The sequence below is a fragment of the Ceratotherium simum genome, chromosome 9, assembly GCF_057802395.1.
Source record: "Ceratotherium simum simum isolate JZ-2026a chromosome 9, ASM5780239v1, whole genome shotgun sequence".
NCBI lineage: Eukaryota > Metazoa > Chordata > Mammalia > Perissodactyla > Rhinocerotidae > Ceratotherium > Ceratotherium simum.
This window is the reverse complement of record NC_141908.1, coordinates 4157975-4229676: the sequence shown is the minus strand read 5'-3', so window position 1 is coordinate 4229676 and position 71702 is coordinate 4157975. Positions and strand designations below refer to the sequence as shown.

General features: G+C 49.2%; 1 protein-coding gene across 1 annotated transcript; it reads left to right on the top strand.

Annotated features, from left to right (window-relative positions):
* Window positions 1-19681: 19681 nt before the first annotated feature.
* GYPC (glycophorin C (Gerbich blood group)) lies at window positions 19682-66431 on the top strand. The gene is made up of 3 exons (XM_087435028.1): window positions 19682-19899; window positions 63952-64005; window positions 65718-66431. The coding sequence occupies exons 1-3, from the start codon at window positions 19863-19865 to the stop codon at window positions 65912-65914; spliced, it is 288 nt and encodes a 95-aa protein (XP_087291154.1). The 5' UTR covers window positions 19682-19862; the 3' UTR covers window positions 65915-66431.
* The last annotated feature ends 5271 nt before the right edge of the window (window positions 66432-71702 follow it).

The following is a 71702-nucleotide window of genomic DNA, read 5'->3' as shown; positions in this document are numbered from 1 at the left end:
AGAAAAAGAGTGGAAGACAAAAATAGAAACAAAGAACAAGGGCAACAAATAGAAAACAGTTACAAACATGATAGGTATTAATCCAACTATATCAATAAATATGAATGACATAAATACACAAATTAAAAGACACTTTCAGAGAGAATTTTTTAAAAAACTCAACTATATGTTGTCTACAAAAAAACACACTTTTAACATAAAGACATAGATTAAAAGTAAAGGGATGGAGACAGATATACTAAGCTAACACTGAACAAAGAATACTAGAGTAGCTATATTAATTTCAGACAAAGCAGACTTCAGGACAGGAAATTATCAGGGATAAAGAGAAGCATCACATAATGATAAAAAAATTAATTCACCAGAATACATAACAGTCCCTAACAAGTATACAACTGACAACAGAAAAACAAAATACATGAGGCAAAAACTGATAGAACTGCAAAGAGAAAAAGAAAAATCCAAAATCATAGTTCAAGACCTCAATATACCTCTGTCATTAACTTACAGATCCAGCAGGCAGAAAATTAGTAAGAACACAATTAACCTGAACAACACCATCCATCTACTGAATCTAATTGACATTTATACAATAATTTATCTGACAACAGCAGAATATACATTCTTCTAAAGCTCAAATAAAACATTCAGCAAGATAGATCACATTTTGGGCCATAAAACACACCTTAACAAATTTAAAAGACTAGAAATTATGCAATGTCTGCACTCAGACTATAATGGAATTCAACTAGAAATAAACAACAGAATAGGAGCTGGAAAATCTCAAAATATTTATAGATTAAACACACTTGTAAATAACACATGATTAAAGAAGAAGTCTCAAAAGAAATAAAAATATATTTTGAACTAAATGAAAATACAACTTAACATTTATGGAAAGCATTGTTTAGAGGGAAATTTATAGCATTGAGTTCATATATCAGAAAAGAAGAAATACCTAAAATCCATAATCTAATCTTCCACATTAGGAAACTAGAGAAAAAAGAACAATATAAACCTAAAGCAAGCAGAAGAAAATAAATAATAAAATTAGGGCAGAAGTCAATGAAATTGAAAACAAGAAATAATAGAGAAAACCAAAGAAGTGAAATATTTGGTTTTTCAATAAAATTGATAAACCTCTAACCAGGCTAAGAAAAAAAAGAGAAAACACACGAATTACTAACATCGGAAATGAAAGAGGGACTATCACTACTCATCCAGGGACATTAAAAGAATAATAAAGGAATATTATGAACAACTCTATCCCCACAAATTTGATAACTTGAATGAAATTCCTCAAAATATGCAACCTACCCATACTCAATTAAGAAACAATACATAATCTGAATAAGCCTATATCTATTATAGAAATTGAATCAATAATTAATAAACTTCCAAAACAGAAAGTACCAGGGCCAGGTGGCTTCACTGGTGAATTCTACCAAACATTTAAGGAAGAAATGATGCAATTTCTCTGCAATATCTTCCAGAAAATAGAAGCTATGAGGTCATCTTATCCTAATGCTGAAACCAGATAGAGAACTTATAAGAAAGGAAAACTACAGACCAATATCTTTCAAGAACATAGCTGCAAAAAAACAAACCAAAAAAAAATCCTCAACAAAATATTAATTAATCAAATTTAACAATGTATGAACAAAATCATACACCACAACCAAGTGGGATGTATTCTGTGCACAGAAGGATGCCTTTACATTCAAAAAAATCAAATAGTGTAATCCATCACATCAATAGGCTAAATAATATGATTACATCAAAAGAGACAGAAAAAGCATTTTAAAAAACCCAACACCCTCTCATGTTAAAAAAAAAATAAAAAACTCTCAGTGTACTATGAATAGAGGGAATTTCTTCAATCTGATAAAGAACATCTCCAAATAACCCACTCATAACATCATACTTAATGTTGAAAAACTAGATGCTTTCCCCCTAATACTGAGAACAAGACAAGGATATCTTCTATCACCACTCCTATTAAATATCATACTGGTAGCTAATGCGATAAGAGAAGAAAACAGAATAAAAGGTACACAGATTGAGAAGGAAGAAATAAAATTGTCTTTGTTTGCAGGTGACATGATAGTCTATGTAGAAATCAAGCCAAAACTCTTGAAACTAATAAGTGAATATAGGAAATTTGCAAGATCCATGTTTAATATACAAAAGTCAATTGGTTTCGTATATATCAGCATTGAACAATTGGAATTTGATATTAAAAACACAATACCACTTATATTAGCCCATAAAAATGAAATGTTTAGGTATAACCATAAAAAAATACAGAATTTATCTGTAAGAAAGCAAAGAAAATCTACATAAATGGAAAGATATTCCATGTTCACGGATAAGAAGATTTGATAATGTTAGGATGCTAGTTCCTCCCAACTTGATTCATAAATTCAATGCATACCTATCAAAAATCCAAGCAAGTCACTTGTAGATATCGACAAACTGATTCTAAAGTTTATACGGAGAGACAAACGACCCAAAGTAGCCAACAAAATACTGAAGAGAAGAACAAAGTTGGAGAACTGACACTACCTAACTCCAAGACTTACTATAAAGTAAGTATAGTGTATATTGGTATGTAGAGACAGTGTGTATTGGTGAAAAATTGACAAAAAGATCAATGGTACAGAATGGTGAGCCCAGAAATAGAGGTACACAAATATAGTCAACTTATCATTGACAAAGGAGCAAAGACAATTCAATGGAAAAAGAATAGTCCATTCAATAAATGGTGCTGGAAAAACTGGTCATCCATACGCAAAAAAAAAAAAAATAATCTAGATCCAGGCTTTATACCTTTCACAAAAATTAACTCAAAATGGATCATAAACCTAATTTCAAATGCAAAACCATAAAACTTCTAGAAGTTAATGTAGGAGAAATTCAAAGTTGCTTTGATGATGAGTTTTTAGATACCACACCAAATTCATGACTCATGAAAGAAAAAATTGCTAAGTTGGAGTCTATTAAAATTAAAAACTTCTGCTCTGTGAAAGATACTATTAAAAGAATGAAAAAATAAGCCACCGCCTGAGAGAAAGTCTTTGCAAAACATGTCTGATAAAAGACTTCTATGCAAAATACAAAGAACTCTTAAAACTTAAAAATAACAAACAACCCAATTAAAAACTGGGCAATCTGGAAAGACATCTCACCAAAGAAGGTATACAGATAGTAAATATGCATATGAAAAGATGCTCAACATCATATATCATTAGTAAATTGTAAGTTAAAATAACAAAGAAATACCACTATACATTTATCAGGATTGCTAAAGTCCAAAAAACTGACAGTACCAACTACTGGCAAAACTGTGGAGCACAGGAACTCTCATTCATTGCTGCTGGGAAGGCAAAATTGTACAGCCAGTTTGGAAGACAGTTTGACAGTTTGTTACAAAAATAAACATAGTCTTACCATATAATCCAGCTCTCCTAGGTATTTAGCATTTGAGTTGAAAAACTCATATCCACACACAATATGCACACGAATGTTTATAGCAGCTTTACTCATAATTGCCAAAAACTGGAAGTAACTAAGATATTCTTCCATAGGTGAATGGATAAACAAACTCTGGTACATCCATACAATGGAATATTATTCAAAAATAAAAATGAATGAGCTATCAAGCCACAAAAAAGCATTGGACACTTAAATGCATATTCCTAAGTGAAAGAAGCCAATCTGAAAGTGCTATGTACTGTATGATTCCAACTATATGTCATTCTGGAAAATGCAAAACAACAGAGACAAAAAGATCAGTGGTTCTTAGGAGGTTCAGAGATGATGAATAGGTGGACCTCAGGGGATTTTTAGAGCAGTGAACCTATTCTGTATGATAAAGTAACGGTGGATACACAACATTACTCATTTGTCAAAACCCTAGAACTGAGCGATACAAGGAGTGAACATTTATGTAAACCATGGACTTTAGTAAATAATAATCAATCATGGGCTGGCCCGTTGGCGTAGTGGTTAAGTTCACGCGCTCTGCTTTGGCAGCCTGGGGTTCACAGGTTCAGATCCGGGCAGGGACCTAAGCGCCACTCATCAAGCTGTGCTGTGGTGGCATCCCACATACAAAATAGAGGAAGATGGGCACAGATGGTAGCTCAGGGACAATCTTCCTCAGCAAAAAGAGGAAGATGGGCACAGATGGTAGCTCAGGGCCAGTATTCCTCACCAAAATAAATAAATAAATAAATAAATAAATAAATAAATAAATAAATAAATAAATAATCAATATTGGTTCATTGATTAGACAAATGTAACACACTAATGCAACATGTTAATATTAGGGGAAACTGCGTTTGTAGGGAGAGGTGTATATAGAACTCTGCACGATCTGCTCAATTTTTCTGTGCCTCTATAATTGCTCTAAAAAATAAAGTCTGTTAATTTTTTAAAACTCACTTTTCTCATCTCATACATTATAATATGTATGACCAAATAAATAATTTTTTCCTTCAAAATAGTTGCCTTTGAAGCTTGGCACTTATTCTAGTTGTGCTCGCATGAGCTGCTGTCGGACTAAAGGGTGTCCTTTAATGCCCCCCAGCTCTGGCATATCTCCTTCTGGGAGACTTTCACTCTAAAGAAGAGCCACCAGTTTTTCTGAACCAAAACTAAGAAATAGCGTGGCTGAGCAGAGAGATTTTATTTTTAGAAAGAAAAAGAGGCCTGAGTTTCTTATGTGGTATATAAATTAAATCTACAGATAATTTGCGAAGTTGAGATGAGGTGGAAAATCATTTCAAAGAAGGGCCACATCACTGGAATACGATTGTAGCCTCCACATCTGGATTTTCCCCTAAATAGAAAGAGATTTATATTATTTTCCTGCTTGTTGTTTAAAATGTATACAGACGAAAAGAAAACCAAGTTTAATCCCATTGCCAAAAGAAAACAAGTCAGTTTTCAGTCTAATCGTTGCTTCTTTGAAGGTAACGTCCTCTTGCTCTAGCTGCCTTCAGGATTCCCTGTCTTTGGTTCTTACCAGTTTTCCTGGCATGTGTTTAGACATAGGTTTATTTACAGCATTTATTTTGCTTAAGGTTTATAGCACTTTTTGAAACTGTGACTTGATGTCTTTTGTCATTTGGGGAAAATTATCCACCATGATTTTTTTCAAGTACATCTTCGACCCCATTTAATTCTCTTCTCCTTCTGGGCCTCCAGTTACAAGTCTTTGTTATATATTTTCACCATACCCCATACGTCTCACATTCTTTTTCTGTATTTTACATCTTTTTTTCTCTCATGCTTCAGTCTATTCATTTTCTTTCATTCTTTTTTTTTTTTTTGGTAATCTTTTGGGATTAGGGATTTGGGATTTTTTCACTCCACATAATTCTCTGGAGATTCATCCAGCCTGTTATGTGTATCAATAGGTCTTTTCTTGTTATTGCTGAGAATATTCCAGGCTGTGGTACCATAGATTGTTTAACCATTCACCCATTGAAGGACATCTGAGTTTGGTTTGGTTTGGTTTGGTTTTCAATTTTTGGCTCTAATGAATAAAACTATATCATGTATAGGTTTCTGTGTGAAAATAAATTTTCATTTCTCTGGAATAAAAGCCCCAAAAGTACAATTTTCTGTGAGTGTATGGTAGTGTATATTTTTTTAAGAAAATGCCAAATTATTTTCCAGAGTGGCCATTTTACATTCCCACCAGCAATGCGTTGAGTGATCCAGTTTCTCCTAATTCTCAGCAGCATTTGATGTTGTCATTATATTTTATTTTAGCTATTCTGATAGGTGTGTAATAAAATCTCATTTTCGGTTTAATTTGCATTTCTCTTATGACTAATGATGTTGAACATTTTTTTGACAATGCTTCCTATGCAACTCATCAATCAAATAAATCAATATTCAAATAATCAAATCAAATAAACTTAATTATTTTGAGCACCTGTATACAAGGTGAAAGAACAAATCCTTTGTGATTTTCTAGGAGCCCGTAGGAAGAAAATGGGCCCTTCAAGAGACAAAAGACATCAATTAGGATTCAATTTTGGGAAGCCAAAATATCAAAATTTGTACGGAGATTTGAACACTTGATTAAGATAGGATCATGGGTTACTAAGAAAAAATACTTGAATATCTATTTAAACCAAAGTGACAATAAAATGTTTTTAAAACTAAACATAGGGAGTAAAAACTTTAGCTCTTTCTTAAGTGAGAAACCTTTGTTTTCTTAAATAACCAAAGACTTAATAAAGCCAACACAAACCATAAAAGGTTATTCTGGACTCTGTACTTTTTCTTTATTTTTAATTTTTTTTATTTTTGCCTTTTGACCTCCTTCACTCACTTCTCCCACCCCGCACCGTCCTGCCTCTGACAACCACAAATCTGTCCTCTGTATCCATGAGCTTGTTTTTTGTTTGTTTTTTAGATTCCACATGTAAGTGAGATCACATGGTATTTGTCTTTCTCTGATTGACTTATTCCACTCAGCTTAATGCTCTTGAGGTTCATCCATGTTGTCACAAATGGCAAGATCTCATTCCTTTTTATGGTTTAATAATATTCCATTGTATATTTATATCACACCTTCTTTATCCATTCATCCATCGATGGACACTTAGGCTGTTTCCATATGTTGGCTATTGTAAATAATGCTGCAATGAACACGCAGGGGTATGTATTTTTTCGAGTTAGCGTTTTTGTTTTTTTCAGATAAATACCCAGAAGTGGAATTGCTGGATCATATGGTAGTTTTATTTTTAATTTTGGGGAGAACCTCCATACTGTTTTCCATAGTGGCTGCACTGACTTACATTCCCACCAACAGTGCATAAGTGTTCCCTTTTCTCCACATCCTCGCTAACACTTGTTATTTCTTGTCTTTTTGGTCATAGCCATTCTAACAGGTGTGAGGTGATACCTCATTGTAGATAATTAATGATGTTGAGAATCTTTTCATGTACCTATTGGCCATCTGTATGTCTTCTTTGGAAAAATGTCTATTTAGATCTTCTGCCTATTTTCTAATCAGATTTTTTTTTGCTATTGAGCTGTATAAGTTCTTTATATATTTTTTGCATATTATCCCCTTATCAGATATATGATTTGCAAATATTTTCTGTCATTCAGTAGGTTGCCTTTCATTTTGTTGATGATTACCTTTGCTGTGCAGAAGCTTTTTAGTATGATGTAGTCCCACTGACTTATTTTTCTTTTATTGCTTTTGCTTTTGGTGTCAGATTCAAAAAATCACTAAGATCTATGTCAAGGAGCTTGTCACCTATGTTTTCTTCTAGGAGTTTTACAGTTTCAGATCTTACATCATTTTTAATCCATTTGAAGTTAATTTTTGTGTATGGTATAAGATAGTGGTCGAGTTTCGTTCTTTTGCATGTGGCTGTCCAGTTTTCCCAACGTCATTTATTGAAGAACTTTCCTTTCCCCACTGTATATTCTTGGCTTCTTTGCTGGGAATTAATTGACCATATATGTGCAGGTTTATTTCTGGACTTCCTATGCTGTTCCATTGATCTATATGTCTGTCTTTTTGCCAATACCATACTTTGAATTACATAATTTTAATTACTATAGCTTTGTAATATAGTTTGAAATCAGGGAGTATCATGTGTGATTTTTTTTCTATTGACCTGATTTCCAGCTTACCAATTCTCCTGTAAGTTTGTCCAATCTGCTATAAAACTATTGAGTTCTTAATATAGGTTATTGCATCTTTAGTTCTAGAATTTTCATATAATCTTTCCTATAGTTTCCTGATAAAATTCTTCATTTTGTCAGTTAATTCCTTGCATATATTATTATAGAGTACATATACAATAAATCCAATACATGGATTTTCTATGGATCTGTTTCTATTGTCTGATTTTCTATTTAAAAAATGTTTAACTGGCTTATAACTAACATACAGTAAAGTACACAAATCTTAAGTGTACAACACAATGGGGGTTTATATACGTATACATACATGTGACTCCCACCAGATCAAAATATAATAGTTATTAACAATATATAGAGTTCTAACAAATCAGTAAGAATAGAGAGAATCAACAGAAAGAAAAAATGGACAAAGGATCTAAACAAGCAATTCACAAAGAGAACACAAATAGGCTATACACAAACAGATTTGATAGATGTGCAGGCTCACTTTTAATCAAGAAAATGAAAATGAAAATAGCAATAAGATGCTATTTTTCATATCTTGCATTAAAAGTTACAAATTTGTACAATACATCACTGATCTATTGTGGTGAAAGCAGGACTTTCATATACTATGGAAGCAGGAATGGAAATTGTTAATTGGCAGCTACCACTCCATGTTTAGATTTATCTACATTTGATTCAGGGATTCCATTGTTAAGACTGTCACTCATAAATTTTCATAAAAGCACACAAACATATATTAGCTATTAATGATATCAACATTTGCTGAGTGCTCACTATTTGCCAGATATTGCTCTTAGTTCTTTATGTGTATTAACTCATACAATTCTCAAAACGATATAGAGGCGAGATATATCCCACTCTGAATGGTAGTTGAAATAGGAAACTAAAGCTAAAAAAGGGAAATAGTGCTTGTCTTTGCCTCATATGAGGCAAAAATTTTTTTTTTTTAATTTTATTTATTATTTATTTTTCCCCCAAAGCCCCAGTAGATAGTTGTATGTCATAGCTGCACATCCTTCTAGTTGCTGTATGTGGGATGCGGCCTCAGCATGGCTGAAGAAGCGGTGCGTTGGTGCGCGCCTGGGATCCAAACCAGGGCCACCAGCAGCAGAGCCCGTGCACTTAACCGCTAAGCCACAGGGCCGGCCCAAGGCAAAAATTTTTTTAATGGCTGAATGGAGGAGACCAGGAATAGATCAGAAAGTGTTGCCCAAGTGGGTCAAGGGGCTATGACATGGAACCAGGTGGATAAAGCCACAGGGCTGGGCTAGCCAGGTCCCTAAAATTTGATAACCATGGGAGAAGATTTCACTACCTCCACACCAAGTATTTTTAATCACCTGCCATTTCTGTGTGCTCCCTGCACCAACTGCTATGGGGCTTAGGGGAGAACTACAAGACTTGGTGTCTGTCTCTAAGGGTCTTGACATCGCTGTGGGGACACTGTGTGCTCTGCTCCAGCCTCCCAGAGAATGAGCCCTGCTCAGAAATCTAGGCAGCATCTACAGCATTATGTGGGGATTTTCTCTCAAGTGTTTATCTCCGATGCTTGTCTCTGCTCTTCTTGATGGCAACTCTCTATCGGATTCATCTCTGTGTCTTACATACCTAGCCCAGTGTCTGACACACAATGGACAATTAGTGAATGGCTGTTGAATAAACGAATGGTTGGACCCATGGATGGACAGACAAATAGGTGAGCGGGTGTGTGGATGGGAGAGTAGGTGAATACCTCACAGCTAGTATTAACCCTTTATTATATATAGATGAGAGGGTTGCACTAGATGATGTCTAAAGTTTACTGTTCTGCAAATATTTCTATATTCTGATCTAGCTTATTTTTATCTTCAAGATTCCAGTTTTGTGGAATTCATTTCCACTCTTTAAGCTTCACCAGTAGAGAGAAAATTATAACTAAAATGGTGCTGTGTCCTTTAGTTGCTTTTTCTCTTTCAAAGCAGAAAGATCTTTTGTAGTTATTGTTTTATGTTTCTGAGAAAATGGATACTAACAGCTTCAGGGATGAATATCAGAGTTTCTGTCCACTGTCATATTAACTCTTATCTGCAAAGAAAATCTATTTCACGTTTATTATTTTTTATTGTTGCCACATACAATGAAATGCTGATATGTTTCAACTGTCATCACTGCCAGCAATTCTCAACAGTCATACACAGCTGAATCAAGGCATCACGATGGGGTAATAAGAGCCAGTGAGGCTTCTAGCAGCACGGCTCAGGCTGAAGAAGCAGCAGCTACCCAGGGCATGCTCTTCCCATGGTGGAGCGCTGAGGACAAGAGACCAAGCCAAACCATGCAAGCACATTCCAAGCCTCTGCTGGGATGTGGCTTAGGTCATTTCCACTCACATTCCATGGCCAATTCCAACATCCATAGGGCAGAGCACTACGCTGGACTCACGCTGGGGAAGGGAAGAGTAAATATTTGTTGGATAATAATACGAGCTATCACAGGGGTCATTCAAAAGTTAACCCCCAAGACTCCTGCTGTTTCCTCACAGTCCCCTGGAACTCTGCCTGCTTGTCATGCTTTGGTGGCTTTTACCACCCAATGAGTAAAGATAATAAGAAAAACAGTCACCATTTATTGAGTACCTACTATGTCACAGCCACTTTATATATATTATCTTTTAACTCTCATCACAAATCTGCAAGGTAAGAGTTTTACACGCACATTACATATGAAAAAGCTACAGATCAAAGAGAGAAAGTGTATAGTCCAATGTCGATAAATCCATGCCACAGACAGACACCAAGTCCAGTTCCGGCAGCCTATCTAATCTGCATGACCTCTCTCCATTTTCCTAGGGTGCTCAGCCTCACTGTTATCTTATCTGATTTATTTATTTATGTTTGCAAATTAAGACACAATGAAATACTCCTACACACCAAACAGAATAACTAAATTTAAAAGACTCAAAAATACCAAGGGTTTGGAAGATGTAGAGTATGGAGAACTCCATACCCTGCTGGTGGCAATGGAAACAGGCGCTTGGAAAACCATTTGACAATATCTAATAGAGTCAAATGCGTACTCTATTATACTCCAGCAAGTCCGCTCCTCCTACATATAGTATGTGATGTATATAGATGCCGATATCAATGTAGATGCAGGTTATAGATATAGACGCACACATAGACATAGACATACATATAGAAACAAACAACAATGAAAAAAAGAAGAACAGGAGCCGGCCCGGTGGCAGAGTAGTTAAGTTCACGCACTCCGCTTCAGCGGCCCGGGGTGTGCAGGTTCTATCCCAGGTGTGGACCTGTACATCGCTCATCAGACCATGCTGTGGCGGTGACCCACATACAAAGTAGAGGAAGACTGGTGCAGATGTTAGCTCAGGGCCAACCTTTCTCAAGCAAAAAGAGGAAGACCAGCAATGGATGTTAGCTCAGAGCCAATCTTCCTCACAAAACAAACAAAAACACAAAACCAAAAACAATCTCCACTTGAGAGGACAAAAGAAGAAGAAATGTCATTAGGGAAAGCCAGGCTCATGAAAGAGCAAAAACATGAAAGTATATTTAACAAAGAGTTATAGAATACAGAGAAATTTGCTGGTAGGACTGTGAGTTTCCGAGCCCTGGTGGGAAGGGTTTGGAGAGCCAGCGGCAATGGGGGATAGACTGCCATTAAGGATTTAAGAGCTGAGTGGGATGAAAAGACTGGGAAGCTTGAACTTTGGGTGGTGACTCAAGTAAACAGGAACGCACAACAGTGTTAATCTGGAAGGTATGTTGGGAGAAGGTGGGTTATCATTTCTACTTAGAGCCCTAGCTGGAATTGGTTGGGGGATGGGGGCTCAGGGCCAGTCCTTCAAGGAGATGGCAGAGACTGAGACATCTCCCTTGACACACACCCTTAAGTCATGCTGTGGGCAGAGTGGAGGCTGGGATACTGAGCTAACTTATGTCTCCTTGGTACTGTCCATGTGCAGTTTTTTGAAACAAGATCAGAGACTTAAATTAATTGCTGCTAAATTTCATCTTGCTAAGTCAAGCACATTTTCTTAGCCAGCAGAGGTTCTTTAGATAGTTTAGGTTTTCCCTGTGGTTTACAAGTGTTTTTCAAAAATTAAAAAAAAATAATTCAGATAGTACAGAGGGCTTTTGTTTTAAAAGTAACCCTCTCCCACCACATACTCCCCCACCCAAAGGCCTGCTCTTTTCACCATCACTAATAGTAGGTCTCTGGTTGGTTATTTCATTTTTCTAGATAATATGCTTATTATCCTAGTTTTTGACTTGCCAACTTCAGACAATGTGTATTGACTTCTTGTGCCGGTTACTCTTCCTTTACCCCCATCCCAGATCCATTCTCCCCACTGGTGCCCAGGGGAGGGACACTGACATAAGGGCTGCTTCAGCAGAGCGTCCAATTAGGTCAAGCCAAAGAAGACCCCAGCCTGAGACAGGTGGAGAGAGAAGTAATCACTCACAGCCCACCCTGCTGCCGCCCTCCCTCGTGGCCCTGCGGGGCTGTGTCCTCTGAAGCAACCACTGCTGGGAAGCCCCTCACACAAGGCCCCCAACTGGCCCAGCTCTCATGACACTCTTCCCCCCCTGCCCTTTGAGACCTGAGGGTGGTGCTCATCCTTGGATGCGAGGCCTTTAACCCGGCCCACTCCTCAAAATTCTGTACATCATCCTTGTTGAGTGTGTCCTCCTTGTCACTCCAGGATCCTGACTGCTTCGTCCCGGCATGAGCGTGATGGTTGTTAGCACTCTGGTACACTCCCCTCTTCCTTTCCCCTCTCTCTCCGAATGGCAAGGAGTTGTATTATTAGATTTGGTGCTTCTCTGGGTTGATTGTCTTTGTAACTTTAACAAGCTGCTCAGGGCACACAACCTTGATGCCATCCACGTTCCCTGCCCTCTGTGTGGAGTGAGAGCGTCAGCCTTCTCCTCCTTCCCTCCACATTGCAGCTCCTTCCCCTTCCACCTGTCACCAAATTACCTGGAATTACAGAATGTCAATGTTATCAAAAACTGCATGTTCTGGTTCTTGTATTGACTTGGTTGTCATATATGGTTGTCTCTCATGTTTAAAAATGAAGGACCAGGATGATTACTCTGAAGGGTTGTGAAGGGCTTCCTCTTCTATTGTCTGAATCCATCAGTTTCCTGACCAGCCTTTCTTCTGGGGGAGAAAAAGTCTAGCTGGGAGATCGGTGTTTCTGGATTATACCATCTCTGCTTTAGGGTGTGTGAAAGAGGAGCTTCCTGACCGGCTATAGGCCCCCAGATCCCAGAAAGGGGAGGCTTCTACTGAAGGAGGCTCCTTCCCACACTAGCAGCCTTGGTTCACTTACAGTTTCTTAATTTCTTAGAGACACCAGACATTTTTGTCCCTAAGGGCAAACTTCTGTCGCTAGCCTGATGTTTCATACCCAAAGGTGGGGAGGTGGGGAGGAGTTGCTCCCCCCCCAGATAGACCTTCAACCAATCTCTTGCCTTCATCCCCACTTCCAACCCCACCCTTCCAAGTTGCCATCTCTGAGCCCAGACCCCTGTGGCTCTGAAAGGCTCAGTCCCCCACATGCCCCCCACCACAGCCACCCTGCAGCCCCTCCCTGGGCTTCCTGTGGACTGGAGCCTCCATCTCTCTATTTCCTCCCCTCAACATGCTCCACATCCCATCCATTTTCCTGGAATTCTTAAAATCTCACACATGCTGAAGGATCCCCATAGAGCCTCTTCACTTTGTGAGCTTATTTCCTTCATTATTCATTTAATATAATTGTAACGGGCTGTCAAAAGGGAGAGAGTACAGAAGGAACACTTGAAGGAACTTACAAATGAGAGAAATCAATTAAAAAAAGAAAAACAGTCAACCATGTCCCCATGGCCTTGGCACGATCATTCCCATCTGTAGGTGGACATAGTTATATCTAGCTGTGATCATGACACACTGATGTCTGTGCGTGTGTATATTTCACATGATATTTTTAAATTTTTTCTACAGTGCTATGTCTTTATCATCTTGACGGACATGCGAGCCTCCAGGGGAAGCTGTACCGACGCCTTGAGAGCACCTCAGATGGAGGCGTCAGTAACCCCACTCTGCACAGGAGAAACTTTGGAGGCAGAATCGTTTAGCAAAGTGGCGAGTGGTGAACCAGCAATGAGAAGCCATATCTGCCACATTCCAAATGCCACACTTTCCTTGCTCCTGAGATTGTTCTGAGGACTAAATGAGATAAAATATGTAAAACTCATAGTAAAAGTTTGGCGAATGTACTTACCATTCCTGTCCTCCTTCTTAGTCACAGGGCTACATACCCCAAATTCCTCCCTCCCCTTGCCCAAGAGAATAAAAGCCACAACAAAGGTCTAAGGAGGAAGCTACCTTCTTCCCCTATCAGGCTGAAGGGCTCAGCCGGGGGCAGCTGGAGATGCAAGTTTCCAGTTCAGTTTCACACCAACAACGTATACCCAAAGGGAAAGGGCTATGACCCAAACAAGGCTCCCTGAGTTAATAATTTGCTCTCTAATTGCTGGAAGATTTTCACTTCCATATGTTCTGATGGGAACCAGGGGAAACTCCTTCAGCAACTCCCCGCCTGCTCTCCTTGTGTCTCAGGGCCTCCAGAATGAAGAGCCCCATCAAGCTGAGCAGTAACACCAGGGGGTCCCCCAAGGACATCTAGTCAGAGCAGGAGGGGTGCCAAGGAGAGTGAGCTCGTAGCACCTGGTTCAAATTCCAGCTGTCACTGAGTAGCTGTGTGAGCATGAGCAGCTACTTCACCTCTCTGGTCTTCATTTCCTTCTCCGTAAAATGAAGAAGATGGAAAAAGAAAAACAACAACAAAGTGTTTTAATAACCACATGTGGCAGGGCATAGGATAGCCCCAGGACCAGCACGTTCCAGGTGCTCAGGAAATGTCACTATCTGTTTGATCCTACGCCTGCTGGGACGTTTCATGGAAAGTCACACCCCTGCTGAAGCGTGGGAACCGCCCAGGCCGACCTACATGCTGTGTCCTTTTCACCTACTCCTCTTCTCTCCCCTGACATTTCTCTGTGCTCCTTTTTTCCCAGTCTGAAGCTTCGTCTCTTTTCTCAACTCTAGTCCATAACAGGTTGACGTCAAAGCTGTCACCAGTGCATGAGATTTTGCCTGTGGTCACTTCCAACTATCCCAGACCACCTGCTGTTCCTGCTGAGTTTCTATGCTGTTCCTCTTCTCTTAGAGACATGGTTTGGAAGCTTCCAGAGGCAGGCTATTCTGGATGCTTAAAGACCTACCCATGATGAGGTGCCACTGTCAGCTAGGGGTGTCAGCTGTAGCTCTGGGCACTCTCCTCTCTGCCTGGGACACCGAGAGCCAGCCTTTAGCAAAGTCTAGACCAAAGAGAGTCTAGCAGCGCAGTGTTAGCAGCAACATGAGGTCTCCTCCCTCTCAGCCTGCAAACCTCTTCATTTATGGATTCTCCTCAGAAAGACCTGTGTGCTGCAGGGAAAGGAGAGAGGCTCCTGGCCAGGGCTGCAGAGCCTGCCATCCCTGATCTCTCTGTGCTCCTCTGGGCCTACCCTTCCTCCTCCCTCCTCCCCCTTCCCCCCTCATGCTTCTCATTACTCACAGCTTGCGACAGCATTAAGGAACCAAACCCCTGTTTCTTCTCTCCACTCCTCTTAAAATATGCATAGCCACAGTCTGGTTTTCTTAAAAGCTGCCAAGTTGCCAATCAGATAAATCAAACTATGTTTCTGTGCTAATGAGAAAGAACCAGAAAAAGCCCTAAGGAGAAAATATTTGCAATACACGTGAAAAGGTGTTGTTGTCTTTTATGTATAAACAGTTCAAATAAAACAATAAGAAAAATATTAACCACCTCTTTGAATGAGGAAACATCACGAACTATTCACCTAAAAGAACATGCAATTTGTAAATAGGCATATAACAATATATTAAACCTCACCAGTAATCAAGAAAATACAAACTCAAATAGCTATGTGTGTTTCTCATCTACAGGATTATCAATGATTTAAAATCTAATGCTTAATTCCAACAGGGGGCTCTGAGATGAGCCCTAAAGTCCTGATCGGGGAGAACATAAATTGTTAGCCACAACTCATAAATGTATCAAACCAGGCTGGTTGTGTAGCGGTTAAGTTTGCCAGCTCCGCTTCGGCGGCCCAGGATTCACCGGTTTGGATCCCAGGTGCAGACCTACTCACCGCTCATCAAACCATGCTGAGGTGGCATCCCACATAGAAGAACTAGAAGGACCCACAACTAGGATATACAACTATATACTGGGACTTTGGGGAGAAAAAAGGGACATAAGAGGAAGGTTGGCAACAGATGTTAGCTCAGGGCCAATCTTCCTTAAAAAAAATAAATAAATAAAATTAAATTAAAAAAAAAACACAAACTTTAACACACTCCTAACCTTTGATCCAGTAATTCCATTTCTTAGATAACAAGCTAAAGAAAAAAATATGAAATGCATATATTTATGTTCACATGGTTTATCACAGCACTATTTAACTAGCAAGGAAAGGAAACAAACTAGTAATTAAAAGGAATTAAAGAGCTTTTATACTTTTATATGGGAAAATGGTTGTGACATAACGTTTGGTAGTGAAAACTTAGCACTCAAAATCACATATTCAGTAAAATCTTAGTAGTATAAAGCAAATGTCCACAACTGCATAAAAATGACTAAAAATAAATATATTTGAATGTGCTAGAGATTACGAGCAGTTGTTAAAGTTTGGAGTTTTCTCCTCTTCATTTAATTTTTTTTTTTTTTACACAAAGAGCATCTGTTAGTTTGATGAAGGGCAAAACTTTTAATTAGAAATTTTAAAGGACCCGAGTAAAATCTGCCCACCTCTGCCAATGGTGAGCAAGAACTCACACCCAGAAGACAGCAGTTGCGCCAGGAGGCAGCTCGGCGCCCCCTCCCAGGAGGGGCCAGCACTGACTGTGTGTTGGTTTGGGGTGGGGCTAAGGCGAGTAGGGGTTCCCCTCCTCCGGGCAGCTCCCGCACCACGCAGTGCTAGGAAGGAAGAGAAAGTCCCCTCTGAGTCCCCTCCATCACACTCTCTCACCCCTTGGAGGGCTCTGCAGCTTATACTAGCCGTGGCACATGCATTACGGAACCTGCCGGAGCTAAAGCCACTCATGGCTGCACTGCCCCAGACAAGCACTTGTTACGGCTCCCAACCTCAGCTTTCTCGCCTTGGAATGGGCAATTGGCAATCCTCTCTTTGGGGGTATTTACGGGAGTTAAATGAAATAAGAACTGTTTTATTGTTACATGATAAAACTGAGTTCTTTGTACTCTATTCCAACACCTGAAGACACACTAATAATGCATTACTGTGACAGCATCAGACTCTTACCATATAATCTAATTTTTAATATCATTATCTACCTTCTTAAAATAGCACTCATTTCTTTACAAATTAGACAATTCCATGGTTAAATTTTCTAAAATATATCAAATGTTTTCCCTGCGAGCTGCACTACTACTTGCTGTTAAATTGTATTTACCTTCTTTTCAGAATGGCCTGGGGTCCTTATTATACACCAAGTGTGCCCGTGAGCGGGAAGGGGACCGACATCTTTAACTCCTATGTGCTAAGGGAGACACAGCACTTATACCATTAATTATCTAATGTAGTGCTCACAACAACCTAACTTTGCAGGTTGCTCCAATTTCATAGATGAAAACTTGAGGCTCAGAGAAGTTAAGTAAAATGCTGAAGGTTACCCAGCTAGAAGGCAGTAAAGGCACATAAGTATAAAGCAAATGTCAGATGGAGTCCCAAAGCCTCGGCTCCTTGACGGCCCACGACGCAGTTGATACCGAACCAAGTGGGCTCGCCTCCTCGTGAGTTAAATAAGACTCTACCCCAGTGGAAGTTGCCTCACAAAGTAAAGTGTATTTGCAGCAAATAGGAGGCTATGAGGAATCATTTCCAAAGTCATGGCATCCCCTAACAAAGGAAAGCAGGAACTTTTATTTGGTTGGGGAATGAATATTCGAAAGGGAGAGGCAGGTATTGGCTTGCACAGGCTCAGCTGGAGAACATCCTTCCACATAATGAGGCCTAATCTCCTCCTGGAGAGATCTTTGCATTAAAGGTAAGGCAAAGGTCATGGGCTCAGCTCTTGTGGTAAGGCTTAGTCAGTTTCAGGGTGGTTGGTGGTTACATCCTGGCTTGGTCAGTTTCAGGATGGCTGGTGGTTACATCTCCTTAACACAAAAGGAAAAGAAACAACTTGAAAAAACAGTTAATTGCTTCCAATCCTACCTCGGATTTTCTGGAGGCGCCTAGTCGGTGACACAGTCACGCCTGCTGCTGACGCCTGGAGCTGAGATGCTCTAGTTGTATAATAAATACTGCTTTGTTCCTGTGTCTGACCTCCATGGTGCGGCCAGCTTTCCACCTTTGTTGTTTAGTTAGTTTTCTGGCTTCCTTTCTGTAAGGAATTCTTGTCACATTTTAGTGCTTTTAACCTGTCCTACCCTGAGAAATTACACAACTGAGGCTGTTATGATTATGTCTAAAGGCCGGTTGGCTCCAAGCAAGCCTCCGAGAAGTCCTCCCCTAAGTGAAGCGCAATGACTTCGGGACTTGTTCTTTGGTTCCCTGGCAGGTCGCTTGGCCTCATTCCAGCTCTCCAGCTGCATTTCAGATCCCTGAAGTTGTTTTATTTATGAACTCTGAACACAGGGGATACGATCGCCCACCTAAGGTAGTACAACACAGAATGTTACAGTAATCATGGCTAGCTTCTATTAAAGGCCTTTTCCGTCTCTGTTATTTTACAGACACTGCTTCAGTAAAACTCTGGAACGTTAGTGTTCTTGTCTCCATTTTCTAGCTGAGGAAACTGAGACTCAAAAGTTTTGACACCTGGCCAAAGGCATTCTGTGAGTAGTTCAATTCAAGGCAGCACCAACATGTTGAGCATAGAGGTTTGATTATAAGCAGTGGCCTTCTTCATTACCTAACTAAAGAGAATCATGAAAACTTTCCCACTGTGTCAAACAGGCAGCCCTAAGAACCTCGCCTGCAGGTGGTCCAGGCTCAGTAGAACTGAGCAAGGCATCTGCATTGCACACCTCCAGGGGGCAGCCCCAAGTTGTGTCCAGCGTGGATGTGCAGACAGCTGGAATGGTGCCCTGGGATTGCAGCAGAGCAACCTTAATGGGAGAAGGTGGAGGAGGGGCACAGAGCTGCATTGGAGAGCCCCCAAGTAAACAACAATGGAAATCCCACAGGAAGGATCAGACATCAGACATGAGAAGGACAGGGTGACTTCTTGGGCTGGGATTTAAAACAAGGGTGACATGGTCTCAAGCTCTCTGCCTTTCTGGGGTCAGGGGGAAGGGCCACATATAATGCTACATATAACATTTTTTGTGGGTGACTTGTGGAGACTCCATTTAACTAACCAGAGTGTCAAAGTCCATGTCCAGTTTTTAATTGTCTAAGTAAAGTGAATTCTCCACAAACTCCACTATGTCTAGAATCCTCAGACAAAGGGGATCCAAATAAATCACATGTCCAGCAATCCCTTTTTCTAAGAATCTGTCCCAAACGTTCGCCCGTGCATTAGGACAGCGCCCCTGAGGGGCCAGCGAGGCAGGAACTCTTCGCAGGCCACACACGCCCAGCGGCTCTGAGAAGCACACGGCTGTGAGTGGCAGAGCAGCCAGCCAAGATTCAAACGCAGCTCTGTCCCTATTTGGTCAGGGTCCCCCACAGTGCTGGGGCAGGCCACCATGTCACATCTGGGAGTTTTTCAGTCCACACACGGGGGAATTCTCAACCGCAACCTCCCTGTCTGGTAGTTGCAGATAGAAACAGAAACGGGGTTAGAAAAATGTGATTCTTGCGCAGGAAAGTTGGCGCGCAGAAGAGTTCACAAGTGGGCGGGCGTGTGCTTAAAAAAAAAAAAAAAAAAGAAACAGAAAGGGTGGGAACCCCACCAGCCAAGTCTGCAGAAAAACAGACATGAGGTCTGCCTATCTGGGGCCGGGGCCCCTCCCCTCGGGCCGCGCGGAGGAGTGTGACACAGGTGCCGCTTCCTGCCGCTGCTGAGGGTCAGGAGTGGCGGGCGACCCTCGCCACCCTCCGCCCGTCCCCTTGGCCTGGCCCGGGCCGCGCCCCGCACCGCCGGCGATGAGCACCCCCACCGGCACGCCGCCGCCCGGCCCCGGTGAGTACCCGCCGTGGGGGTCCGCCGTGGGGGCGTCCGCCGTGGGGGGCGGCACAGACGCCGGCCGGGGCCCCGGGGGCGAGGGCCCGCGCCGGGCCTCCGCTGGACGAGGAGCCGGCCCCCTCGGGCCGCGCGGGGCCCCGGCCGGAGCCCGGGCCCGTTGGCGGCCGCTCCGTTCCCTTTCTTTGTGCGGTGGTCGGGACGCGTCTGCGGCGAGAACTTTCCCCGCAGAGGGTGGCGCCGGCGCGGCTGGGAGGGGGAGGCAGCGCGCAGACAGCTTGGGAGCGCATCCCGCCAGCTGTGCTCCGGGCCCGGCGGGGAACTTGGAGGCGACTCAGTGAACTCGGGGGCTCCCGTCCCAGCTTGCTGCCCCGTCGCCTGCAGGAGGGACACGCCGATGTTGGAGGGGTCAGCTCGCCTGACCGTTTGGGGTTTGTGATTCTCACGGCCTGTTTTCTTTCATTTTAAAAGGGCACGTGGTTTTCTTGCTGACAGGAAATCATATACCCTGAGATTCTTTGTAAGATTTTCAGAAACATTGCTGGGCCTCCGCCGCCCTCCTCCGCCACTGGGCTTTTGCAATAAAAAACTAAAATTTTATTAAAAAATAAAAGAATGTTTATCTTTCTTAGCCCCACCCAGGCTAGGTCTGATCATTAGAAACTGTCAGCGAGGAGACAGTTTGAGTCTATAATGTAATCGTGTTAAGTAATTAATATGATAATGATATGAGTATTGGAGACTCCCAGTGGTTTTTTTTTTTTTTTTTTTGAGGAAGATTGGCCCGCGCTAACATCTGTTGCCAATCTTCCTTTTTCTTTTTTCTCCCCAAAGCCCCAGTACATAGTTGTGTAGCATAGTTGTAGCTCCTCTATGTGGGACGCCACTTCAGCATGGCCTGAGAGCAGTGAGTAGGTCCGTGCCCGGGATCCGAACCGGGAACCGCAGGCCGCCGAAGCGCAACGCGGGAACCCAACCACTACGCCACGGCCGGCCCCTCCAGTGGTTTATGTCTTTAAAATCCAGGTGGCTGTGAGGCCTTACTGAGCGAACTTGAGCATGGATGAGTGTGGCGAGGGCTGTTTTTGTGCGCTATGTGCCTCTGTGTGTACACGGCCACATGTGTGCCCGTGAGGGTGCTCAGCTCAGTCTGGGTGTGCACAAACTGGAGTCCTGGGAGCCAGGGACTAGCTGCCTGCATTGGGATTTTGCGCGCCACGCGTTAGCCAAGGAACCGAGGCAAGCCAGCCTCTCTTAGCTCCAGTTTCATCATCTGTAAAATGGGAACGATAGGATACTGCTCTTTGGGTCGTGAAAATTAAGTGCATATAAATGGCTTAGCGCAGAGATTTGACACATACTAAGCACTTGATAAATGTCAGGCATCTTTATTTTCGTTTTACATGAGACTGGATCTGTGGGCTCATGTGCATTAGTGTCTACACGCGTGTGTGTCCGTAAGTGAGTGTGTGTGAATCAGACACTAGTGAGCTTGTGTGTGTGTGTATCGGGGCCAGGGTTGAGGAGCCGAAGCCCCTGTAATCATTCCAGTTCAGGCGCTGAGGAAGTGCGGGCCTGCAGCCATTCCTCTGTCTGGAGAGGACGGGCTAGCTCACCCCAGAGCCTTGTCCCTGCCTCCCAACCCACCCCACCCAGCAGTTCTCCAGGATTCAAGTTTCAGACCTCGACCAATGACTGCGAACACTTCCCTTCCGGGACTGATGGGGACGCAGCCCTTACTTGCATACCATTCCGCATTGGCCTTAGGACTTGATTTATGGCAGGATCTCGGCTGTGGGAGAACCGTGGGGCCCTATTCCTTGCTGCTAACTCAGGCAGGATGTGTCTATATCCTGTCTCAGTTTACATCACTGCTCTTCAGAGCCAGAGGTTAGAATGGAGAGAACCCGAAGCTCCCGCCTGGCGAGGCCTGCCGTACCCAGCTGGGCTTAGCCAACTGCCATAGCCCGAATGCCACAGTTATTGCGAATGAGTCATGTGCAGAAATCCACAGCCTTGCCCTTGGATAGAAGGGGTCAATGCTCAGTGGGGAGATAGCCAGGTCTGGCAGCTTTATATAGAATTTGCCACTTCTGGCAGAAGCAGAAAGGATTGCATTAAGTGCCAATGAAATTTCATCTCAGCCATTGCTCAACCCCTCCAGATATCAGTGGTGTCAGGAGTCACATGGCATTGGCCCAGTCAGCAGCTGGACCTTTACAAGGCTGCCCATGGTTGGACAGTTGTCTCTGGGGATTTGCAGTGTGCCCTGGGAAACAGAGGAGTGCGGAGTAAGAGGCATTCTGTCTTTGCAGGGGGAGCACATGAGTCCATTACGGTGAGTAGGAAGAGGTCCCTCACCAGCGGTGGAAGGTTGGCAAGTCAAGTCACTCTGCCTCTGTGGGTGGCAGATATGTATATCAGAGCCCCTCTGAGGCCTGGACCAAAACACCCTCCAGAGACTGAGCCACACAATGGGCCCAACAAGCAAAATCTAAAAACCAAACAAACAAATTTGAACAATGAATGAAGAATTAATAATAGTTCATTATACCTTAACACCATATATAGACTGACTCATTCCCAGGACTGCGTAGTATGAACTGTGTTAATATATGAATGAATTGGTTATTTTATTTAACCAATTCCTCCACAAATGGACATTTAGGTTATGTACAGTCTTTGATTTTTTTTAACCAGACACAGTGCTGCCGTGACAGCCTTTGTAAGTAGGGTTTTACATGCATGTATTTGCATACTTTTAGGATAAACTCCTCCCTAGAATTTAATTTCAGGGACAAAGAGTGTGTACGTTTAAAATGTTAGTAGATACTGAAAAATTGTTCTCCAAAAGGTCACATGAATTTCTAACATTCACCTGTAGCCAATGAAAGTCGCTATTTCCCCACATCCTCACCCACACAGCGTAGTTTTTATTTTGGCCAATCTGATGAGTAAAACGTGTCGTCACTTTTGCATGTGCCTTTGTAATTATGGGTGAGGCTGCCCAGGTTTTCAGACCTCGGTAAGACATTGTATTTCTTTTTCTGGGAAGGACCTGTTTTGGCCTTTGCGCATTTCCTTTCAGGTCCCCCACCCCAAGGAGGAAACTTGCCCCAGAAGTTACTAATAGGTCCTCCCTCTTCTGGCAGCTGGAGGCAGAGCACGGACCAGAGCCCCACCACGTGCTGTGGAGTCAGATCTGGGTTTGATCCCATCTCCAGCACTGACTGACTGTGAGGAGGTACAAAATCCCTCAGAGCCTCGGTTTTCTCATCTGTAAGTGGGAGTGATAACAGCTACTTCACAGGTATCATGTGATAAACAAGAGGATAAGGGCCTGGTATCTCTGGCTGTTGTTAACAGAATTTATCAAAGCAAACCCAGACTGAGGGTGCTGGTAATTTCCTGAGTCTCCCTTGCAGACAGCTGCTGTTTTTGCTTTTGATGATGTAACTACACACCGACATCAGTACCTCTATGCGAAGCGCTGTGGTAACGCCCTACTTGGGTCACCCCTCTGCAGCCTGCTCTCCTAGGCATTTTCTTAGCTGTTTCCAGATGAAACACCGGAGCCTGGGGGGACAACCTCCCCAGGCTGTGAACACAGGCTGTCAGACCCCAGAACCAGCAGAGGCCAACCTGAGGGGGCCGTTAGGGTGCCTGTGGGTCTGCCGCCCATGTGCCAGGCAGGGGTTCTGCCACCCGGCCACCTTGGGAGCTGGGCCCGGGGCATCGCTGCTGCAGCTTTGCACACAGAGGGACTGCATGCAGCACAGACACTCAGAACCTGCCAATCGTCCCACAGCTCTTCAGCCAGGCCTGTGGTCCAGCCTCAGTGCACCGATGCCCATAACCACTCCCTTTTCTGTGGTCAGGCCTGACCCAGCTGCTGCCCTCCACCCTCTCTTCCACAGCCAGCCCAGGCCGTTCCCTAGAGCCTTCTCTCAGGGCCCCTGCTCATGCCCGGACTGCCCTGACTCTCCAGCTTCACCCTCGCAAGTGCCCACTTCAGGACCCTGGGCTCTCTGGGTACCCCTCCTCCACACACACACACACACACACACACGTGCGTGCGCACACACGTTGTCTGCCTGGCTCCCACTGGCTTGACAGTTAAGGCCCAGTTTATGCACTCCCACCTCTCTAGGCCCTCCCTGAAACACCAGAAAACCACCCACCATGGCGTTTTGAACCATGGACACTTTGAAGCCCCAGGAGATTCCTGAGTCCATCCCCTTGCAGAAATTTTGACCTCCCAAGGGACTCCATAACCCCACCTGCCCGCACTCGGGGCCTGGCACAGAGAGATGCTCAGTGAGTGACTGAAATGAACAGATGACTGCACACATGACCCAAAGGTCAACGCTCCCACGCCTATGTCCATTCCAAAGGCCTTTTAAAAATTATATGCTCAATAGCTCCTAGACCAGAACTTGGCATATGTGTGGAGGCCAGTAATTAATAAATTGAAATTGACAGAAAGTCAAAACAAAACAAATTCTAAGAACGCAGCTGACGGGCCCCAGCAATCACCACCTAGCTCTCCTTCCCACTCTAGCATTGATTAGAGTTTCATAGTCTCCCTCCCTTTGCCTCCTTTCCCCTACTTCCCTCCCCTCATCTTTGCCCAGGGTTTTCTTCAGATCATTATGTAATCTGAACTGCTGAGGGAATGCTGGTTTCTGCTCTTAGTTGTTAGAGATTTTAGTTTTTGTACATTCTTCCATAACAAATGTTAGTGTGCAAAATCTTAGCCAATGGCCATGCTGACAAGCGCTGGTTTCCTCTCATGACAGCTAGAGCCTGGGCCCAAGACACTGGATTCCATCATGGGTGGGCGGGGTCAGCAGGGACTTTATGTGACTCCCCCTCGCCCTCCCTCACAGCCACTGGAAAGCCTGTGCCGTTATCACCACTTCACAGACGAGCCACTGGGCTCGGGCAGACGGGCCTACCTTGCCCGGCAGACAGCTGCAGAGCAGGACTTGCTGCCCACCTGCCTAGCTCTGAAGCCCTGCCCTTTCTCCTGGCCCAACGTCTTCACCACCTCTTATTAATAACTCTTTACAATTGACAAACTGCTGGAAGCTCAGTGTGGACAACTCTGAAAGTTAAAAACTCCAGGGGACCCAGTCGTAGAGGGGTCACAATATTGTGAGATTCACCTCCTAGAGCTTCTAGCAGGAGGAGGGGAAAAGGAACCATTTTGAAATACTCCAGGGCACCTGTTCTTTACAAGGTCTGCCCTCAGGGGAAACTAGTTAACCAGAGCCTAATCTGCTGTGGTATTATCAGAGCCTAACTGACCTGGGAGCCAGCCCTGCTGGTCTAGTGGTTAAGGTTCAGTGCTCTCCCTGCTGAGGCCTGGGTTCGTTTCCCGGTCAGGGAACCACACCACCCGTCTGTGGGTTGTCATACTGTGGCAGCTGCTTGTTGCTGGGATGCTGAAAGCTGTGCCACCGGTATTTCTAATACCAGCAGGGTCACCCATGGTGGACAGGTTTCAGCAGAGCTTCCAGTCTAGACAGACTAGGAAGAAGGACCTGGCCAGCCAGGTCCTTTTTTCTGGAAAAATTGGCTATGAAAACTCTAAGTAGCAGCAGAGCATTGTCTGATATAGCCCAGGAAGGTGAGAGGATGGCCCAAAAGACCAGACAGGGTTCTGCTCTGCTGTTCACAGGGTCACTAGGAGTCGGAATTGACTCAATGGCACTAACAGCAACTGACCTGACTGGGGGAGAGGGGAACAACTCCAGCCCACTCTAGCCATCCTGTCCCACCTACTTAGGGAGAGGAAACAAAACTGAGAAACACTGTGAAGTTCACAGCCCAGAGGCACAGGCTCACTAAAAGATATAGGCCTAACCCTAAGACTGTAGGGTGCTTCCCCTCCCCCACACCTCACCCGCACATCACAGTAGTTCTTTCTACCCAGTACATCAGTATATCATGTCTGGGTGTCAAAAAAAGCTACAAAGCATACTAAAAGGCTAAAAAACCCCACAATTTGAAGAGACAGAACAAGCATGGGAACCAGATGTTGAAATTAGACTGGGAATTTAAAATACCTATGTTTGATAACTCTGGTGACACTTTGTTACATTCTCTCTTGTCTCTGGTTCTCTAGCAAACTGCTTCTATAGGTTAAAGGCACACCTCCCTTCTCTTATTGCCAAAATATTGTGGCCAACATGCTATTTGGGGCCCAGTGGACACACCTCTGGCCCCTTCCAGGTCTCTGAGGGAAGGCAGCTTGCATTTCAGGGCACTCATGAGGGGCCAGCCCCGGGCAAGGCTGCCATTATCTCCCTGTGCCCGTCACACCCTAAAGGAGGAGCGTTATTGGACGTGATGCTGCCGACTGGCACGTCACCTGCAGAGGACACAGCCAGCACCCCTTGCACCCACTTCTCCTGCACACAGTGCACATTTTTGTGAGGGGTCAGGTGACTCTGGGCTGCAGCACTGCCGTTTCCCCTTTGGACCCTGGAGTGGAGAATCCTCACATTTCCTCAGTAGCTCTGGGCACGTGTATTCTCAGCAGGGTCTTAAAGTGAAGGAAATTATGGTTTTCCAGACAAAGCAGTTGTGCCTCCCGGCCTCTTCTGTTGGGCCTCTATCTGTGACTTCTGTATTCCCCGGACAGCAGAGTCTCCTGGCTGTGAAGTACCACTTTCTCTCCAGGTGCTCACCAAACGCTCTTGCTAGACCCTTCCACACAGCCTTCAGCAAGCAGAGGCTTCAAGTTCAGGTTCCCCTTTGGTACTTTTTTTAAACCATTTAGCCCAAATTCACTTTGCATCAATTTGCTAGTGCCGAAGCAGTTAGAACACCAGCGTTCGAGTCCGAGGATTTGGGCGTGAATGTGGCCCTGCTCTGACCTGGCTGCGGCCTTGCACGCGTCGCTGGCCTCTCTGCAGCTCGGCTCGTCGTCCAGCACAGGACGCGGTCCAGCACCTGTGCAGCCACGCGGGGCCCCCCCTCCGACGGCCCCACGCTCATGCGGTTTAATGCTCCGCTGTTGCTGTCTTGGAAGTCTTAATTTTTGAACAAGGGGCCCCACATTTTCATTTTGCACTGGGCCTCCCCACAAATTCGATAGCTAGTCTTGATCAGGTAAGGGGGAATAATAACCATTTCTACCCTAGGAGTTTGTTTGAGGATTAAATGTATTATCAGAGAGAAAACTCCTAGCATCCTGCCTGTACGTGTTAATCACTGCCCCTTGCCCAGTGCTCAGTGTCCTAATGAGTGCCCGCTCCTCCTCGCTGCCCAGCTCCCTCCCTCTCCATTCCAGTCTTGTCTCTGTCTCGCCATCTGCCGCTGAAAATAGTACCCGAGGACAAGGTGGCGCGGCTGCCCAGAGCCCGGGCAAGGCCCTCAGACCTGGAGGGAGGCCGCCCTCGCAGTAGCTCTGGGAGGCTGTTCCCTGCCGACCTGTGGGAGCTGCCTCCAACGGTCTGCTCCTTCAGGGTTTTATCAGAGAAGGCAAGGTATGGAGGAGAGCAGCCCGAAGAACAGGTGCGGGCCCTGCCCGTGGCCTCCACACTAGCTGTGGGACTGAGCAAACCTTCACCCTCTGCAGCTCAGTTTCCTCACATGCACCCTAGGAGGACCATCCTCGCTCCCCGAGCCTCACCTAAACGCCAGCCTCTTAATAACAGGGGTCTCGGCTGTCTTGTTCTCCACGGAGAACAGTAGGCTCTTTACAAACACTTCTGAATGAGTGAACGGGTGAATGGAAGGATGGATGGATGTGAAGGTCCAACCAGGGTAGACAAAGCCTGATCTACACAGAGAGTGCTGTCAGTCCTCGTATTCACTTGTATCCTGTCCCAACCCTATGTAAGGCCCTGTCCCCTGCATAAGGTGGCCTGCAGTGGCCTCTGAGCTCCTTTGGCTCAGCCCACTGACCCCCCAGCCTGCAGCGCTCTCGTGCACCCTAAGCCGGGTGCGTGTGGAGCCCCTCCCTCTCACCCAGCCCTCATGCTCCTACTTTCCATGCCTCCTCTCAGCAGCTGCTTCTGTCTCTGCCCTGATGCTGCCCTGGACCGCGGTCAGCCGGGACTCTCAGGTGCTCTGTAGAGCCTGGGCTCCCCTCTCTCCTGGGAGGGCTCCCCTCTCTCCTTGGAGGACTCCCCCCGTCCGCAGCTGCACCGCAGGCCCGAGCTCCCGCAGGGAAGCTGACCCTCCATGCTTCCAGGTCCTGCTCTGGAGGGACTTGTCATTGGATCGCCCTCCTTCAGCTTCTGCAAAAGTTCTCCTTTTAGTGAAATTAATGTCAGCTATGGCTGGAAATCCTGAGTAGCTCCTTTTCTTAAAATTTCACATCTCTTTTTTTTTCCCTTTTCTACAAATTCCTTATATTATCTTGACTCACTCTCCTCTTTGTGACTGTCTTCCTGACTCAGAGCATAGAAACTCCGCAGAAGTTATCTCATCTCAGCCTCTGGCAGCCCCAGAGGAGGTATTTTTATCTCCATTTTGCATGTGATGATACTGAAACTCAAGAGGCCCTGTGACTTGCAGAGAGCCACAGCTGAGCCTCACACTCTCGCTCTCCTACAGCAGGCTTTTCTAGGAGGGGCTTAGCCAGGGCCGACTTGCACATTAGGCACAGTGCCTAGGGCCCACTGTGCTCTTAGAGATCCACAAAAATGTCTGTTTCTTTTAAAATCAAAAGGAAAAAATGAACTTTTAAGACTAAATATCCTATTTGTTTTTATAACAACGTCACTATAAAAAACAATTTTTAATGTTTTACGGGAGAAGGGACCCACGAACGCAAAACACCTAAGCCCATGAAGGTCACACTGCGGCCCTGGCTCAGCCCATCCTAGGCCGAGGGGCTGAGTGACCGCTGGTCCCCGCACTGCCGTTCTCCCTGCCCAGCTCTGCCCTGCTCGCAGCACTCCGCCCTCTGCATGCCTGTCCCCTTCAAATCCTCACACTCCCCAGTCCTGCCCAACACTGCAGGACCCCCGGGGCTGAGCAGCTGCAGTGGCTGCTTCTGCTCCTGCCCTTTACCTCTGCCCTCGGAAGACTCACAGAGCCAGAAGGAAACGCTTGAGGATACGCAGGCCTCACTCTGTCTCTATCTCTGTCTCTGTCTCATTTCTCTTACTCTCTTGGCTTTTCAAGCCACGAAATTAGGCTGCTCTTCGCTTAAAAGTTTAAAAATGTTTCCTTTGCCCTGTTTCATTACTACAGAAGCAATTCATGGTTCATCGTAGAAATATATATACAAGACCAAGAGGAAGGATGTTGGAAGATTCTCTCTAGAGCAGAGGTGACTTTCAGATACACACAGGACAGCCAGGTGACAGCTGGAAGGCAGTTCAGGGAGATCTGGGCAGAGATAAAGGTGGGGACCTCAGAGTAAAGAGGCCACCACGGAGGGGCCAGAGGAGAGCCATGAAGAGCCTGCTGGGGTTGCACTGATGCCTCCAGATCGGGGCACAGAGGGGATGAGGTGGACCTCCGCACAGGCACAAAGAGGCAGGGCGGGGAAGAGCGCTCAGCGAGCCCACTCTGTCCTACTCTACGCCCGGCCAGGGTACACGTGGGACTTCGTTTTATCCTGAAGACATTATGTGGATGTAGATATTATTAATTCCAGTTTAGAAATATGGAAACTGAGGTTCAAAGAGGTTACTTCCCCCGAGCCTCACCGTGGTCACTGACGCTGCCCAGCTCTGAGCCACATGCATCCCTCCACCTCTGGGACGCGGCAGCCCGCCGTGCTAGGAGGGAGTCGCCCACAACCCACTGCCCTTCTGCTCAGCTCCATGCAGCCCTGAGGTCATTCTCCTCGCCTCAGAATAAAAGGCCTTTCTCTATCCACCGAACCACCGCCGCTGGTGCTGGCTCTGCCCTCCCCACCTGGTGACCCAGCAGCTGCTAATGGAATGCTCATGGTGGTGCATGAGGCCGGGTTGTGACCGTGTGAGCCCTGCCAGCCAAGGCCAACCCACACACAGTTCCTACATCCCCGGGGGAAGCAGTGGGCAGCTGCCCCTCAGGGTCACCGCAAGGGCACTGGGAGAGAATAATGCCTCCACCAATTCCTGGCCAATTCCTGGAATGCCGCCCCCACAGAACTGCCCCTGGGCTGGCAGCTTTGTCTTGTGTTGAAATATCACAGGCCGTGGGCCCGTCACTGCGCTGTTTGTTATACTCTGCTAGGCACTGTCAGATCTGTTTCCTTTCTCCATTCGAGAGGTACTACTCTTGCTCTTTGACAGTACCCTGCAGTCCCAGCAACAGCCCCTCAGCATCACCCTTCTGTCCCCCACTTAAGAACCCAAGGAATGAGTTTCTGGGGCTCCAACAGGGCACTCCCAAAGCCATCAGAGACCTGCGTCCCAGTCTTGCTCCATCTACTACATCTGGCTGTGTGGATTCTTACAAGTCACTTAACTCCTCTGAGCTTCACTTTATTTACCCGTCAAAGAGAGAGAGCTGGCCCTACAATATCCTGCAGCTGTCGCCCTCCCCCCGCCACCCTACACACACACACACACTCCTTACCACTTCCTTGCATCCCTCAGTGATAGACAGGTGTCACTCCAAGGTTCAAGGCAGAGGGGAGCTCTCTTGGGGATCTGCTTTGGCCTGGCCCAGACATTTGGTCCATGGGTCCTACTGACCTCCCAGAAATAACTGGAAACAAACGTAAGAACTGCTGCCTACAGCATCTTTGGCCTTGGGCATGCTTTTGAAACTTTTTTCTACGCCATCATTTTTCAGACAGCGTTCCTGTCTCTTTGCCTCAGTCTAGAATGTCTGCGATACACTCGACTATTGCCAGTAGGTTCTGCTTCTCAAAGCCTCTTCTGTCTGTGATCTCTCCCAAGGTCAGTGTGATGTTCAGGCCAGATCCCTTTAACCCCATGTGGCAGACAGGTTGGGAGAATTCTGCAAAGTTGTTTTGGTTATTTTGGGTTTGGTTCAGGATTGTCTCTTCCATGTCTTCCCTCACTGAATCCACCCCAAGTCTATCAACAAAGACAATAATCTATTAATAAGACTGTTAAATAAGGCACCCTTCCCTCTGGCAGGTTATCTGTGCAGTGCAATCATGTACCAGTAGGTAAATTCAGGGCCAGTTTCCAGATTTGACCCTTATACACACCTCTCTTAATTCCCAGCCTATTACATGATCTGGGGTCCTTTTCAAAGTCCCGAATCTTTAGGGACCCCTGGGGTAGCACGTGATACTAGCCATGAGCCTTGAGCTTTCTGTCCATTTCTAGTGACTTCAATCTAGAGGACCACCTTTGGATCACCACGATCGCATCTGATGCAGCTCCTCTGTACAAAGGTCTACATGGGAGACACGAGGGACACAGACCCTGTCTTCAAAGGGTCTTCAGCCTTGCTGGGAGGCAAGACCCAAGAAGGACATTGGAGGGAAAAGCTAGTCAAAACACCATTCAGTGCCAATTGGCCTGCCAGGCCGCCAGCCACACCTGGCCCAGGTGTGGGTAATGGTGCTGGTCCCCTCTGGAATGAAGGCCACGTATCCTTGAACCTCCAAAAGAAGTGGCTTCCCACTTGGGATCCCCACCCTGGAAAGCATACAAAAAAAAATGATGTCACAACTACAAATCTCCATTGCAATTATCTTCAGCAGAAATAACATTTCTACAAAATAAATTCTTAGGTGAAATCTGGAAATATGAAAGAGATAAAAGCATATCGGATGCAGCTGAGTTGGCAATGACAGGCCTGGTGACCACACTGCAAGAGCCCCTTGTGATGGTTCACTCTTAAGTCATTGCTGGACACTGAGGCTTCGTGTAACCAAGTTTGCAAACTCCTGCCTCGTGCCTTCTGGAATGGTTAACTGATGCCCAGTCACTGTTGTCAGTGATGATACTTTGAGGCTTGGATCTCAGAAGGTCCTTCCGTATTAGCTGTTTCCATCACATGAAGCCATAAAATGCTCTCATTGTGGTCAAATGTTAGCCTCTAGCCGGACTATAATGTACACCCACCTGTCAATCACCTTCCAAGTAATTCTATGAGAAAAGTTCTTATCAAAATTTGTGAACATTCAGATTCTGTGAAGAAAATCTGAAAAGTTAGAAAGGAAATTGAATGGAAAATTCTATTATGAAAGCAATTTAGCCTCAAGTGTTTACTAACCACCATCTACATTCCCGGTTCATCAGTAGAAACACGTAGGGTCATGGTGTATCCGTCCTGTCTTCTTCCTATGATTAAGGAGGAGACAAAGAAAGTACAAGGCAAGATCTGTGCCCTCAAAGCATTGTTGTGTTTCTTGGGGCAGCAAGACATACATCATGACAATATCCAATCCTCCTAGTGAGAAATTTCTTATCACACAAATTCAGGGTTCAGATCAAATTGCCTGTGTCATGTTGTGATTAGTCACGGAAATAGCTAGATATCCAGATATATAAAGAAGAACTTCAAGTAATATAACCCTCCCAAATGTGAATTTATACCTAATATTAGCTAATATTGGTAGCTAATATTAAATTATCATGAATTTCTACTTAACCAGATATAGTTTTATCTTGTGGAATTAAGATTTCGTACTTGAAGAAGTTGTCAATGATCAATGTTGATTGTTGAGAATGTTCCAACTCTGGGGAATGACTTAAGTAAAGACAACTTGCAAGGATGTGAAAAGGAGGAAAAATAGTGCAAATGTACGTGGTACCCGCTCTCTGCAGGGCTGTCTGGCCTGTCACACGTGCTGAGCACATGTCAACCCGCAGAATTCGTTCATCATTAGTCATCATCCATTGCTGTGAGGCAGTCTGTGGGTGGCACCCCCATCTTCAGGACACAGGCCAGGGCGGTGAGTGGCAGGGCTATCATCTGAACCCAGGCGCCATCTTGTCATCCCTGCACGCCACCAGCATTCGTATGTATAGGACATGGGGAGTTTTAAAGGAGAGCAAGGTTTTCTTTCACAGGAGGAGTGAAAGAAAGTTGGTTGAAATGGGCTTTTAACTACATTTATTAATATCAGGCTTTGGTGATTACCGCTAGGTCATTTCCTATTTAAGAATCACAGAGCTTCTGAAAAGACCTTCTGGAACATGCTATTTTTAAACAACTCATTTGAGTTAAATGATGTTTGTCAATTGCTGAGAAAACACAGTGCTGGAGAAAGTCCAAATACATCTCTGAGAACATTGCAGTCAAAGGCGGATGAAATCCATGGTTTTCCTTCACAGTTGAGACACCCTGTGAGGCTGTGGGCACTTCTGGGCCCTCTGTTTCCTGGGGCTTTGGTCTCTGCCTGACTCCCTTCACTGTCCCTTTCTCCCTGTTTCCAGGGTGGTGCTTTTGGGAAAAGCTGGCTCTGAGGTCACACCGCCCTGGAGGCACAATTATCTGAGTTCCTGTCCATATCTGGCCCCCCTTGTCCCTGGGCTGTGAGAACAGAAGTGTGACTGTCTGGGCAGATAAAAGGCTGACCTCTCACTGTCCTGCCTGCTGCCCCCAAGGTCCCGATGGTTCTCCTTTGAGGTCCCGTGAGTGGGGCCCTCCCCAGCGAGAAATGAATGGAGTGCAGGCATTCTTCTCTACCTCAGTTTGTCATTTCTCCTTCTGAGCCAACAGTGTCCACTCAGGGACACTGGTACTGCAGCAGACCACTGCCCAGACCTCCTCTGGCCTCGCTGGGCCACGCCCCAGGCTGTGACCACTTGAATAGGCCATTTGTCCTGTTCTCGGACCCCTGTTCTGGGCTCAGGATTCCCCAGAGAGTCCCCCTGTGACAGGGCCTCTCCAGTCAGTGCAGTTGGCCAGAGAAGGTACACAGAGCCAAGTCAGAGAGGCCCAGGCCATAGCCCTCACCAGCAGAGATGGCCTTGACCCCAGACAAGATTTGAATCAGAGACCCCACCCTGCCCGTGCCGCTCACCAGCCGTTGTCTTGGCTCCACCACTGATCAGTGAGGATGACCTCAGGAGAGCAGTTTCGCTCCAGGTGGCCTCCCTAATGCCTGTGTCCTCACAACCTCACTGGGTGTTCAGGACGCAGTGAGCCCCGGCTGCCCCGACTCTGTAATCTGTAGTAGGTGGCACGGCCCTGGATGATGTGCCTGCGTTCTAACAGCTGAGCATCGCAGGGGTTGAAAGCATAGGCTTCACATGCGACAGACGTGAGTTCAAGGTGCAGCTCAGCCACTCAATGGCTCCAGCCCCACAGGTACCTTACATGACATAGTGAAGGCCCAGACCTAGCATCGGGAGCACTGGGTGAATATCAGCCTGAGAGGGAAGAGAGAGACTCGGTGACACAGAGACTCAAACCAGGCGTCTGCCAAATCCAGCTTGCCTTGTCGCCTGTCTTTATAAAAGTTTTATTGGAACACAGCTGCACCTCTTCATCTACCTGTGTCCATGGCTGCTTGCTTGCGACAATGACAGAGTTATAATATAACAGAGACCATATGGCCCACAAAGCCTTACGTTTATTGAGACAGTGTGCTCACTCCTGACTTAAACCAACACGAGCGTCTCTAATGGTACAACTTCTAGGCCTAGAGCCCACCCAGCCCCCATCGCACCTCTCTCTGGGGACACCAGAGCCTCGTGGAAGGACAAGAAGCCAGGGAATAAAGACCTACAGCTGAGGTCAGGGACCAGGCAGCAGCCAGGGAGGCCCACCCGGGCCCGGCCCAGCTAACCTGGGCACACGCGAAGCACCTTAGTTCCCATTGCCTCATCTGCCCAGGCTGCCAAGGGGAGGGTCCCTCTTGTAATCTTCACCCTCTCTGGTCACGGGCTCTGTAACTGCCGGCACTCGGGGCTCTGCTGCTGCCCTGCAGAATGTCCTGGCCTCAACCACGCAGGTGTGGGAGAAAGGGCAACACACCACACAGGCCCTCCCTGGGACCCACAGCTGGAGGCCCAGCGGGCTCACCCCCTTCCCAAAACAGTGCTCACCCAGGGCCCAGGCCAGGGGAGATGCCCCTCCATGGGGCAGGTGTCGGGCCAGGTGCATTGCACCTGCCCTTACTGAACCCTCTCCCCATCTCGGCAGACTACCCCTCTTTCCAGATTTGGAGATGGAGACTTGGGGGAGGAAGTGTGTCCACATTTGACCAGTTATCAAGTGGTGGATCCCGAGTTCAACCATAGTCTCCCTGGGTCTACGCCCGTGTTCTCTGCCTCTGCCACCTGCACCAGGAAGCTTGTGGCTTCCATGGAGTCACATTCCATGAACATGAATTGAGCACCAACTGTGTTCTAGGTGTGGGTTGAGGCCCTGGGGATGTGACAGTGAACAAACCAGCAGTAATCCCCAAGAGGAGCTTACATTCTAGTGAGGAAGGACAGATGGACACAAGACACAGGGGTAGAATGCTCAGTGCTTCAGATGGTGCTAAGTGCTAAGAAGGACAATCAAGCCAGAAAGGGAGATGGGGAAGGCAGAGGGGTGAGAGGGAATGCCATTTCAAAGAGCATGGCCAGGGCCGGCCCAGTGGCACAGCAGGTAAGTGCGCATGCTCCACTTCAGAGGCCTGGGGTTTGCAGCTTCGGATCCCGGGCGCGCACCGACGCACCGCTTGTCAAGCCATGCCGTGGCGGCATCCCACATAAAGTGGAGGAAGATGGGCACGGATGTTAGCTCAGGGCCAATCTTCCTCAGCAAAAAGAGGAGGATCGGCATTGGATGTTAGCTCAGGGCTAATGTTCCTCACAAAAAAAAAAAAAAAGAGCATGGCCAAAAGGTCTTCATTGAGGGAGGTGATGTTTAGGAAAGACCTAAAGGAAGCCAGGGAGCCAAACAGATCTGAGAGAAGACGTAACGGCAGAGAACACAGCAAGTAGGAACAGGCCTGGCATGATCAAGGAACAGCTAGGAGGCCAGTGCGGCTGGGAGAGGAGGGTGGGAAGAGGTAACTAGGAGATGAAGTCAGACAGGTGAGGTGGCAGACGATGGGACTGTCTCTCAGCACCTGTTGTAGCAGCTGCAATTCCACCATCCTCCTGAGTCTTGGGGTCCAAACTCACTGCTAGAATGCTTGTGACCCTGGGAGAGGAGCCCTTCAGCATCTCCACTAATGCTCCAGTAAGAGGTGAGAGTGAGGCCCAGGCAAGCGTGATGTGGTAGGAGCTGAGAGGGAGGGAGGAGGATGGCGGGGAGCTCCTATGGAGTATCTGAAACACAGGGAGGAGGGGAGGCAAGAGAGGCTTCACCAGGTGCCCAGTTTGTTCTCAGCTGCCTGAAAGATGCTGTAGTTGTGTGCACACGTGCGTGCGCATGTACACACACACGCACACACACAGAGGCCAGCCTTCAGAAGCTTCTTTGAAATTACTAGTTGCATCTTCTGGGTGAAGCTTTTCTGTAGTACCATGCCAGGCTCTACAGGGAATGAGTGTGAATGCGGGTCCCCCAGCTCCCCGCACCTGCAGTCCACAGGGCCTGTGGGACCCCTGGGGAGCAGCTAGGAGCGTGACTGAAGACACACGAGAGAGCCCCACACAGGGCCAGAGGGATGTACACCAGCCCCTTACCGGCAGCTCTGGGTCCATGTAAGCCCCGGGGCACCAGCCAGTAGAGAGCACGGAGAAGCCACCTTCTCCCCTGGGGTGTAGGGTCTGGCCCAGCAGGGGTGGAGGAGAGAACTGTGAACGGTGTGGACAAGGGTGGTCTCGGGCTCACTGCTCCTGGGGTCCAAGGTGCCACCTGCCTGGGGAAGGAAGTCCCCGCACCTTGCCCAGCCTCACTCAGTCTTCCCTGGCAGGACAAAAGCACAGCCCAGAAATACCGGCTCCTCCTCCTCCCCGAAATCAGAGGGGTGAAGAGGCCAGCTCAGGCTTGACAGCACAGGTTAGGACCCAGGATTCCACCACCTCTGTGTCCCCCCACCCCCCATGTCAGGTGCAGATTAACACAAGTCGCTCCTGGAGGCAAGTCACATTGGCGGTCGGGTTCATAAGACCCAGGACGATGTTGAGAAGGTATTCCATCTGCTTTGTACCTGCACGCATTCTGTGTAGTCTGCTGAGCAGCCCAGGGAGCAGGCGGGTTGAGTGACCAAAGCCACTTAAACACAGGCACAGGAGCTCACCCTGTGCCTCCTCCCCTCAGATGATGTGATCCTGGCATGAGAATCCGGTTGCTACTTAAGGGACTGACTTCTCATCTCCACCTAACAGCCTGCTCCAAGTCCAGCCACCTAGGCGTGTTTGCACTTGGAGTCGCTTGCCCATGCCAAGCACGTTCACCCTTCTCGTCTCGCTGTCCTCAGGCAGCCTGGCACAGTGGAGGGGAGGGAGAGGGTCAGCGTCTACTGAGCTCTCTCTACGCAGGGAGCTAGGGCGGCTGTCCCTGTGCCCACCGGGGAGGAGAGTGCTCTTACACACCTGCTTAGCAGAGGGGCCGGCGTCCTCACGCAAGTCGGCATCCTGAGTGTCCTGGAAAATGTATAAAAGGACTGTCCCCAGGCCATACCAGTAGCAAATGGCAGAGCCAGCACTGCAATTTGGGTGTTACTCACTTCCACAACCTCTGCCCCCCACAGGCTTACCTACAGGCAGACAGCATCCTCCTCTCCATGATGCCATGTGCTCTATGTGCCTCAGTGTTAACAGACAAATGGCTTCATGCTGAAGCACTGGCTGCCCCGCCCCAAACACGTGTGCACGCGCATGCACACACACACGGAGGAGACCTGAACGGCAACACCCTCAGAGAACCAGCCTCTTTGATTTCAGCTCAGGTCTCTGTGAGCTGCAGACCCCATGTGTGTAAGGGTGCCCGCTTGCTCCTGAGTGGGGGTGCACGTGGTGCCTCCGTCTGCACCAGCGGCGAGCAGACCCTGGTGTCACAGGCGGCCAGCCCGCGTGGCTGTGTCTGAGTGCACCAGCATTTCACTTCTTCTGGGGGCCTTTTTTCCCTCCACTTTATTCACGCTGATGGACATGGCTCCTTCTCCGCGGCCTGCCTCTGATAAGGCTGCAGGCAGTAGAGACAGCAGAGCCGAGCCTCTTATCAGGCAGCTGCAGCGGGATCTGCTGCCCCGCTGGGCCGGCCTGGTGCTGATAAAGTGGGCCTGTGCCTAGCCGCTCACCAACTGCTTTCTCAGACCAGCCCCTTAGAAAAAGGGGCCGTGAGACCAAGAAGCTTCCTTACTTTCTTAGACACCAAAGCATGCTTCTAGTGGCCACGGGCAACAGGACCTGATGGGGGTCAGTTGGGATTGATGGAGAAGGGGACTCTGGAGAGGCCCCAGGGCTCTGGGCACGGCCCTGGGAGCTGTGCCGCCCACAGGCACATCGGGATTACGTGTGCGGTGTGAGGCGCTCAGAATTCCCTGTGAGCAAGCGCTGTGGTTCCCATTCTATGGGTAAGACGCTGAGACTAGGAAATGGAAGGTGTCAGCTTTGTGGTCTAATGAGGTGTGATAAGGTTTGAAGCCAGGTTTGCTGGCCCCAAAGCTCAGGCTGCCTCGCTCCCCCAGGAGCTCTGATTTGGAGAAGATTGAAGAGCTCACCCCCTCACACACCACACACCCCGTTTGAAGACAGAAATTCTGCCTTCAGAAGTTAACTCCATTTCCTTTAAGCTTAGGTCACTGTTAGACTTCCTGTCTTTAAGGTAGGACAGACTGGGTTAGCAGACTATGTTTTTGAGCAGGTGACTTGGCCCCTCTGACCTTAGTTGTCCTGTGTGTAAAGTGGGCTGGTCGTCCCTGCCTCCTAGAGCCACTGCATCCAGTGCTCTGCCAGGAGCACACAGCACTCCATAGACAGAACGCAGATGACCGTCACTGGCCACCAGGGTCCTCTCACCAGGCTCAGCCCTACACTGGGAGGCAGGGCCAGGGGCTGACGGAGGGGGCAGCAGTAGACCGTTGGGCTCAGGTCTGGGTTTGAATCCTGGCTCTGTCCTTGGCAACTGATGAACTGATATCTCTGAGCCTCAGTCTTTTCATATATAAGGTGGGGATGGAAATACCTTGGGCAAGGTTGTTTTGAGGACTTCAGCTAACTGAGAGGTACTCGTGATTTGTGCCTGTCCCATGAGAGCGGGTTCTGAATGGGAAGCATCACAAGCAAGAGATGATGCAAGCGAAGCCCCAGCACACAGCAGACTCATAAAAAGCAGCTGCATGAGCCCAGCTGAGGTCCTGGCTGCCTCTGCCCCAGGCTGTTAGGCACATGGATGCACACAGAGGCCAAAGGGCCCTCCAAGACGAGGCAGAGAGAGCAGCCTTCCGTGCAGGGTGGGTCAGGCAGGGCTGCCTGGCACTCTTGGCCCAGAGACTGGAGCCTTCCCTGGAAGTTGCTGCTACCCAGAGGGGCCCTCAGGATGGGCTCAGAGAAATGAGGCCTGCCTCCAGATGACCTGCGGGAGTGGGTCCATCAGAGGCGGCTCCATCAAACCTGGCCTCACGGGAAAAGTTGGCAGCACAGCCAGGAGGAGCAGCTCCTGACTGGGAAGTCCTCAAAGCGGGGCCGTGCAGGTGGTCTGCCCTGAGCTGGAGACTGAGCTCCAGGCCCAGGATTATAGCTGAAACATCAAGAAACAAGCCAACGAAGGGTGACAAATGCTGAAGAGCTGGAGAAAGGGCAGACTGATGGGGAGGCCAGGAGGGCCAGCCAGGATGGCTGCTACCAGGAGCTGGTGTCTGGGGAGGGAGGAAGGAGCCCCTCAGATCTCTTCCCTGGAATCAGTCAGAGCGTCATTGGTAATCAGTAGAGCCAAAGGACTTGTGCATGCAAAAGTCGTCTGCAGCATGGGGAGGTAAATGCATGAGATGGTTTTCACCACCGAGCTCCCAGTAGGTGCTCCATTCAGTTGGTTTTGCGATCACTGCATACTCATGCTTTCATAACTCCTTATCTGGGTGATTCTTCCTGCTCCATTTCACTGGACCACTGAGAGGAGCTTTCATTCAGTGAGCTTTTGATGACCACCTACTGTGTGCTGGCCACCTTGCAAAATGCCGAGACACCACGAGGAAGATGCCACAGCCTTCCCTGCCCCACCGGAGTCTTTTTGACATGTTTTATGAGTCTTTCCATAGTAACAGGAGGTTACTTACCACTGGGAGGTCAGAACAGACGTCCTCCATGGGTGGAGTTGGACCTGTGTGGATTGATGTGTGAATATCCACCAGGGATAGGCCAGGTGGAAAGGCCAATTGAGGCAGAGGGAACAGCATGAGCCAGAATCTGAGGGTGTGAAATAGAATTGGGTCCATGTGACCTACAAGGGCCCACGTGGAACAGGCAGGATGTGAATGCGTGAGACAATATGGGATTCAGGTTGCTTTGTGCCTATGGTTCTGTCTCACACAGGGAGACCCCAGTGCTCTCCTCCCAAGGTGTCCCCACTAGGAAACTCCCAGGATATCTGGTGATTTGACAAAGAACTGAACAGTCTGTGGAGCTGGCATGCAATATTTGGGACATACTTACACTAAAAAATTTGTTGTTGTTTATCTGAAATTCAAATTTAACTGGCGTCCTGCATTTTACCTGGCAACCGTAGGAGGATGGGATCGGGGCATGGGTGTTTTTTAAATGGTTCCATGTGATTCTAACGTACAGCCAGAGTTGAGAACCAGGAGCAAGAGGCTCCTGCTGCTGTGAGCGAGCCCACCCACTTAGTTCCAGGCCAGGTTCCCAATTGCATAGACTTCTGAGTAGATGGAGCATTCCTAGTCTTAAAAAGCATCCCCAGGGAAGCTTTCGAGATTCCCTTCTTACTCATCCTCTTCATCTATCTCATGAATGCCTCCCACAATGGTTGAAAGCCTATTTTTTATGTAAATTTTAAAATCTGAAACATCTTAATTTTTAATGTCTTAAATAATTTAATTGTGGAAGTGATTCACTAACTGGATATATTTAAGTACAAAATAATAAATCATTATTCATAACCTTCCTACCACTCCCATCTCACTGATGTCTCCTTCATTAACTTCTAATCGTACTCCTGCCAGAACCTCAAACTGTGTAACCCTCAGGACTCCCAGCTTTGTCAGGTGTGCCACCTCACCTCATGCCTCCCCTCCGTGTCCACTACTCTCAGCTCTGTTGGTCTCTCATTGTGTCCTGCTGATCCTTTCTTGGTAGCTCTCAAGAGCTATCAAGGGTAAACTTGGAAGAGAAGTTTCTCCATCCCTGTACTACTTCAGAATGTCTAGAGACATTTTCTGTAATCTCTCACCTGATCATTGCCTACAAGAGAAGACCTGACTTCTCCAACCTAATTTTTAAGACTCTTCATTGCCCATTACTCACTAAGCAGATGACTAATAAAGTTTATTAATGATATTGAATGTGGTAGTGATGGTGGAAGAAGTAATAAGACAAGGAAAAGGAAGAGAGGAAAGTAAACTCAAGATATGTACTGGATTTTGTCATTCATATTTTTTTCCTTCCTTCTCCCAAAACCATAGCTTTTATATTTTCCAAAACAAAATTCAAAATAGTTATTTAAAAGGTGTAAAATAAAACAATTGCATTTGTTTCAATTTAAAATCATTCACACTAAAAATTATAAAATTATTTGAAATCTGTATTGTCTTAGACCAGCTGGCTTATCTGGGAGCACCTAATCCTGATCCCTCAAACAGATCCAACTCTACAGCTGGCTAATGTCTTTTTTTGTAACTCTGTTTTCACTCTATTACTTGGTTTACTTAAGAAATTAGTAGACCGGTCTGACAGAATAGTAAATTGTGTTTGTACTAACCCTTCTGCCCCTAAGATTTTGTGTTAGATTTCAAACCCACTTTTGAAGTGCTAAGATCCCTGATGAGGAGAGGTGGACAAAGCATCCTGTTTACATGGGCTGCATTAAAACAGCAGGAGTGTGCCAGTTCCCCGTTCCTGCTGTCACTGGACACTGACCAGTTGTTGGACTTGAACCACACCACCTACAGAATTCCGAAGTGAGACAAAGTCTAAGTTTGTTGGCTTTCTTTGATTAGTCTCCAGGGCATTTATCACTTTCTATGAAAGAAACGTTTAATTTAGATGGCATCGATTTGTGCCATGGGATTTCAACTGACAGGAGGAAGAGTTATGTATGTGTTTATGGCTTCTTTGCTTTTAAAAGATTAATGTTGAGGAAATATAAATCACAAGGCCTGAACAGGGGCCTGGGAAGACAGAGCAGGAGAGTTCCAGGGTGACGGATTGAGATGTTTTATAGAGTATCTTCATCAGCCAGGAAAACAGTGGGAGGATGGGGCAGAGGGGTGGTGGGGTGGGAGCGATGAAAAGAAATGGCTTTTCCTCCCCAAGCACAAAGACAGCATTTGGGTCTTGAACCAGGGGCAGGCAACTTCCTGGCTCTGTTGCCTGATGCAAAGTGAGGAGGTGAACTGGTGACTTCCTGAGGCCCCTTTCCTGCCCTGATACCCAGAGGACAAAGGAGGGTTAACAGCACAGGGGGAAGTGCTCAGGAAGCCCAACTATTCCCAAAGATAAACAAGCACTCGCTGTCCTCCAAGTCACAGGAACTGGCCGCCTGCACCTCCCCACCAGGTCCCCACCAGGGACCCTGCATGCAGAACCGTGTGTGTGTGAGCGTGTGTGCGTGTGCGTGTGAGTGTGTGTGTGTGTGAAGGCACTATTCTCAAATAACTAAGGGTGATAAGAAGAGCTCAGGAACTGGCCGCCTGCACCTCCCCACCAGGGACCCTGCATGCAGAACCGTGTGTGTGTGTGTGTGAGCGTGTGTGTGTGTGTGTGTGTGTGTGAGCCTGTGTGCATGTGTGCGTGTGAGTGTGTGTGTGTGTGTGAAGGCACTATTCTCAAATAACTAAGGGTGATAAGAAGAGCTTTCATGTGTTGGGCGCCGGCCCCGGGGAGCCATGCAGGTGCATCCTTCTCTACAGATGAGTGAGCTGAGGGTTGGAGAGGCCCGCAGGCACCTGAGACGCCGGGCAGCCACGACTCATGCCATCTCTCTCGGGCATCACAGCCCACGCTCCCCACGCCACGCATCAGGACGCCACCTTGAAGCTCTTTAAGACGATTTTAATAAAGAGCGGTTTGTTGATGTGCATCCGCCCTTCTCTTCACCACCGCCCCACACAGTACACTCCAATGTTTAGCTCAAAACGCACCCTCTCTTTCCTAGCACCTCGAACACTACTCCAGCAGAGAAAACAAATCACAGCAGCATCACTCCCAGCATCAGCTCACATGTATTACGTATAAGCTCATCCCACACCGTCTACACGCATCCTCTCCTGTCATCCTCACAGCTGCCCTGTGAGGTAGGTTCTCACACCATCCCCTTGCACACGTAAGAATAGTGAGCTCACCACGCCTCTGCCCAGGATGGGGAGAAGGCAGCACCCCTTGGTGCAGGCCCCTCACCGGCTCCGGAGCAGGAGAAGCGTTCCAGGGAAAAGAGGAGGAACGAGCATGCTTCCTGCTCCTGGGGCTTTCCTTCCTTCGAGAATCCTCCACTGCATCCTCATTGTTGGGTCCATAAACTGGCAGTCTGGCTGTCTCTGGGTCACTCTGGCCTCCGCTTAGCTCATCCTGTGGGAAGTGCTACCGTCTGTCTTTAGAAAAGGAGCACTCGATGCCCTCTCTGACAGGCTCTCGTGGAGGCTTTGAACTGAGATCCTGAGGCGGCGCAGGGTCCCTGCCACCTCCTGCTGCCCCACTATCCCGCTGGCTTTCCCAACGCGACACGGGGCGCTGCGGAGCCTGCCTGTCAAACCCGCTGAAGGAAGGAGAAAAACATTCTCTGCCTCCTGTTCACCAACTGATGAGCCTTCTGGAAACCCAATAACAAAGCGTGGCTAACTAAATCATCATTATTTACACATGCAGCCTGATCGGGGACATTTAGTCATGTAATTAGGTACCTAATTATGCTGAAAATGCAATTACGTGATTTTTTTAAGTGAATTAAGTCCTCCAGGGAAGTGGTTAGGAGAGTGCACGTGACACAGCTGATGAGCTGGGACTGCAGAGGGCACGTCAGTGTGACCCTGGGCTGCACAGAAGCCAAGGGGTCTGTACTTGAACCACAGGTCTGAGCACATGCGTGCACATGCACACATGCACAGGCATGCATGCATACACACACGTATGCACACACATGCACACACAGGATGTCAGCTTCACCTCTGGTCCCTAGGACTCAACAACGGCTTGCTGCCTACAAGGAACGTAGTAAATGACAGCCGTTAATATCATGGGAAGCTCAGTGTTCATCTGTGGAGTGACCGTTTAATGCCTGACTTGGAGACTCAGGGAGGTTTTTTTATTTAACATGTGAGAGGCAGGTGTGTAGAAAAATTAACGATAAAAGAGTCACTTGGGACACGTCAGAGGATATTTTATGTAACATCACTTACTCATTTGCCTAGCACTGTGTCAGATGTTGAGATATAAAATACAGTCCTTGCCTTCTAGTAGCTCAAAAATTAGTGCAGAGACAGACAACTGGAAAGCATGTTAATGGTAATTTGAACAAGTTGTTCAGCAAACTACAGTCTGTGGGCTAAACCCACCCCGTGGCCTGTTTTGGTACAGTCAACTAGCTAAGCTAAGAATGGTTTTCACATTTTTAAAAGGTTGTAAAAAACAAACACGCAAACCAATAAAATAAACAAGCATATGCAACAGAGACCACATGTGGCCTGCAAAGCCTAAAATATTTATGAGAAAGCTTGCTGCCCCTGCAGGAATAGAGGAGGCAGTGCACGAGCCCTGTGCAGAAATCAAGGAAGGTTTCTCGGAGGAGGAGACTTGACCTGAACTTGATGACTGAGCAGGAGTTTGCAAAGGCTCAGGGTCTCTATAGCATGGTGCAGCATGTCTGCCTCCCAGGAGCTTCCTTCCAGCCAGCCGGCCCACACACAAAAAACAACGATAAAAGACAAAGTTAGAAGATTTGTGCCTGAAGTAAGGACTATGAATGTCCAGAGAGTCTGAAGTGTTAGACGTGGAACGTGGACTAGATCCTTAGCAGAAGGACCAACAGCCATTGGGCCAGACGTGGCTTCCCCCAACACTGAGGCCATGGGCAGGGACAGACAACTGGGCTTCTCAGGCCCTCTTGTGGCCTGGATGCCGGTGACTCTGGCCCTGAAGACACTGCTGACCCTCTCAGGTGGTGGCCATTTTTCTCAGTGGAGACACTGTTACTCCTGCCTCCCCGAAAGCCCCTTCCTCCCACAAAGCACAGGTCACGTTCTCCTCCTCGAGGCAGTCGTCCATGCTGTCTGTCTCAGATATCACCTCCATGGCCATCCTCTGTGCCGTCGGCACACACACGGTGGCTTATCTCAGTTCCTCCTTTGGCATCAGCCCCCAGCTCCTGCAGTTGTCCGCTAGAACAGGACGTTACCAGTGACTTCCAAAGTCTCCATTTCAACTTGCCTGCTCTCCGACAGCTTCCGGCATTTCTAGCTCACGCCCCTGATGATTCCACATCTCCGCTCCGGCAATTCCTCAGCCCCACGGGCACCTCAAATCCAGTGACCTGACCACTTCCCGCCGTCCGCCACCTTCATGTCCTCACCTGTACATCTTAGATCCCACAGTCCATCATTATAGTCCATTGTATAGTCCCTCAACTCCTGCCAGCAATCCCTAGAAAATATATTCAGAACCCACTACTGCTCTCCTCTTCCACTGAAGTCCAAGCCACCACCCTCTCTCCTCTGGATTTTCCCAAGGCCTGCCAGCTGGTCCCCTTCCTCTGCACAGCAGCCAGAGCTCTTGTCAACATGGCAGTCAGCCCACGTCACTCCTCTGCTCAAAATCCTCCCGTGGCTCCCGTCTACCTCAGAGGAAGAGCTGAGGCTGGTACCGTGCTCTCCAGGCCCTATGTGGTCTACCTCTTAATTCTCTGACTGTGTCTTCCATAACTCCACACATGCTCACTTCCCTCTGGCCACACTGGCCTTCTGGCTGTTCCTTAAATACACTGGGGCTGCCCCTACCTCAGGGCACTTGCACTTACTGTTCTCTATCTGGAACACTCCTCCCCAGAGAGCTGCATACGTCCCTCCCCTACCTTCTTCAGGTCTTGGTCAAATGTTGTCTTCTTTGAGACTCTTCCCCAGCCACACTATTTAAATCTGCGCCTCACATTCATAATCCCCGCCCTCCTTCCTGCTCTATTTTTTGTCTCAGTGCTATCTAGCATACTGCACAGTTTATTTCTCCCTTTTGTTGTCTGCCTCCCTTCCCTAGAATGTGAACTCCAGGAGGACAAGAACCTTCAGCTGATTGGTTGACTGCTGTGTCCCCAGACGGTTTTTGTTGAATGAATAAATGAGCTCTCTTAACCTTTCTTCCTCCTCCTACTGGCCAGGCTGGAATAAATCCAGCTCTTCCCCACCTGCCTGCCTGAACCCAGACAGCTGACCACAGCTGCAAACACACCCACTCACACGTGCGCACACACACACACACTTGCACACGCACACACTCAGACTCACACTCCTACCCTCTCACACACACACAGACACTGACACACACTCATACTCTCACACTCATACACACACGCACGCATGCTGACTGGACCCTAAGGCACTGTGTAGCAAACCACCACCTTTCTGCGGTCGATCCCATCTCCTGCTTCCTGTCTTTCCAAGCACCAACATTCTGAGGAAGGCTTCGTTTCAGCTTATTTCACTGAAAAAGCAGCATTTGAAGCATGGAAAGCAGATGTAGAAATCCTTTCGAGGAGCTTTGCTTTAAGAGGAGCAGAGAAAGGAGGAGTGGGAGCGCGACAGGGTGTCAAGGGAGGTTGTTTTTTCAGGTTTGGAGAACAGCCTGTGGTCAGGGGTGGTCTGCTGGCGGGGACAGTGCGATGACGCGGAGAGGGGAGGAGGACCTCGGCGGCGAGGCCGTGAGTGTGTGAGAAGAGCAGGGTCTGCTAGGCACACGGAGGTGCCGGGGAGCGCAGGGCAGCCACAGGGCAGCAGAGGGGGCAGCAGAGGGGCTGTGAGCGGCCGCCGGGAGCTGCGGGCGGGCGTGGCGCGCGTGCGCAGATGCGCTCCCGGGTGTCCTCCTGGGTCACCGTCCTCCTCTCCCAGGCGTCACTTGTGGAAGGCCCGGGCCTGGGGTCTTGCTCCTCTTCTTCACTCGCACTCTCTGAGGTCTCGTTCATGCCCGTGGCCGTGAGGGCCGTCGAGATGCTGGAGACCCCCCAGCTCGGTCTCCGGCCCTCACCTCTGCCCCGAGCTCCAGACTGCCGTATCCAGTGACCTCACTGCACGTGAACGTCACATCTAATGGGCTACCAAGCATATGTCCTGCATCCAGCACTGACCCCCCCACCCCCAGACCTCTTGCCCTGGCTCCCCTCCTGGTGAACAGCAGCCCCATCCTTCTTGCTCAGGCCAAAACCTTGACTCTTCTCTCTCTGTTTTTTTATTTGCACACTCCACATCTATTCCATCAGCAATCCTGTTGGCCCCACATTCCAGATCTAAAACCTTACCGTTCCTCGTCACCTGTCCCACCACGGTCCTCGTCCCAGCAGTTGCCTGGACCGCGGCCGTGGTGTCTCCCATCCTTACCCCAGAGTCTGTTCTCAGCACGGCAGCCAGAGTTATGCTGCTCAAGCATACACACACACATGCTCCCTGGCCTCCCTTCCCTCTCAGAGTGAGAGCTTACTCCTCACTGTGGCCCAAGGCCACCACCGTCCAGCCTTTGTGTTCTCACTGCACCCGCGGGCACTTTGCCTCTCGCTCTGCTCCAGCCGCGGGGTCTTCTGGCTCACCCTGGAACAAGCTAAGGCTGCCCTGTCCTAGGCAGACAATGCCTGCTGTCTGCCTGGAACACTCCTCCTTCAGATGTTCTCAGGCTCATTCTCTCCCTTATTTCAACCTGTATTAATCCATTTGGGCTGCTCTAACAGAATACTGTAGACTGAGTGGCTTAAACAACAAACATTTATTCCTCAAAGTTCTAGAACCTGAGAAGTCTAAGGTCAAGGCATCAGCAGATTTGGTGTCTGGTGAGGTCCCACTTCCTGGTTCATAGATGGCTGCCGTCTTGTCGTACCCTCACATGACAGAAAGGGTGAGGGAACTCCCTTGGGTCTCTTTTATGAGGTCACTAATCCCAGTCATCAGGCTCTGCCCTCATGACCTGTCACCTTGCAGTGGCCCCATCTCCTTATACCATCACACTGGGGATTAGGTTTCCACATGTGAGTTTTGGGGGGACACAAACATTTAGTTGATAGCACAGCCCAAAAGGTGCCTCCCCTCAGAGGCCTCCCCTATCACCCTCTCTGAAAAAGCAAGCCCTCGCTCCCCTTCTCCTTTCTTTATGTCTTTGTGGCATTTATCACCACCTAGCCTCATATCATGGATCCACCTTTTTAACCAGCTGTTGCCTGCTCCCTCCTCTAGAATGGAAGCCCCCTGAGGACAGGGCTCTGTGCTCTTCACTGTTAGACCCTCAGGCTCTGAAACAGGGAAGACAATAGGCCCTCAGTAAGCTTTTGTTGAATAGATGATTCTGGAATGAGCTTTGGAATCAGACAGACCCAATTCCAATCCCACTCATAACTGTTGCGTGACCTCAGGCAAATGACCCAGTCTCTCTGGGCCTGTTTCCTCCACCATAAAGTAATAGGCATTGTAACATCCACTTCAATGATTCTTGTGAGCAATTGGAACAATACATGCAGTTATAAAGTGAGACCCCCAAATGGTAGCAATGACAGCATTATCCACATCAGGAAAGGGGAGTTTCAAGTGGGAAGAGAGAGTCTCAGACAATAGGGGTCATGGGGGAAGTGAGGGGTCGGGGGGCAGCCCGGACTCAAGGTGTGAATAGGAGAGCAAAGGAAGGCCACACAGAGTGACCCAGGGGGGTGGGGGTCTTGCTGACATGGGGGATCTGGGGGAGGTGACATTCTCTTCAAATAAAGCTTCAGAGGCAGCCAGATGTCCAGGATCACCCCAGGGAGAAGCCTCTGTTCTTCCTAAGCTGGAGAGATCAGGTCCTCAGTCCCCACTCCTGGAATCAGGATTGGGGAGAGCATCGCTGGCCCCTTTCCTGGGCGAGCGCTGTCTCTCTGGGCCTCCACATCTCATTGAGAGGCGCTGCTCCTTACAGAATCATCTTCTCCATCATACCTGGGTCTTGCTCGCCATCCACGCACTTGAGCCTGAGCTGGGATGCAACAGTCACAGACCTGAGAAGTTGACAGTCCTGCCAGCGAGTGCAGGGCCATGCCTTAGAGAAGCTCCTGCATCAGACCTCACCGGCGGGGCTGCAAATCACGGGAGGCCGTGTGTGTGTGCATGAATGTATGCATGTGCGTGTGTGTGTGCCTTTGCTCGTGTGTGTGTGTGAACAAGATAGGGAATGGGTCTCTTCTTAAGTAGGCATTTCAATGAAGGACTCAAACTTGAGGAAAATGAGCAATAAGTACTCTCACATTCAAAACAGACGCTAGACACTTCCTAAGTTCAGTCAGCACTGGTCCAAGCGTGGTCACCACAAGCCATTGTCTCAGAGGAGGCTGGACAGCTGCTGAGAGCTTCCCTGGGGGCAGTTGTGGGAGAAGACAACACCATACTGTTCCTGCCTCTCCAGGTTGCGTGGGCCTCTCTCCATCTCAAGCCAAGTGAGAAGGGCCAGGGAGAGTCCCCCGAGCAAGCACTGCTGGGGCCAGAGGAAGCCTGGCTCCTGCTGCTGGGTGTGTACTTGTCTGTGCAGCCACCAAGGGGAGCCACGTGGGACTTCTTGGGAGGAGGTGTGGTGTCTTCTCAGGCACACGCCGAAAGGCCCGGCATCAGGGCAGCAGCGCCACACCCTAAACATTCCCAGTTCTGCAGGGCCAGGCCCAGAGGGCTTGGCGTGAACCATCTTCAAAGCAGCCCCTCAAGGGAGCCCGGTCTGGGCAGAGGGCCAGTGAGGGTCAGTCCGCTAGAGGACAACCTGGGTCAAGGACGGTGCAGGGTGGGCATACCTGCCACCGTTATTCACAGAGGCCATCGCTGCGCCCTCAGAAAGAGCCTGCACAGATGGGGGCATCCTCAACCTGGACGAAACAGCCATGTTACCTACGTAGAAGGAGTGTCCCTACTCACCTCTCATCCCCCTCCCACCTCTGGCCAGAGCTCAGAGTGGTGGGGGCAGGGGAGTGAGGAGAGCAGAGCAGGCCAGGCCCCCTTTTCCCTGCTGGGTGGGCTGGGCACCACCTGGGAGGAGTGATTTTTGTTTGTTTTTTTTTATTGTGGTGAGAACACTTAGCGTGAGATCTGCCCTGTTAACAAATGTCTGAGTGTAAGCTGTTGTTGTTGACGATAGGTACGGTGTGCTACAGCAGATCTCTAGAGCTGACTCTCCGGCTTTACGGGAACTCCTTGCACGCGGATCAGCAACGCCCCTCCCCCTCCCCCACCCCCTGGCAACCACCATTCCCCGCTGTGATTCTGGAAATTTGACTGCTTTAGATTCCTCATATCAGTGGAATCATGCAGCGGTTCTCTTTCTATCACTAGTTTATTTCACTTAGGAGCTTTACAATGGATGTGAGACCAAGGCTTTTGTTTTGACTGGACTTTTCCTGGAAGGGACCGGAAAGCTATAGAATCTGCCCACGATGTAGCCCTGGGCGAGGGTGTCATGCAGAGCGTGTTCTGTCAGCGCAGAGGGGAGGAGAGAAGCTGTTCTCATTGTAGGGCCCTTCCTCTTTCTAGCCTGCCTCCCCAACACCGCAGAGCCCTCCTTCTCCGCTCCTGCTCATCTCAGAGCCTCCCTGGTGCAGGCATGACTGGGGGAGCCCAAAGTGAGAATTAAATTGTGAATGAGTAGCTGCTTTGAAATCCATGTGCTTAACTTGGTGAGAGAAAGTGTAAAATAAACTTGCTAACAACGCATTGCTGTAGTCCATTTGGATCTCATTTTCCCCCCAAACAATATGAAAAGTAGTATGGCAGCCCCAGGCCAGCTTATGGAGCTCTCTAGACAGATAATGTAACTAAGACAAAGGCCAGATGGAGGGCTGTGTTCAGGGGCATGGAGCCACCTAGCGCAGGTGGAAAGAGGAAGAATCAGGTGCTGGGTTGACAACCCCAGGGAAGCTGTGGACACGGTGTAGGGTTCTGGTCAGGAGGCTGTAGAGCGATGGGAGAACCAGGCAAGGATGAGCATTCAAGGCCATTTCCAACCCAAAGCTGCTATGATCCCAGCAACTGATAAACCATGCTCACTAAGATGTTAGCAATAGATGACCTTAACTCCTCCAACCCCCTTCCTCCAGACATTTTGAAAGAGGTGACATTCTGTGACCTTGAGGTGCCAACTATCCCAAGGCTACAATAGTTGGCTTTCAGAGAGTAGAGGATTTTTTCAGACTGAGCTCTCTGACACCCACACAGCTTAGTGCACCTTTCTGCAAGGCAAACCCAGAGATCATTGGTTGAAGAGGCCACATCCCACTACTTTTTTATAAATATGGAAATAGACACAGACTCCAAAAGTATAGGGGCAAAGTCATTGATGGAAGATTCATTGTTCCTTGAAAAAAGAAGCAAGAGATGTGGATAAGCATGAAGAGATTGAAGCTGGCCAGGGGATAAAGCAAAAAGAAGACAACGGAGGAGATGGAGAAAGAGGACACCAAGAGAAGAAACTGCATTTTCATTCTCAGGTTCTTTCCTCTGAGACTGAAATCAGACGGACAACCAAGGCCTCCCCTCAGAGAATCCTGGCCAGAGGACTCTCAACTAGTCTAGTAAGTAAGAGGGGCCTTTCCAGTGTCAGTAGAAATGTCAACGCAAATAATCCATAACCAATCTATAAATCAAAATTGGAGTGAATTTATTATGAGCCAACCCTGAGGATATATAGCCCGGGAGAGTCCTTTCACAAAGGAAGGAAACACTCCAAAGAAGTGGGGGTGTACAGAATGGTCATATACCATCAAAGAGCATGTATCACATATGATTGGATTGTCCCTTTTACAGTAGTCACGAGATTGCTTTCCCAGCACAGCAATTTGGTGAACACAGCAGGTCAGTGGTCTCAAGGTGGGTGGTCACAAGGTGAGCACAGCAGGTCAGCACTCAATCCTTAGTTTAGGGAGAGATGCTTATCCTTAAGGAAATGCAGATGTGGGGAAGTTAAATCCTTATCTTTAAGGGCATTGTTCTTGTCTTTGGGACATAGTAAATGTTTAAGCAGATATACAATACATACTCAACAGGCCGCATCAAACCCTTTTAGAAAAACATGGCCAGGCCAAATTAGTTTTAACCCAAATGGCTTCCTCATATACTCCAGTATATCTTATTGCTTGTCATTTATTTATCAGGAAGATACTCAAACCCAGGGGTCCTTGAGAATCCAGCTGAGTAGGACATCCATGATGATCTCAAGAAGCTCCAGAGAGGCAAAACCTGTGGCCTAGCAGCCCTGTGACCTCTGATGTCCAGCTCTGACCCATTCCCTGAGGGGGCTGGAGTTTCCCTTTGTTTCCACCTACAGAAACCAGGGTCAAGGTGAAGACTTTTGGAGTCAAGCCACAGCTCAAATTCCTCAGTTCCCAAATGCAGCCCAGGGAGAGCAGGAAAGGAACGACAGTCATTGAATGCACCGGCTCTTTGCGCTGTTGTGCACTTCTTTATTGGAAGTGAAAATGTCTACTTGAAGCATCTCCTTAGCTGGTCAGGCAAAGGGTGTGTGACCACAAGACTCAGACCATTTGGCGAGTGCAGCATGGTCTCACTGCCCAGTGATGGCCCGCGGTGGCTTGTGGGAGACATTGCGGAGGGGGTGCAGACACCCAATGGGGAGGGACTTTCACGGGCCTTCTAGTCTGAGGTCAGTTCTGATGGCCAGTGCCGAAGATTCACTCCCATTCTTCGTCCTTAAAAGTAACATGTTTGTTGTAGATGGTTTAGAAAGTACATAAAACTGTCTATTACAAGAAAACAATGCCACTCCTAACCCCCCTCCACCACCCAGAAGCCACCACCTCAACATCTTCAGTGTATTTCCTTTCATTCCTTTTTCTAAGGCATTTTTTAAAATATTTAACATAATTTATATTTACAGGATCCTGTTCCTTTCCCTTAAATCATACTGTAAGCATTTCTTCCTGTCACTAAGAATTCCCATGCATTGCTTCTGTAACTGCATAATATTCTGTCATATGGGATAGAATCATAATTTACATAACCAGTTCTCTAATGTGTAACATTTAGATTGTTCTCTCTCTTTTATTTTCCATTTGAAACCAAATTGCAATACACTTTCCTGAGCATTAATTTTTGTTTCCATTTCAGATTATTTCTCTAGGATAAATTATAGAAATGGAGTTTTTCATTCTCAAGTTAAAGGTTTGCCAAATAGTACACGAGAGCATCGAAGCTGCTCGTTTTGAGAATCCCACTCTGACCGAGGCCATGTCAACATTGTGGACAATGACAATAAGTAATATTCAGATAGCCGGTGTGCGCTGGGCATGGTACTGTCTCTCTCCACATACTACCTCACAGGAGCCTACACAACAGTGCCATCACATTTGACAGGTGACAAAACTGCAGTTGGAGAGGCCATGACACTCGCCAAGATGGTCCAGGCGTGATGTGGGAGCTCAGCCGCCCTGGGACTGCCCCTTGTTCCCGCCCTCACTCCCTCACCTGTCCACTCGGGGCCTGACCTACGCAGCCAGTGTGCCCCCTCACAGGTGTGCAGGCGGGCACCCAGCCCTGAGCCCGGCAGGTGGGGCCTCCTGTGCACCCTCACTCTCGTCCGTGTCTGGATGGAGTTAGGGCTGTAAATAGGTGTCCAGGGCCCCAGTGCTCCAGCCAGTTCTGGTGGAGCTTGGAGCTGAGAAGCCAAGAAAATGCTGATTGGGGTACACTGCTCCAGCCACTTGCCTCTTCAAAATACCTCCCAGCATCCATTTCCTTTGCCTTTTTGGTGCTGCAGGCACCTTCCTCTGGAGAAGCACTTCCCACTGCATCGTCAGAGCCCAGGATACTTACGTAAGTCAGCAGTGGGTGTTTTTCCTCCCATGGTCTCACTGCAGTCACTCAGCAGACAAATGGACGTCAGGGACAGCTGAGAGCCCTTTCAGAATTCCCAAGAGCAGGCTGAGGAGACTGCAGCCTCTTGATCAGTCATGATCAGAGGGCGTGTGCACCTCAGACCCTGCCACAGGGCCCCATCCCCTCGCCCAGCTCTAGTCATGGGGCCGGGAAGGGGAGCTGGTGGAGGCGACAGATTCTCCGTTTACCACTGTGCCAGGTCTCCAGTTATGTCAGCTGGCTCCCGAAAGAAGGACATGAAGCTCAGTTCTGTGGCCAGGGCAGCTGTGACCCTGACTTCTGATGTCCATTGCTGAGAGGGTAACAGGCCCCCCAGTTCTGTTGCCTGAAGCCTAGTGTCACCCCTTGCAAAGGGGAGGTGAACTGAGCACGTGGTCCATACGCTCACAGTACGAGCTCAGTGGTTCTCAAAGGGAGGCTCCCAGACCAGCAGCATCAGCAGCACCTGGAACGGGTCAGAAATGCACATTCTCAGGCCTATCCCAGACCTGCTCAAGGGATGGTGAGCACATTAACCCGTTCCCTCTTTATAGATAATTCAGCAAATTCCCACCAGTGCTGCCGTGCTCCCAGGCTCCCTTTAGCCCCAAAGAGAAACAGAGGCACGTGGGGTATGTTGTTTCCCTGGAGGACCCCATGCACTGAACACTCGTTCCATGTCAGGCAGCCAAGTGCCCACCTGGGAGGCGGGCATTCCTTTACTCTGGGGATCAGAGGTCAGAGGTCAGAGAGTTGCCCCTGTGGTGAGCTGCCTGAGGGGAGTTCAAGGGAAGCAGATGTCAACATAAATAATCCATAATCAATCTATTAATCAAAAGTGGGGTGAGTTTATTATGTTCCAACTTTTGAGGACCATGGCCCGGGGCCTTCCTTCCCTAAGGAAGGAAGGGCACCGAAGAAGTGGGGTGTACAGAGCAGTTATATACCATCAAAGAGCATGTATCATGTATGATTGCAATGTCCCTTTTACAATAGCCACAAGATCGCCCTGCCACATTGCCCTGCCAGAATAGCTATTGATGGACACAGTGGGGAGCAGGTCTGCTGTCTCGATGGGCGTGGCTGGTGTCAGGTCTGTTGTCTTGAGCTGGGTGGTCACAGGATGAGTGCAGCAGTCAAATCCCATCCTAGGGAGAAATGCTTATCCTTAAGGAAATGCCAATGTGGGGGAAGTTGCATCCTTATCTTAAGGGCATTTACTCTTCTCTTTGGGACATGCCAAAGCAGATACACAATGCAGACCACAGGCCCTTTTGAAAAACAATCCCAGGCCGTATTAGTTTTACCCCAAATGGCTTTCTCGTGTGCCCCAATATATTCTATTGCTTGCCATTTATTTATCACAGAGAAGTGAGTGTCTGTGCACTGAGTCTGAGGAGTGAGGGCAGAGCTCTCTAGGGAGCTCAGCGGAGCCTGGAGAGCAGGGGGCTTAGAAAATGGGCTGGACCTGGGTGGGGTCTGGGATGAAGCTGCAGAACCGGCAATGAGGACGAGTCCCCCACCCACAGTGCTGCCGAGGAGAGGGACATCAGCCAGGACACTGGGCCTCAGCATAGGGCCTTGCTCCATCCACAGATCCAGGCATCACGCAGGCCGCAGAGATGTACGTGGATAGGCAGGATCCAGGCTGTCCCTCCTCCGCTGTGGGGCGGGGGCTCCTGATCCCGGATCCTGACTTGGTCACAGCAGGGATGCTGTCTCACTATCAGGCCTCCTCTCCTGCCTCTCGCCGCCTCAGCTTCAATTCCCTCTTAACTCTGTTCTCCTTTCAATGTGAAGATCAGTGGGCTTGATAAAGTGACAGGTGCAAATTAGCAGTTACATAGCTGGGTCTCCTCTCCTGTGTGCTACAACCACACCAACTGTTTCAAGTACAGACTTTCCTTCTGGGAAGAACAGACCTACTAAGCTCCGTTTTGGTGGTCTCAGCATTGTCTTAAGCCCGAGCTGCTTCAGTTGCCTGCTGATCCAGGACACCCCCTCCTGCCCCCTGCGCCAGCCCAGCAGGCAGACCTCAACAGAGCCCCAGGCAGCTTCCCAATCAGCCACCTTCCTCCTGGGAGCCAGACACAGCAGCCTGACTGGAATCTCTCCCTCTTCCTGTCTCTCTTAAATTCAGTTTTCTGAGAAATCCTCCACAGGGTGTGTCTGCTGGGAGTTGGGGGGAGGGGGCCGAGGTTCTCCCTTCCCTCACGCTATGCCATGAACCAAGGGAGGATGTGGTTGCCTCCCTGAGGAGCCCCAAATGCACACAACCCAAAGTTGACAATGTCCCTCTCTGAGAGGAGAATCCCCGCATGGACAGGGGACCCCATCTTGCTCAGCTGACCCCTGTCTCCGGAGACTCGCCTGCCCCTCAGGGCTTCTTGCTGGTTTCCACTGCTGTCACCCGCCTGGGCTGAGGAGACTGAGACGGCGGCTCCACTTTTTATACTCTGGCCCAAGAATGGAGACAAGGATTCTTTCCTGTTACTTAGACCAAGTAGCTCAACTGAGGCAAACTGGCCATTGTGTTCAAATAAGGCCCCATGAAAACAATAAAACAAGCTCAGGGGAAATGCAGGTGGAGAAAACTCTGCGAACAGATACTCTGATAAGAGAGTTAGGACATCCTCACCCTTCTTTCCTGTCCCCTCCGTGAGCACATCCCCGAACAAAGGCCGAGATGCGAAAAACCCCTGAGCGAGGCTCTCAGGTGTCCCTAGGAAGAGGGTCCCTTTCCTGACTCTGCCCAGGATCTGCTTCTGATTGTCGAAGTTCTGCTCCTTCCCCAGTTTACTGATGCCGCACAGCTGTCTCCTCCAGAGAGAAAGGCCACAGCTCCTCACCACCTGGCCTCGCAGGCCTCCCCATTCAGCCACCACGCCAGGTCTCGAGGCGGCGGGTGTGTTGCAGCGTGCAAGGCTCCAACGCCCGCCTGACATCGTCCCTGTCTTTACACAGTAGCAGCAGGCACGGGAGAAGCAGGGCAGACTGGGTCATGGCTAGGAGGAGGAGAGGGTGACTGGGTTTTGTGCAGGGCGTCAGAGCAGTATAATATATTGCACAGCCTTTAGGCAGCCCTTGGATTGAGGAGATTGTTTATAAGGTGAACATAGGGACCATGAGGGCAATCATTTTGACCTTGAGACCAGGAGGCACATTCCGACCAATGTGGTCAAATTCACATCAGCCTCGCCCTGCCTTGTGAATTCCATTCACAAGGTGAGGTCAGTGGACACGTGCTTTCTGCACAGATGGGACGGGGGCTGTGCTGGAGGGTGCAGGCAGGTTGAGCCCTCAGCATACAACCGGCAGCTGCCTGGAGCCCAGCCCCTGACACGTGATGACCAGGCATGGCAGCAGGTAGCCCGGCACTGGGCCCTCCTGCCCCACCCCGAAGCCCTGCTGACCACTCCACCAGGAACTTTCCCTCCTGTCCTTCCCTCACCCCTACACCCAGTCTCCCTGCTGGCATTGCCCACCTCGCCATCTCAGTAGGCCAGCCTTGGGGACCTCCTCCTCCAGGAAGCCTTTCCTGAGAACATCAGAAAACTACCCTTTCCAAACTTTCCCATAGATGCATTTGGCTCTGTCTGCTACACAGTAAGCTCCTTGAGGGCAGGGGCCTTGCCTTAACTGGGGAGCACATTGCTGGAACACAGGAAGTGCGGGGAGAAAGATTGCTGGAGGGCAGAATAAACAAACAAAATCATGAGCCTCCTCACAGTCAGAGAATCTGGGAGAGCTGGGCTGAGTCTCTCCAGCGCCCCTGGGCACATCTTTATTTTCTCATGTTGACACTTTATCACACAGACGGTTGGTAGTGTAACTTTGCACATAAATATGCTGCATCTCCCTAACCAAGTCATAAGCTTCCTGGGGACAGACCCCATCCTCTCCACATCCCTTTAAGCCTGGGGCTGGGTAAATGCTAACTGCCCAGCCAACACTGGCTGGCTTGCAAGAGAGATGGATGGGTGGATAATAAGCTATTTGATTATTTCTTTGGGGTACTTATATTCTGAAATCAATGCTTGAATGCTACATCCTTTCAGGGCACAGTAACAACAAACCATCAGAGAAAAGTAAATGTATTCGACTTTTTTCCTACCAAAAAGAAAAGACGGTTAATAAACTTCAATTGTCAACTGATTTCTGCTCCACTTGCGCAGGGACTTTGAGGGCAGAATTTAGAGCAGGAAGGAGACAGTCCATTGCGAGCCAAGGAGAACTTTCTGTGACCACAGAGTTTCCTGGCCCTCCCCTATTAGCTGTCCTCCTCCTGAACCCGAGACAGTCTCACGCAAAGGCATCGCCGCCTGAGAGCACTTGGTAAGGGGACTTTTCTAACTAGAGCCGTAGGGTCCTTGAAATAGAAAGCTCCCAATAAGCACAGAGCTTGGCAAATCATCAGACAATCAATGTGGCGGCCACTGCATTGCTATCATCAACTCGAGTGTCATAGTGGGAGCTCTCCAAGGAATCTATGACAAACCTGTGTTTCCCTTCACGATTTCAAGGCTAAAATCATCTTCCTCTTCCTAGAACACCTAGGCCTCCTACTCTGAAGCCATCGTCGCTCTCAACTCAAAGGAACTCGCTCTCTCTGTGCCTGAATTCTCCCTTTTTGCTGGACCAGGTGGACAGTGGGAAACAGGAAGTGGGGCACTTCCTCCATGACCCCAGAGGCAGAAGGAAAAACCATTAGTGATGGACAATGGATGGGAGGTGTGACGACAAAGCGAGAGAGAAGAGAACTTCCCAGCACAGCTTCATTGGAAAACACAGAGAAGGAAGGTCAACTTGCATCCCTGGGGCCAGCGCTTGCCCACTGCTCTCTGTCAACATCTGAGAACCACCAGCACGCCTCCCCGCCCCCAAGGATCCAGCTGCCGCTAGAGTCCTGTGTCCTGTTAGCTGTGCCCAAGCTGGCAGCTGGAGCCAAGAATGTCGCCTCCATCGAGAGGGACAGCGCCTGTATGCCCTGCTGCCTCCTGGGGACTGCTGCTTTTGACCGGAGAGCAGGCGGCTGACCACTCTGTGGGAAAGTCAGCAGGGATTTGGCTGCAGCCAGACTGCAGATTGCACAGGAGAAAAGCCATTCCCAGCGGCGGCAGCCAGCGCTGTGGGAACACACACACGGTGTGGTGCTAGGGTGACCCAGGTCAGAACACAGGCTCTGCCCTCTGAGGCTGTGAGATTTAGACAAGTTACATGACCTCTTTGGGCATGCATTTCGTTATCAGTAACTTAAAGATAGGAAAAGCCCTCCCTTTTGTGGGCTTGCTGTAGGATTGAATGAGGGAGCTTAAGTGGCAGCTTCACCCAGTGCCTGCGCCTGGTAAATGCGCAGAGAAGCTCCTTCTCCTCCGCCTCCTCCACCTCATGTGAACCCCCAGGACATGTGCCATCACTTCCATAGTCGGGGAACGTTCTTCCACACCTGAAATTTCCCAGGCCTCCATGAGTGCGGTCGCCTGCCTCCTGCGCGCCCCCTGACCCTGGGGGAGGTGTGACTTCCCTGAATGTGAGTCTGGGAGCAGGACCGCCCTTCCCTTTCCTTTCCCTCTCAGGATCCATCAGCTCACGGGAAGCATCTGTTATCCCCACACTTGGTGACAGGGCCCCGGCCCTGGCCTTGAGGTGAGGCCTGCAGCTGGATGGCCATGTGTGGGGGGAGGGAGGTTCAGAAGCCCAGAGTTGTCGCACAACTTAACTTTAGTGCCATCACCCGCGTCAGCTTTCCTCGGCATGAAGCTGTGTTGTGTTCTCTGTCTGCCGCCCCTTGCTTGATCTCGTAGTTGGACGCCCCTTGAACCCAACACTATAGGACTAAGGGTTTGGTTTATCCCCTCTTGCAGTGTTGTTGTCTCAGTCGTGGTCTCCAAACATCGTGGTGAGTGACCCTCAGTAAGAACCGCCCTTTACATTGTGACTCAGTTCTGTGTGCTTGTGGTGCGCGCGCAGATGAAATGAGAGCTCCACTAACAGAATCCGGACTGCAGGCCACGGGTCCTGATGCTTCCTGAGCTCTTGTCTGTGTCTCCTCTCTGTCTCTCTTCTTTGCTCTCTCTCCCCCATCTCTCTCTCCTTCCCTTTCTCTGTCCTTCCCTCCCTCTCTCTTCCTCCCTCCTTCCATCTGTCCTCCCCCCTCCACATCTCTGTCTTTCTCTCTCTCTCTGGTTGGACCCACCAGTGAGTTGGGACTTGCTGTTTGACAAACACTGCCCTAAATAACTCAGAGGTCACAGTCATGTCTCCCAGGAAACCATAAGCCCCCTGAGGTCGGAGAGTCACTTTCTGTTTCTTAGAACCTCCCCTGGTTCCTGCAGTAATGCGGGGAGCACACAGAAACTCAGCACCCAGGTGGTTTCACTGTCACCCGGGATAATGCTGGGACTCTGTGGCCAGCGTCCATCCTCTGCATGCGCTCCCAGCATCTGTCAGCCGCTCACTTAGGTGACTTGTGTTGAATTATGTGAAACCGATAGTAATAATAATAATCAGAATCAAAATTGTGGCTCCAACTGAGTAAACACCTATTCTGAGCCATGTACCACGGAGTCATTGTCTTCATAATATACATATAATATTTATGTCCTGTGTGCATATCATTTCTAATCCCTTCCACAGGTGGGTATTGTTCTCCTTGTTTTACATATGCAGAAACTAAAGCCAATCAATATTAATATTTTGCTGCATACACCACTTTACATTCACCAAGTCAGGATTTGAACCAAAAGCTGTCAGCACAGTGGTGTGAACAGTGCAGGGTGCAGTTTGAGTCTTGGTTCCCCAGAAGGGATGAGGCTTTCACACACCCAGCAGCTGCGCCAGGTGCCAGCACACAGCCCGGCTGGGGTGGAGCTGGGAGCTGGCGGACGTGGTGCTGGAGAGCCTCCTCTCTCGGGGGTTGTAGTCTTGAGGAGAGCTGGGAAGGAAACTCATAGGGCACTTGGGTCTCTACAGGGAGCCTGGGGCCTCTCACACCTGTCCAGGCTTGGGGCTAGACTGTTGTCTACCTCTGATCTCAGACCCATGCCTTGCTTTGCCGTGAACGCAGCCCCTAAGGCTGCCCGTAGACCCTCCAGCCCAGTTCCTGAGCTCAGAATGATCCTAAGCCCAGACACATACTTACCCTTCAACCCCAGCAAGGGGCGGAGTTCCATTGCAGGTTCCTAACCCAGTCGCATACTCATCCGTCCACTGCCTGGACAGGATCTGAGCTCACTCCAGCCAGGCTTTCCCAGGTATCCCACATCACTGCTGCTGCTGAATGGACACAGCACGAGGGAGTGTGGCCGATGAGGGCTCTCGCCCCACCATCTCCAGAGGCAAGAGATCAAACTCCAGGCTTCAGGAGCCTCGGAGTCGTGGGTGGGAAGTAGACATCTGGGGAGAAAGCTGAGAACTGGGGAGAGGTGGGCACTGTTGGGGTGCTGAGCTCTCTGCCTGGAATGCTTATGCTTTTGTCTGGGCAGCAAACTCAGTTCATCCTTCAAGGGCAAATCCTGAAATAGCCCGCTCTGGGAAACCCTCTCTTCCACCAGCAGTTCTCAACCCCGAGCTGCATCAGAGGCACCTGGAGGCCGCACCACAGACTGCTGGGCCCCAGCCTCAGTGTTTCTGATACAGTGGGGCTGAGGTGGGGCCCGAAAATTTGCATTTCTAACAGGCTTCCAGGAAATGCTGCTGCTCCAGGGACCACACCTTGAGAACCACTCTTACACCATCCCCACCGTCCCAGACAGGCCCGCCCGAGCTTCCTCCTCTGTGCCAACTCTGGCCTAGGTGACCATTCTGCTCATGGTGAAGCATCACTACCCTGGAGTCAGTCACATTGTGCGACCTGAGCAAATTCGGCTCCAACACCTGGAGGGGCGCAGGGCACGGAGAGCAGGCGTCCTTGTCTACCACGCCCCTCGGTGGGCGTGTGCTCAGAGGGAGCAGAGCCTGGGAGGCTTAATCCGTGATCCCTCAGAGGTCTCAGGTCCCACCTGCCCCCCAGCCCGCTGGCCTGCCGGGAGAGCTTCTAGTGTTCCAGTAGATAGATTTGGGTACAGGGTCTCTAAACACAAGCCAAGAAATTCACCCCAAGTGATTCAAACCAGACACCTCATCTGGTACTTAACCAGCCCCGCTGGGCCAAGTGCACTGACTCAACGCTGCCTGGGCTGGAATGGTTGCCTCCTGACTCTCGTGTCAGCTGTATGACCCGGGGAAAACAATAATGCTTTTCTGGGACTCAGCTTCCAAATGTGTCAAATGGGAATAATAACAACTGCTACCGAATGGGACTGTCACGGGGACTAAGTGAGTTAAAACCTGTTAGATGCTGAGAATAGTACCTGCACCTGGTAAGCAATTGCTAATTGTTTTTAAAGGAAGAGGAAATCTCAGTCCCTTCTAACCCTGGCTGCCCTGGACAAACTGGCATGGGAAATGCTGGTCATCACCTGGAAAATTCTCAAGGGCAATTCTGGGTCTTGAGCTTCTGTAACCATCCACGCAGACTAAGTCAGGTGCTGGTCTTTCTTACTGAACATGAGGTGCTCAGTGATTGAGTAGGTTCCAGAACGCCAGGGTCTGAATCCATCCATTCGTGTATGCATGCATTTATTCCTGCACGCGTGCATTCAGTAAATATTTATTGAGGACCTACTGCGTGCTAGACACTAAAACACAGGCTGCACTTGTCCACCTTAGTGCAGAGTCCTGCATCCACTTGAACTCCCCTCCCGCCTCGGGTCTCCCTGCTGCGAAGGCTTTTGGAGGCTGAGCCCTCCTCCTGCCCGTCGCTCCCTCCCTGTGCTGACTGCTGTGTGCCTGCTCTGTCTCTGTGCTGACTGGAGGCCTTGTTTTCACCTCTTCCCCACCTCGGGGTCAGGACTGGCCCCAGAGACCCCGGCCCACTCCCTCCTCTGGGCCTCCAGCCTGGAGCCTCTGCCCCGCTCGGCCACTGTCCCTCCTTGTACCAACAGTGGTTTCTTATCAGAAAGTGGCATCTGGCAGCTGCACTGGGGAGAATGACCTCATCGCACTATAATTAAAGTGATTATCTGAGTGGAAATGACTGTGATGAAGCAGCCTTCTCTGTTTTAATAGACGTAGCCGTTGTAATGGGAACATGGGATTTTCATGTTAACACTGATACTTCCATGGTCTAATAAATCCTTCCTCTCACTCGTCTCCCAGAGGAGACGGGAGACCTCCTGAGCAGCAGCTCGAGGTAAGGTGCAGGTTCCTGCTCTGCCTGAGGCGCTAGCCCTCCGGCCGGAGCACTGAGCTTCGGGCAGCACTCAGTAACTCAGACAGCGCTGCGGGGCAGCCCTCCACACAGCAGGGCCGAAGCAGAGACCTGGAGGGGCCCTTGGGAAGGAACCTCCAGCAGGAGCCCTCCTGGGAGGGGCTTCTTCAGGAGAGAACGAGAATGTGCACGCCAGGGGTGAGAGCGCAGGCTGAGTCCCTGGACGAGCTGTGTGACCGCGGGCACATGGCGCTGAGCCTCAGTGTCCTTCCTTGAAACGGGCTAATAATATCACACCGGTGGGATTGCTGTGACGACCACATGGTAGAACAGACGGAAGGCAGCTTAACCAACACCGGGTGTGTGTGGACGCTCCCGCAGATGGTCTGTTTTTACCGTGATCATGAAAAAAGCTGAGGCCTGGAGAGGCAGGTGATGCCAGCACTAAACACAACAATGGTGCCCGCCATCCTGCCCACCACTGTCTGCTGGGCGTCTGCCAGGTGCAGGCCCAGCCCTCAGGGGTGCAGCCAGGAACCCAGCCCTCACGCTGCCTGCGCCGTCCCGGAGATGCCATGTTGGTGTCTGACACCATTGCTGGTTCACGCGGTGCTCTCCTGGGCCCAGTTCTGTGCACGCTCAGTGAGAGGCCTGTCCGTGTGCCACACTGTTTCGTGTCCGCCCTGTGCCCGTTCACTCAGCCGCTCATGTGTGAGCAGAGGGTGCAGGCTCGGCTGCGATGCAGCTAGGTGTGGGGAGCCTTCCCCTCTCACCTCGAGCTCTTCTGTTCCCTTCACAGAGACCCACTGGCCCTGGATGCCCTCCACCCAGACGGACATCGCCATCATTGCAGGTGAGCCGCCCCGGGCCTTTCAAGCAGCCGGGAGGGTCAGAGAAAACGCCCAGGGAGAGCCCACCTGAGGACTGTGGCAGGGGGCGGTCTCGGCCAGTGCTCTCCCTCCCTCAAAGGGGTTTTGAATGTGGATTGGAAGAGTCTGGCCCTGTAAGAAAATGTCCAGCATGGTGTCCCCGTGGGCGAGGGTGAATCGAGAGAGGTGCTTCCGTGTCAGGGCCACTCAGGGCCGTAGGTCCACAGGGATCAGGGGCTGGAGAGAGAGCCGCTCTGGCGAGGGAGGTGGGGGGGGGGGTGACCAGGGCTTCCTGGACTTCTCCGTCTCCCTCATCCCACACTACTCCCTGCTCTGAGTCTCACCCCTGCCCCTCCATCCTAAAGGAAGTCTGACCCTGCCTAGGCTTGCGTCGAGCTGTGTACTGACCCCCACTGGTCACAACTGTGACCCCAAACTGTGTTTCAGGAACGACCAAGTTTAGGAGGTGTAGCTTGCTATCTCCTTCAGAGAGTGCACTTCTCACTGACTCACTAGTACCTCAGGGAACTTTCACACCTAAACACGAATAAATAAAAGTGGGCAATCCGAGACCCCTGTTGGATGCTATTGAACCTGACGTTCTCCCCCTCACTGGACCACTGACCCTTCTTTTTCTTAGACAATAGTATTAACATCATGCAGACAGAAGGGCCCCCGGAAGGCAGTAGGAAATTTAGGAAACTGTTCCTCAAAGAAGGGACTTGGGAACAGTTTTAGCCTCCGCATATTCTCCCACTCCCCAAGGCCCCCAGGTAAACCATCCTAAGTCAAGGCAGAGGGCTTGTTCCGTGGCTTCAAAGCAAATGCCTGCGCAACCCCAGTGAGGGTGCTGCCCTCAAACCCTTTCCAAAACCCGCCAGTCTTTCCCCCTCCCCCCACCACTCCATGGCCCTGAGTGACCCAGTCCTGCTGCCCAGCCCTCAGGCCTCACCTCCTGACCCCTTCTGAGTCCAAACAGAAATGAAGGCCTGACGGCTCCCCACACCCCGCGCTTTCACATGGTGTTCTCCAGGATCCCCTCCCTCTTCAGCCCTTTGCTTGGCCAAGCCCTGCCCCCGCTGCCAGACTTATCGCATGTCCCACCTCCCAGGAGGTAAGGGGAGCTGGGGGATGGGGGGGCAGTGAAACCACACTGCAGTGAATCCAGTCTCAAGCCCAGTCAATGGCCCTCATCCCCCCACCATCTAACGTCTCTCCCTCCTCTCCTCCCTCCCTCCAGCCCTTCACTCAGCACTCTGCAGACTGAGGCTGGAACAGTATCCCAGAACTGATCCTTGCTCAGAGGCACCCGCAGCCTACAGAGGAGGACAGACCTATGTGCATAATTTGCATGATGCAGCTATGTGGATTTGCCCAAAACTGAGGGGTTCACAGGATTCAGAACTTCCAGTTTTAAAACAAGGACAATCTCCACTGAGGAATTTTCTGGGGCTGAGGACTTAAAGTGCTAAAACCAGGAGCAGGGTGCGACACTGATGGACAACCTTAGATGGGTGCAGATGAGGGCGACACACACCAGCAGGGGGAGGAGGGGCAGGAACTGGCCAGCCTGTGTGCGGTTGGTGTTGGTTGTAGTGGCCTGTCTGTGTTGGCACAACCCCTGTGGGTCCTGACGCCCTGCCCCCGTCCCAGACGCCTGCCCCAGACAGAGCTGTGCGCTTCTTCTCTCTTGCAGGCGTGATCATCACCGTGGCCTTGGTCCTGATCTGCCTCCTCATCGTTGTGCTACGGTACATGTACCGACACAGAGGCACATACCACACCAACGAGGCCAAGGGCACAGAGTTTGCTGAGAGTGCGGACGTGGCCTTGCAGGACGACCCATCCCTCCAGGACGCTGGTGACAGCAGCAGAAAGGAATACTTTATCTGAGGGGCACCAGACCTCACCTCCCCCAGCGCCTCCTCCGACTCCACGGGAGAAAACGCACCCCACCACCCCACCCTGCTACCTGCACCACCAGGCAGGCCACGACAGCACCCACCTCCTCCCAAGATACGCACCTGGCCTGGGAACACTATGTGCTGACCCAGGGAGGAGGAAGGAAAGGAGAAGGAATAGAGTCAGGAGAGGCCTCTCCCAGGGACCTAGGGATGCAGCAGCCACCCAGGAGGCCGGCCTCTGCCCTGCCAGAGAGAAAGTGTGTGTCTTCCTGGGCAGGGCACTTTGTCATCGCGTGGTGTGCAAGTCCTCGCTGGGTGTGAGCAGGGTGGGTGTGCCTGGGGCCAGGTAGCGAGGCCGTTAAGTCATCAGCACGCTGACTGGGGAAGTGGCCTCAAATGTCAGTCCTTGACATCTGGGGGCGCAGCAGGTGCTGGAGCTAAAAGGCACCTTTGTCTCCCCCTGATCCAGCTCTAAACGATTGGAAATAAATTTGAAATGAACCCAAGCGTTCAGAGTCAAGCAGCATTACTGTGATTGTCCGGGGAAGGGTAAACCCGCCAGGGCTTGCCCTTCACCTGTGCGATGCTGTGTTCTCTGAGAGTGCGTGCATGCACGTGTGTGTGGGGCTGCATGGTCCTCTTCTGGCTCCATCGGCCGGTTCTCAGAGAGCACGCGGTACAGAGGGCTCCTGGGCCCACCGAGGGGGGAGGGACTGGTGACTAGCATTCCTCTTCCTCACACAGGCACCAGCTGCAGGAAACAAATGTAAGGATGGAACGTCCCTCTAGAAATAGGTTGTCTCAGCCATCAGGGCACTGACTAAAGCATTGGTTTTCTAATGCATGGCATTAGGAAAAATGGACCTGTTAAAAAAATACGAGTGAACTCATCCTTCCCGTGGGCACAGTAGCTGGAGCGCAGCCTGCAGAGCCCCACTCCCTAGGTTTGGGCCCTGGCTCCCCCCTTCCTGGACCTGGGACCTTAGGCAAGTTGCATGACCTCTCTGGCACCCTGGCCATGTCCTTAAGGGGACATGACTCTATGGTCTGACTGTCAGGGTTGATGGCAGGAACAAATGTGTCCAATAACTGGTGCTAAATATATAGGGTGTATGTATCGGTCAATGAAAGTTCCTCACTGCACCACTTCCAGACGCTTCCTGAGGAGTAACATGACTTCTAATATCCCCTCCTGGTGTGACATCGCTTCCGGTTTTTGAGCACATGGGGGCAATATGGCCTCATCTGCAAGGACTGTGAGCACAGATCATGTCCAGGTCCAGTGGGCACAGCGGAGGCACACAGAACCCAAAAACAGATATGCCTTGCTTTAAAGAAGGCACCAGGGAGAGGATGAGCCAGAGCCCTGGGCCTCCCTGAGGCCTGGTGCCTATGTGGGGAAGAGGAACGCTGGTCACTCCCCATTCCTCCATGGGCCCAGGAGCCCTCTGCCCTGGCTGTGATCTCAGACTGGCCCATGGTGCTGGGCTCCCCGGCCCCTCCCTTCCCCTCCCCTCCCTCGCCGCCTTCTCACCCTTCTTCTCACCTAACTGTATGGAAGCACAGCCTGCTCCCCAGAGCACTGAGTCCCCAGCCCAGCCAGAACCAGGTGCGGTGGTGACATGGCAGCTGCAGAGCTGGGTCTCCACGGTGGCCCACTCCAGACGCCACCCAGGAGGGTGCTGTCAGACTAACTGCAAAGGCGAGTCCACCACACTGAATGCAGCAACTTAGTGAGATGATGTGCACATGTGTGTGCACATGTGCATCCCATACACACTGGTGTGGAAATAAATTGTGCTCCCTCAGGTCAGGGAGCACACTTTCTTCCTCTTGGTCCTTCCCCCAACAATGCAGAAAGTCCTTAGGCAGCATGCCTGCAACAAATGCTGATTGGGGCAAATGTGTGCAAATATGCACACACCAAGTCTCCAAAAACTGTGAAGGAGGAAGGAGGGAGGTGGAGAGAGAGGAAGAGAGGGGAGATAAAGGGGAGAGGTGGGGAAGAAGGGCTGGAAGAGGAGGGAGGGGAAGAGCACACTCCACGAAATCCCAGCTTCTCTGCACACGGATCTTCCTTTTATCCTCTCAATAACCCTGGCGGGTGGAGGGCCTCGTCCTCCCTTCAGACCTGTAGAAACTGAGGCTCAGGAAGGTTGAAGGGCTTGCTGGAGGTCACATAGCTCCTAATGGCCGAGGAGCATTGGAACGCAGGCCTGTCTGACCAGCGGGCTGGAGAGGAGCCTCCTTCCTTCCACAGGCTGAGGTGAGTCAGCAGGGGCTCCTCGTGGGAGTGGAGCAGGCCGACCAGGACTCAGGGTGCTGGAATGACGCCCAGTGCTGGCATCTCCACTGTCCGGGGGCCCTGGCCAGCAGTGACCTGGCCTCCTGGGCCAACAACCCCATTCCTGGTGAGGGCTGGCCTGGGCAGCTCTGGTGGTGGACATTGGTGACCCAGTGGAGTCCTGGGCTATTGGCCCTTGGCAGAATGATTAGCAAGACAAAGATGGCTTTCAGGCAATCACACCTCATCGACACCCAAGCACCCAAGAATCTTGCCACCCAGGTCACTTATCAAAGAGGAAAATGATCAGCTAGATTACATCATATCAAAACATCCATGCTAATCCTTCTTGAATGGCTTGTGCTTTTAAAAAGTGTTCAACCCCCAGATAAGAGTATTTAATGATGAAATTTCAGACCCAGAGACAGATCGACCGTGTGTGTGTGTGTGTGTGTGTGTGTGTGTGTTTGTGTGTGTCTGAGTACCTAGCTGCAATCCACAAACATGTAATAGGTAGCTATCTAAGTGTGGGAATGACAGCTGAATATAACAGGCCCCGCCTCAAGGGGTCATGGCTTGGTGGAGAAGATAAGCATGTATACAGCCCTAAGGTGTTCTAGATGCTGTGAGAGGAGTGATCCAGATAAATGTGAATACCAAGGAGGCTTTGAGAGGCAGCTTCCACCTGAGGAATGAGTGGAGTTAGAAAAGGCTTCCGAGAGAAAGGGAGGCTCCGGTCAGCTGCACGGTAGTCTAAGGCTGGACCACGGAGGGTCTTTGGCCCCAGGCTAAGAAATGGGACTTTGTCCCATGGGCAATAGGGAGCCACTGCAGGAACAGGTCAGTCTTTATCATAAGGATATGGCAATGACCAGATTAAACAGGACACAAGATAAAATGCACTGTGGAAAAGTACAAGGAGGCTCTAAAGGCTGATCAAGGTTTGGACCCTGCCAAGGGGCTGGAGACACCCCTAATCCTGGCGCACGCCCATTGCTGCAGCTGCCCTCTGTTTAGTCTGTATGTCCCCTGACTCAACCCCTCTTGCCTGGTGGGAAATGGGTCCCCTCTACTCACCAGAAGAAAGGGCAGTAGGTCAGGGCTCCGAGCCAACTGCTCAGTAAACATTAGAGAAGGACTTTGTCTTCCATGGAAGGAACTCCTGACTATTTTGTCTTGTTTGTGCTCCTCTGGAGGACACGTTGCCCAATCATTTTCCATTCTTTGCCTGAGCATTTTTATCATCATGGCAATGGGATGACTTAGGAGCCAACAGGATTTGAACTGGCCTAGTGCCACAAATAGAAGTACAGACACTGCAATGTTTGCAATTTAACATGTCAACATGTCATGGAAAGAGTGTGGTACTGGAATTAGAGTTGAGTAAAAATCTCCTGGCACTAACTAGCTCTGTGGCCTGGGAAGGGCTATTTAACTTCTCTGCTTGAATTCTAATCAACAAAATGACCATAAAAATATTTGAGTTTTAGAGTGTTTTAAATATAAAACTCAGTAAGGATATAAGCTTGTCAGGAGCTGTGAAGGCTCTGTGATTTTACCTGCTTATGCGTTAACAAGTCAGCCTGTAACACTTCATAGATGCTGACAGAAGACACGGGACTCCTGGGTCAGAGATGATAGCTTTATTACTCTTAGCACAGCAAGGGCGTGAGCATCAGCACGTTTGCATCAGTTCTCCTTGTCCCCTAGTCCCACGTGGCGGGGTGGACGGTCCCACACAGATGGATGCCCACACTGCGAGTTGAGTTCCGGAAGAGGAGCCCTGAGCTAGGGAAGCAGAGTCTCTTAGAAATGTGTCCTATAGACACATTTGCTGCTCCTCTTGGACAAAAGATACCTGGCTAGAATCCCAGAAGGGTAATAAAAACCAGAAACTCAGAAGGGCCACCTCTCACAGCCTGCCTATATGGCAGTTGAGATGCCCAGGGAAGGCATTCTACCCAAACTTTCAGCCCCAAGTAAATCAGAAATTCCACAATTCAAGTTTTCTACTTTAGGATGAAGCATTGCAAAGCCCTCTGCCACACATCCTTCCAGGCATGGGGGAAACAGAGGGATCAGTGAGGCTCTACACAGCCCTCCTCCCTGTGCAGAGGATTCAGGGCACCAGAGTCTGGAGGTGGGAGAAGTGGGCATGTTTGTGTGGTGGAGGGCAGGATGGAGACAGGAGGGCAGAGAAGGTCGATGTTTCTGATTTCATTACTTTGCAAAGGCTCAGCTCTGACACCCTTCTCAGGTCAGAACACCATTCTGGCCCAATAGGACTATGATACAGAAAGGAGGCTATGCTTGAAGTCAGGCAAAACAACCAGACATGCTCCAGAGAAATACAGAAACCAACATGGGTACTCATGTCCAACCTTCTAATCTCCCTGGGAGAAGAAGAAATGAGGTCTTAGAGACTTCAGAGAGGGCAGGCTCCACATATGTTATAAATACCAGCATCTGTGCAATACTGATACCTGGGCAATACTGGCACCTGTGCAACACTGGGCACCTGTGTAATACTCTGCACCTGGGTAATCCTGGGCACCCTGTGTGCCTGGCAGGCATTGCCAATTGATTATGATGCTCTCCCTCTAAAGCCACGCTGAGCTTCCCCATCCTCCCCAACACCCACTCCAGGCAGCCTCTGCCAGACCCCAATGTGGTCTGACAATTGAAGTGAACCTGTTGGCTTCTTGCAGTTGCTTGTCACTAGCTGAAGAAGACAGCTGGTTCCTGGAGATGACATGGAGCAGAGCCGGGAGGCTCTCCTCTTGGAGCCTTGATTTCCTCATCAATCAAAAGGGATGAAAAGTCCTACCCTCCCTTCTTCATGAAACTATCGACTTAGCCAATGCCATGAGACACGGAGGTGCTCAGGAGTGATGAAGAGCCTTCTCCCACATGTCTGTTTCCATTCCTTTCAATACCCTATTGAAATGTACCATCAGAAAGTTTATATGAAGGGTTTCCTCCCACACACAGAGACATTTTTGATTTTTAAAAAGAAAACAAGGCTGGAGAGTTTGAACAGCCAAGCTGAACTGGAATTCTTGGCAGCTCCCAGCTGCCCCCCAGGGAGGTAGAAGGAAGTTCTCTGACTTGTTCATTCCACCCACTATTAATCACCTTCCATTGAAAAATGACTCTAAAAGGAAAAAATGTGCAGCTGCATTACTATTCAAAGAAACACACATATAAAATACATACATCACACGTTATCCTGTTAATGAAGGCAGAGATGATCTCAAAGAAGCTTACCCAAAGCCACCAGGAGTCCCGAGGGCCCACGCTGGTGAGTGCGAACTTGAGCACAACTTCGAGGGCAGTGCATTTGGCAGTGTGCCACGAATTTTGTAACTATTCACATTCTTTGACCCAGAAATTCCACCTCTAGAAGTCCATCCTGAGAAAATATCCTAAAATACAGACCAAGATTTCAGTTTAAAAAAACGTCCATAATAGCTCTATTTACAGTAAGGAAAAC

Excerpts from the sequence above, each read along its gene's own strand:
- GYPC (XM_087435028.1), top strand. The coding sequence starts at position 19,863 with ATGAGCACCCCCACCGGCACGCCGCCGCCCGGCCCCG. Across the intron at positions 19,900-63,951 it reads CACGCCGCCGCCCGGCCCCG|AGACCCACTGGCCCTGGATG; the intron begins GTGAGTACCCGC and ends TTCCCTTCACAG. Across the intron at positions 64,006-65,717 it reads GGACATCGCCATCATTGCAG|GCGTGATCATCACCGTGGCC; the intron begins GTGAGCCGCCCC and ends TCTCTCTTGCAG.